This window comes from Eschrichtius robustus, chromosome 5, assembly GCF_028021215.1.
Source record: "Eschrichtius robustus isolate mEscRob2 chromosome 5, mEscRob2.pri, whole genome shotgun sequence".
Classification (NCBI taxonomy): domain Eukaryota; kingdom Metazoa; phylum Chordata; class Mammalia; order Artiodactyla; family Eschrichtiidae; genus Eschrichtius; species Eschrichtius robustus.
In genome coordinates, this window is record NC_090828.1 from 135,718,690 (window position 1) to 135,790,313 (window position 71,624).

General features: G+C 49.5%; 1 protein-coding gene across 1 annotated transcript; it reads left to right on the forward strand.

The window, feature by feature from the left end:
- The first annotated feature begins 14,019 nt into the window (after positions 1 to 14,019).
- GYPC (glycophorin C (Gerbich blood group)) lies at positions 14,020 to 58,665 on the forward strand. Its single transcript, XM_068545288.1, has 3 exons — positions 14,020 to 14,273; positions 55,780 to 55,830; positions 57,970 to 58,665. The coding sequence occupies exons 1-3, from the start codon at positions 14,225 to 14,227 to the stop codon at positions 58,164 to 58,166; spliced, it is 297 nt and encodes a 98-aa protein (XP_068401389.1). The 5' UTR covers positions 14,020 to 14,224; the 3' UTR covers positions 58,167 to 58,665.
- The last annotated feature ends 12,959 nt before the right edge of the window (positions 58,666 to 71,624 follow it).

Consider the following 71,624-nt stretch of genomic DNA (forward strand, 5'->3'; position numbering starts at 1 on the left):
TAAAAAATAGAAAATAATAATAATAATTTAAAAAGAAGAGAGCAACCAAACCAGTAAACAAACCAACAAATGATAACAAGCGCTAAAAACTATACTAAGAAAAACATAAAAATCAGAAATAAATCAGTCGCAGACAGCAAACTCCATGTCTACAGTTGCTCCTAAAGTCCACCGCATCAATTTTGGGATGATTCATTGTCTATCCAGGTATTCCACAGATGCAGGGTACATCAAGTTGATCGTGGGGATTTAATCTGCTGCTCCTGAGGCTGCACAGAGAAATTTCCCTTTCTCTTCTTTGTTCCCATAGCTCCTGGGGTTCGGCTTTGGTTTTGGCCCCATCTCTGTTTGTAGGTTGCCCTCAAGCATGTGTTCCTACCCAGACAGTACAGGGTTAAATCATTAGCTTATTAGCGGCCTCTGGCTCATTCATTGCGGGGTCGGGGGGGTACAGTAGTTATAATTGGAATGCGGGGCAAGCATGCGGTGGCAGAGGCCAGCGTGACATTGCAACAGCCTGAGGCACTCCGTGTGTTCTCCCAGGGAACTTGTCGCTGGATCACGGGACCCTGGCAGTGGAGGGCTGCACAGGCTCCCGCAGGGTGTGGATAGTGACCTGTGCTTGCACACAGGATTCTTGGTGGCTGCAGCAGCAGCGTTAGCATTTCATGCCCGTCTCTGTGATCTGAGCTGATAGCTGCAGCTCACGCCCATCTCTGGAGCTCATTTAGGTGGTGCTCTGAATCCCCTCTCCTCACACACCCCAAAACAATGGTCTCTTGCCTCTTAGGCAGGTCAAGACTTTTTCCCAGACTCCGTCCCAGCTAGCTGTGGTGCACTGGCCCCCTTCAGGCTGTGTTCATGCAGCCAACCCCAGTCTTCTCCCTGGGATCTGACCACCAAAGTCCAAGCCTCAGCTCCCAGCCCCACCTGCCCCGGCAGGTGAGCAGACAAGCCTCTCAGGCTGGTGAGTGCCTGTCAGCTCCGATCCTCTGTGCAGGAATCTCTCCACTTTGCCCTCTGCACCCCTGTTGCTGTGCTCTCCTCTGTGGCTCTGAAGCTTCCCCCCAACCCATCCCCCGTTTCTGCTAGTGAAAGGGCTCCCTAGTATGTGGAAACTTTTCCTCCTTCACAGCTCCCTCCCAGAGGTGCAGGTCCCGTCCCTATTCTTTTGTCTCTGTTTTTTCTTTTTTCTTTTGCCCTACCCAGGTATGTGGGGATTTTCTTGTCTTTTGGGAAGTCTGAGGTCTTCTGCCAGCGTTCAGTAGGTGTTCTGTAGAAGTTGTTCCACATGTAGATGTATTTTTGATGTATTTTTGTGGAGGAAAGTGATTTCCACATCTTACTTCTCTACCATCTTGAAGGTCCTCCTGTGTCATATTTTAGATTCCACATATAAGTGATATCATAGGGTATTTGTCTTTCTCTTTCTGCCTTACTTCACTTAGTATGGTAACTTCTAAATCCATCCATGTTACTGCAAATGGCATTATTTCATTCTTTTTATGGCAGAGCAATATTCCATTATATATAGGTACCACATCTTCTTTATCCATTCATCTGTTGATGGACATTTAGATTGATTCCATGTCTTGGTGATTGTGAATAATGCTGCTATGAACACAGGGGTACATGCATCTTTTCAATGTGTGGTTTCCTTTGGATATTGCCCAGGAGTGGGATTGCTAAGTCATGTGGTAGTTCTATTTTTAGTTTTTTAAGGAACCTCCATACTGTTTCCATAGTGGCTGCAGCAACTTACATCCCCACCAAAAGTATAGGAGGGTTCCCTTTTCTCCACACCCTCTCCAGCATTTGCTATTTGTAGACTTTTTAATGGCTTTTCTTATGTGGCATATAAATTAATCTACAGACAATTTGCAAAGTTGAGATGATGTGGAAAATCATTTCCATGAAGAGCCATATCACTGAAATAGAGCTCTAGCCTCTATACCTGGATTTTCCCCTAAATAGTAGCTTTATATTATTTTCTGCTGATATTTAAAATGTACACAGACAAAAAGAAAATCCAGTTTAATCCTACTGCCAAAAGAAAAAAAATGTCAGTTTTCAGTCTAATTGTTGCTCCTTTGAAGGTAACATGTCTTTTTCCTCTAGCTGCCTTTAGGATTCTCTGTCTTTTGTTCTTACCAGTCTTTCTGTGATAGGTTTAGACATAGGTTTATTTCTAGCATTTATTTTGCTTAAGGTTTATAGCACTTTTTGAAATTGTGACTTGATGTCTTTTGTCATTTGGGGAAAATTATCAACCATGACTTTTCAAGCATATCTTCTTTACCATTTAATTCTCTTCTCCCTCTGGGACTCCAATTATAATTCTGTGCTCCATATTTTCACCATGCTCTACATGGCTCATATTCTTTTTCTGTATTTTGCATCTTTTTTTCTCTCCATGCTTCAGTCTCTTCATTTTCTACTGACCTGATTGCCAGCTTACTAATTCTGTTGTTTTTCCAGTTTGCTGTGAAACTCATCTGTTGAGTTCTTTAATATAAGTTGTTGTATTTTTATTTCTGTAATGTTCATATAATCTTCTTTATAGTTTCCTGATAAAAATCTCCACTTTAGCTGATTCCTTGAACATATAATTATAGAGTTCATGTCTAATAAGCCCAATACTTGAATTTTCTGTGTGTCTGTTTCTATTGTCTGATTTCCTATCTTTAAAGTTTTAACTGGATTATAGCTAACATACATTAAAGTGCACAAATCTTAAGAGTACATCCCTATGGGTGTTTACCTGTGTATACCCTCATGTAATCCCCATCATATCAAGATATAATCATTATTAACAATATATAAAGAGTTCTAACAAATCAATAAGAATAGAGAGAATCACCACCAAGGAAAAATGGGCAAAGGACCTAAAAGACAATTCACAAAGAGAACACAAATACGAGAATATATCTGGAGATGTGCAGGCTTGTTTTTAGTCAAGAAAATGCAAAATTAAAATAGCAATAAAATGCTATTTTTTATACATTGCATTAAGTTACAAATTAATACATCATTGATCTATGATGGCAAAAATGGGACTTTCATATCCTAAGGACTTGGGAATGAAAATTGTTAATTGACAGGTCTCTCTCTGTGTTTCAGATTTATTTATTCTTTGATTCAGCAATTCCATGGTTAAGACTGTCATTCAGAAATTTTCATAAAAGCACACAAAGATATATTAGCTAAGTTTCTGTTCTTAGTGCTATATGTGTATTAACTCATATAATTCTCCAAATGACATAGAAGCAATAGATAGATCATATATCTCAGTCTGAATGATAGTTGAAGTAGGAAATTAAAGCTTAAAAAAAAAAGGAATATAGTGCTTGTTTTGCCTCACATGCTACATAGAAGAGGCAAAATTTTTTTTAAAAAAGAATGACTGAATGAAGGAGACGAGGTATAAATCAGAATGTGTTGCCCAGGTGGTTCAAGGGTCATAACATGGAACCAGGTGGCTAAAGCAACAGGGCTGTGCTAGTCACCTAAAATTTGATACCTATGGGAGAAGATTCCACTACATTCACACTAAGTATCTTCAATCACCTTCCATCTCTGTGGGCTCCACAGTGCCAACTGCTGTGGGGCTTTGGGAAGAACTACAAGACTTAGCCTCAAAGAGTCTGGACATCGTGTAGAAATATTGTCCACTCTGCTCCAGCCTCCCAAAGAGCCCTGCCCAGATATCTAGGCAGAATCTAGAGCACCACGTGGTAATTTCCGGTCAAGTGTTTCTCTCCACTGTTTGTCTCTGTTTCTCTTCGAGGCCCCTCTTTATCTGATTCATCTCTGTATCCTCCACACCTATCAGTGTCTGGCACACAATGGATAGTCAGTGAATGGCTGTTGAATACATGAATTGTTGGACCCATGGATGGATAGATGAATAGACGAGTAGATGGGTGGATGGCAGGGTCTAGTATTAACCCTTTCCTTATTATATGTATATGAGAAGGTGGCACTAGATGATGTCTAAAGTTTACTGTTCTACAAATACTTTTATATTCTCATCTTGCTTATTTCCACCCTTTAAGATTCCAGTTTTGTGGAATTTATTTCTACTCTTTAAGCTTCACCAGTACAGAGAAAACTACAACTAAAACCGTGCCATTTACTTTAGCTGCTTTTTCTCTTCTCAAAACAGACAGATCTTTTTTACCTATTATTTTGTGTTTCTGAGAAAACAAGCACTAACAGCTTCGAGGATAAATATACTTATCAAGGAACATTATTTGTCCATTGTCATATTAATTTCTATCTGTAAAGAAAATCTATTCTGTTTATTATTTTTTATTATCGCCATAGACAGTGAAATCCTGATACATTTGAGACTGCCATCACTGCCAGCAAGTCTCAACAATCATACACAGCTGAATCAAGGCATCAAAACTGCATAGGAAGAGCCAGTGAGACTTCCAGAAGCATGACTCAGACTGAAGAAGCAGCAGCTGCCTGGGGCATGCTCATCCATGGTGGAGGGCTGGAGGACCAGAGGCCAAGTCAAACTATGTAGACACATTCCAAGCCTCTGCTGGGATTTGGCTGAGGTCATGTCCACTTACATTCCATTGGCCAAAACAAACCTCACAGCCAGCCCAATACCCATAGGGCAGGGCAGTACACTGGGTTCATGCTGGGGAAGGGAAAAGTAAATATTTGTTGGATAATAGTACAAGCTATCACAGGGGGTCATTCAAAACTTAACTCTCAAGGCCCCTGCTGCTTCCTCACAGTCCCCTGGACCTCTGCCTGCTTTTTTATGTTTTGGTGGCTTTTACCACCCAATGAGTAAAGATAACAAGAAAAAGCATCCTTATTTATTGAGTACTTAGTATGTCCCTGCCACTTTATATATATGTATTGTTTTTAATTCTCACTACAGATATGTCAGGTAGGAGTTGTTATGCCCACATTACGTATGAGAAAGCTACAGATCAAAGAGAGGAAGTATCTAATCCAATGTCATTAAGTCTATGCCAGAGACAGATGGCAAGCCCAGTTCCAGCAGCCCATCTAATTGCCCACGAGCCCTTTCCAGCTTCTTAGGACGCTCAGTTTTATTGATCATCTTATCTGATTGATTGATTGATTGATTGATTGACTGATGCCAATGAAGACCACAATGAAACAGTCCTACATATCAAACTGGAAAACTAAATTTAAAAGATTCAAAATACCGAGTGTTAAAGATGTAGAGTGTCAAGAACTCCATACACTGCTAGTGACAATGGAAATGGGCACTTTGGAAAGCAATCTTCCCAAGTATAGATGCGATCTATAGAGATATAGATGTAGATGACATAGATACAGATATAGGCATAGACATACACGTAGATATATAAGCAAACAATATTTAAAAAAAAAAAATCTTGACTTGAGAGGACTAAAGAGGGAGAAATGTCCTTAAAGAAAGGCTGGATCCTAAAGGAGCAAGAACATAAAGATAACATTTAACAAAAATTTACAGAATACAGGGAAATTGGCTGGTAGGACTGTGACTTTTGGAGCACTGGTGGAAGGCTTTGGAGAATCAGGAGGAATGGGCAACAGAGTCACATTAAGCATTAAGAGCTGGATGGGATGAAGACACTGGGAAGCTTGAACTTTGGGTGATGACTCAAGTAAAGCAGGAAGGCACAATGGTATTCATCTGGATGGTCCATTGGGAGAAGGTGGGTTACCATTTCTACTTAGAGTCTCACCTGGAATTGCCTGGGGGGTGGGGAGGCTCAGGACCAGTCCTTCAAGGAGATCACAGAGATTGAGACCCACCCCCATGGCACTCCCCCCTCCCCCAGTGACCCCCCGGTGACCCCTCCCCTTAAATCATGCCGAGGAGAAGCTGGGAGACTGAGCTAAGTTATGCCTCCCTGTGCATTTTATTGAAACAAGTTCAGAGACTCAGATTAATTGCTGCTAAATTTCATCTTGCTAAGTCAAGCCCATTTTCTCAGCCAGCTGAAGTTTTTTTGATATTTTAGGTTTTCCCAAGTGTTCTTCAAAAATTAAAAAAAAATAAAATAATAATTCAAATACTACTACAGAGGGCTTTTGTTTGAAAAGCAGCCCTCTCCCACCACATACTCCCCCGCCCACAGGCCTGCTCTCAAAAGGCCCTTTCACCATCACTAATAGGAGGTCTCCAGTGGGTTAGTTCATTTTCCTAGATAAAATACTAATTATCTCAGTTTTTAACTCGCCAACTTCAGACAACGCATATTGACTTTTCATGCCAGTTACTCTTCATTTACGCCCACCCCAGATCCATCCTCCCCTTACTCATGCCCAGAGGAAGGGCATTGCTTGTCAGGGTTTATCAGCAGAGTGTACATTTAGGTTCAGCCAAAGAAGACACCCACATGAGGCAGGTGGAGTGAGTCCCTTAACCCAGTCCACGCTCAAAATTCTCTGTGAGCCCATGCCTTTCATCATTGTCACTCCAGGGTCCTGAGAACAACGGTAGGTTAGCACTGTGGCACCACCCCCATTTCCTTTCCCTTCTTTCTCCAAAAATTGAGTAGTTGTATCATTATGTTTGGTTTTCTCTTGGTTGATTGTCTTTGCAACTTTTAAGGAAATGTGTAGGGTGCACTCCTATGTCATCAAATGCCATCCACACCCCCATGCCCTCTGTGTCAATCAAAAATACCAGCATCATTCCCCTCTACCTCCATCACCGATTGACATGCACTTGCAAAATGTTATCAAAAATTGCAGTCTGTGCTCTGACCCCAATTGTTTTCTATGTTTTTTTTTTTTTTCCTATAGCCTTATTCTGAACCTGAATACCAATTAACAGTGCCTTCGTGTGGTAGCCACAGAATCATTTCCACTGCAGAGCCCTGTGGTGTGGATGGTTTATGCCTCCTGTTCTTGGGGTCCAACATCTTGGTCCCAGCATTTTTCAAAAGAGAATGTCCCCAGACTTGTGGCAAAATGAATGATCTTTTCTCATCTTCCACAAATGGCCCCAAATGATGACATATTTTAGTTGGCTTCATAGTTGGACCATGACTTATTTGTACAGATTTTTGTTTGATTCCCTGGGGTTTCAGCCAACATTTTTTTTTTCCTTGTGGAGAAGCTATGTGTGCATTTTCATGACATTTTCAGGTGTATCCAGCTATTCAGGTGTCTTTTCTCCCACTGCGTTACCCCTCCTGAAGTTCATGAACCCCCAGAAGGAAAGGAAAGCCTGGAACCTCCCTGCCCTCCAGCCACACCCACCGTCGCCTGGATCCTAGGGCTCCTCTGTCGTGGCTTTCTCCTTTTTCTGGAAAATTTTATCTTCCAAGAGCTCTCTTCTGTTTTTAAGAACTAAATGTTTTGAGTCTGTACGTATCCAGAGATGCCTTTATTCTTCTCTCATAGTCAATTGCTCTTTCAGCCAGGAGTAAGATTAAAGGTTCAAGGGCATCTCCACCCCCTGAACTTTGAAAGCACTGCTTTGTTGTCTTTTAGCATCCTGTACTATTGATGTGAGTTCTGATGCCAGTATGATTTTACTCTTCTGTAGAAGGTGTCCCTGTTGCTAACCCCACACCCACTGGTCTCCGAAAGCTTTTAAAAATGTTCTCTTCATAATTGTTGCTCTGAAATTATATAAAATAGAGATATATGCATTTTTTAAATTCAGCCCTTCCAGTCTGAAGGCCTATATTCCTTTTTTAGCTCTGGACTATTTCCTCCTTCTTTGTCTCCTTCATGTAATTTACATGTAATTTTCTCCCTTCCATCTTCCCTGTTCTCTCTTTGAGAAATTCACACTAGTTGGACCTCCTAAGTCATGGCTCATCTTTTCTCTCTTGTTTTGCCCTGAGTCTAGGAGAATTTCGTTAGCTTTAACTTTCAATTCTTTAACTGAATTTTCACTTCGGCCATTATACTGTTAATTTTTGAGAATTCTTGCTTATTATTTGTTTTTCCTTTTCATAGCACACTACTCTTATTTTATGGTTTTAATATTTTCCCAAAGCTCTGAACATATTAAGATTCTGCCTTGTTCCTTTGTTTCAAATTATTTTCTTATTTATTTCTGTTTCTTTAGCTGAGCTTAGTTTTTTCTTTTTTTCAACTTGGCCTTTTTCTTCCACGTTCTGGTTCTTGTATGTGACTTGGTTGTCATATACATTTGTCTATCAACATTTAAAAATGAAAGACCAGGCTGATTATTCCAAAGGGGTGTTAAGAACTTCCTCTTCTATTGCTGAATCTATCTGCTTCCTGATCAGCTTTTCTTTGGGGAGCAAAAATCTGGCTGTGAGATGTGTGATTCTGAATTATGTGGTCTCTGTTTTAGGGTGTGTGGAAAAGGAGCTTCCTGACAGGCTATGGGCCCCCAAATCCCAGAAAGAGGAGGGTTTTACTGAAAAAAAAAACTCCTTCCCACACTAGCAGCCTTGGTTCACTTACACGGTTTCTTAATATTCCTAAATACAGCCACATGTTTTTGTCCCTGGGCCAAAGTTCTGTGGGGGGATTGAGGTCGGGAGGGGGGAGGAGCGTCCTCCACCCCAAATAGACCTTCCACAAATCTCCTTGTCTCCACCCCCACTTCTAACTCCCACCCTCCAGCCTGCTGACTCTGAGCCTAAACCTCTGTGTCTCTGGAAGACTTAGACACACCCTCTCCATCCCACCCAGCCCACCATGGCCAACCCCCCAGCCTCCCCCTGAGCTTCTCTGGGCTGGAGCTTCCGTCTCCCTATTTCCTCCCTTCAACATGCTTCACACCCCATCTAACTTCCCGGGATTCTTGAAATCTCATACATGCTGAAGGACCCCCTTAAAGCCTCTTCACTTTGGAAGCTAATTTCTTTTTTTTTTTTGGAGTATAGTTTGTTTACAATGTTGTGTTAGTTTCTGCTGTGCAGTAAAGTGATTCAGTTATACATATATATATTCTTTTTCATATTCTTTTTACATTATAGTTTATTACAAGATATTGCATATAGTTCCCTGTGCTACACAGTAGGGCCTTGTTGTTTATCCATTCTATATAGAATAGTTTGCAAGGAAGCTAACTTATTTTATTATTCCTTTCACATAATTGTAATGGGCTATCAAAAGTGAGAGAGTATAAAATATGCTAAATTTGTTGTCTTAAGCCATCCACCTGAAGAAACTTATAAAGGGGAGAAATAGATAAATAGTCACCCATGTTTGCAGGGCCTTGCCATGACCATTCCCATCTGGAGGTGGACCAATTATATCTAGCGGTGATCATGGCACATTTATGTCTATGTGTGTGTTTACTTCACATGATATTTAAAATGTTTTTCTACAGTCCTTTGTGTTTATTATCGTAATGAATGTGTGAGCTTCCAAAGGGGACCTGCACCAACTCCCTAGAAGCACACCAGATGTAACCATCACTAGCCCCATTTTGCACATGAGAAAATTTGGAGGCACAGACCCTTAGCAAAGTGGCAAGTGGTGAGCCACTAATGAGATGTCATGTCGCCACATTCCCAGTCCTGGTCCTTCCTTGCTCGTGAGATTGCTCTGGGGATTAAATGAGGTAAACTACACAGAGTTCACAGCAAACGTTTGCCAAATAGCGTCACCACTCCAGTTCCCTCTTCCCGGTCACAGAGCTCCATGCCCAGAATTCCTCCTTCCTCTTGGCCCAAGACAATAAAAGCCACAACAAAAAGTCAAAGGAGGAAGTTGTCTCTTCCCTTATTGGGTCCAAGAGCTCAACTGGGAGCAACTGGAGAAGCCATTTTTTAGTTCAGTTTCATACCAATAACTTATATCCAGAGGGAAAGGGCTGTGACCCAAACAGGACTCCCTGGAAGTTTGTAATTCACTAAGTACTGGAAGATTCTATTTCCCTATGTTCTGATGGGACCCACTGGAAACTTGTCCAGCAACTCTCTTCCTCTTTATTTGTGTCTTGGCGCCTCCGATATGAAGAGCCCCATCAAGCTGAGCAGGAAACCAGGGAGTCACCAGGACACAGGGTTGAGCAGGAGGGGTGCTGAGGAGGGTGACCTGGCAGCCCTTCCACCACAGCAGAGCCGTCCCTGAGTAGCTGTGTGAGCACGAGCAGTTTCTTCACCTCTCTGGTCTCCAGTTTCCTCTCCTGTAAAATGAAGAAGATGGAAAAGGAAAAAAAAACAAAAACAAAGCACCACCTGCCCTGTAAGGACACTGTGACATTAGTGATAATCACATGTGAGAGGTCCTCACGTAGCATCAGGACTGGCACTTTCTAGGTGCTCAGGAAATTGTCCCTATCTGCCCCTATGCCCGCTGGGATATGTTTCCCTGGAAATTCACACATTCCTTACAGTGTGGAAATCACCCAGGCTGACCTCCAGGCTGTTCCATTTTCACAGACTCTTCTAAGATTCAAGCCAGCCCCTCACTCCCACATTTCTCTGTGCTCTTTCTTTCTGTCGGTTTTGTTTGTTTGTTTGTTTGTTTGTTTGCTTTGGTTCCCAGCCTGAAGCTTCCTAGCATCTCAATCCTAGCCCATAACAGGTTGCCTTTAGATACGTCCCTGATGGATGAGATTTTGCCTAGGGTCACTTCAAACTATCCCAGACCACCTGGTATTCCTGCTGGGTTTCTGTGCTGCCCCTCTTCTCTAGGTATGGTTTGGAAACTTCCAGAGACAGGCCATTATGGATGCGTAAAGATCTGCCCTTGTATGAGGCGCCCTGTAAGGTAGGGGCATGGGCTATAGCTCGGGGTCTTGCAGCCTCACTGACTTTGAACATGGGGCTCTGCCTGGCAAACTGAGAGCCAGCCTTTAGCAAGGTCTAGACCAAAGGGGGCTAGCAGCTCAGTGTTAGTGACCGTCATTAGGTCTCCTCCCTCTCAGCCTTCACACTGTCTCACTGAAGGATTCTCCTCAGGAAGACCTGTGTGCTGCTGGGAAAGGGGAAAGTTTCCTGGGGGGCTGCGGATCCTGCCACCCTAGGTCTCTCTGTGCTTCTCTGCACCCCACCTTCTCCACTCCGCTCTCCACACTCATTACTCAGTTTGTGAACGCATTACTGAACCAAATCCCTGTTTCTTCTCTCCACTCCTCTTAAAATATACAGAGCCGCAGTCTAGTTTTCTTAAAAGCTGCCAACTTGCCAATCAGATAAGTCAAACTATTTCTGTGCCAGTGAGAAAGAACCAGAAAAAGACCCAAAGGGAAAAAATACTTACTGTATTTGCAATACAGTAAGTCCCCTACATAGGAACCTTCAAGTCGCGAGCTTTCAAAGATGCGAACATGCCCAGAGAAAGGACGAAGAGAGACAAGAGGAAGAAGTAACTGAAGAATCAAAGAGATTCACGACACAGGAAATGGCAAGGGGATTTTCTTTACTTGAGGAGGCACTGTTAGTTTTTCAGGCACAGGACCCGAACCTAGAATGGTACACGAAGGTTGCAGCAGCTGTTCAAAAGGCAATCCACTGCTACCGTGTCATCTATGATGAGAAGAAAAGAGCTACTACCCAGACATCACTGGATCATTTTTTCAAGAGGGTGGATAGAATTGAATCCAGCAAGGAACCAGAACCTGTGCCATCCACGTCAGGCGTGAGTGAAATTGCAGCTTGCCCTCTGTCTCCTATTGCTGACGACCCTTCAGCTCTACCATCTCCCACCTCCTCTCCCTCCTCCAGTCAGTAACTCTTCCTGCCTGTTCACTCGATGCCAGCCCCTGTATGCCAGCTGTTGTGCTGTACTACTGTACTTTTCAAGGTACTATACTGTCTCAATCCTGGCTCCACTGCCTTGGACAAGTTCTTGTCACTGCTCCCAACCTCAGTTTTCTCACCTTAAAAGTGGGCTCTTGGTAATATCCTCTTTGAAGGTATTTATGGGAATTAAGTGAGATAAGAACTGTCTTATTTTTATAAGATATAGCTGAGTTCTTTACTCCATTAATAAACATCCTACACATGAAGACACACTAGTAATGTGTTTCTGCGATGTAATGTCAGACTCTTGCCATATAATCTAATGTTTCATATAATTATTTTACCTTTTTAAAATAGCCCTCATTTCTTTAAAATTAGACACTTCCATGGTTAAATCTTCTAAAATATACCAAGCGTGTCCCTGCTAGCTGAACTACTCACTATTAAATACTACTTACCTTCTTTTCAGAATGGCCTGGGGTCCTTAACATAAACCAAGTGTTCCTGTGAAGGGGATGGGGACCGATATCTTTAACTTCTATGTGCTGAGTAAGACATCGTACTATCCCATTAATGGTTAATTGTCTAATGTATCACTCACAACAACTTTGCAGATTGCTTCAGTTTCATAGACGAGAAAAGTGAGACTCAGAGAAGTTAAGTAAAATGCTGATGGCTACTCAGTTGGAAGGCAGTAAAGACTCAAACCCAGATGGAGTCCCAAAGCCTTAGCTCCTTGGTACCCCACGGTGAAGTCACATCCTCCACTTAAGGATGGAGCAAAGATGTTTTAGTTGTATAACAAATGCTACTTTGTTCTTGTATCTGAACTCTATAGTTTGTCTGGATGTCTACCTTTGCTGTTCAGTCGTTTAGTTAGTTACTTAGTTTTTGGCTTCCTGTCTATAAGGAATTCTTGTTACTTTTTGGTGCTTTTAACCTGTCCTACCCCAAGAAATTAATTAAACAAACCTCTTATGCTTATGTCTAAAGGCCAGTTAACTGTAAGTGAGCCTCTGAGAAGTTCTCCCATAAGTGAGGTGGGATGACCTAGGGACTCATTCTTCAGTTACCTGACTGGTCTTTGGCTTCCTTTCAGCTCCCCAGCTGCATTTCAGATAATTGAAGTTGTTTTATTTATGAACTCTGAACACAGCGGATACTATTATCCAACATAGACCTATATCTATTACAAAACAAAATGTTACATGGTTACAGTAATCACTGCCAGCTTCTACTAAATGCCTCTTCTGCCCCACTGTTATTTTATAGACATTGTCTCTCTCAAACTCTGGAATGTAGGTGTTCTTGTCTCCATTTTACAGATGAGGAAACTGAGACTCAAAATTTCCACACCTGGCCAAAGACATTCTGTGAATAGTTCACTTCACGTCAACATGGACATGTTGAGCATGGAAGTCTGATTAAAGATCTATAAGCAATATCTAACTTAAGAGAATTAGGAACAGTTTCCCACTGTGTCAAACAGGCAGCTCTAATAAAGATGCCTGGAGTGGTCCAGCCTGGGAGGAACTGGGCAGAGCACCTGCATCGCACACCTCCAGGGGGCAGCCTTGAGTTGTGTTCAATCGGGAGGGTACTCCCAACAGCATACACATTGTACAGACAGCTGGAATGGTGCCCTGGGATTGCAGCAGAGGTGAGGACTGTCAGGTAAACAGCAATGAAAAGCACCGCGGGAAAGATCAGACATGAGACAGGAGAAGGACAGGGTGTTTCCTGGGACTGGGATTTAAAACAAGGGTGACACGTTCTCAAGCTCCCTGCCTTTCTCTCTGCGGGGTGAGGAGAACTTAATGCTGCATATCACACACCATTCTTTTTGGTTGAGATGGGTAGACTGCATTTAACTAACCAGAGTGTCAAAATCCATGTCGAGTTTTTAATTGCCTAATAAAGTGAATTCTCCACAAACTCCAGTCTGTCTGGAAGCCTCAAACAAAGGTGATCCAAATAAGTCACAGGCCTTTGTCCAGCAATCCTTTTTCCCTAAGACTCTTTCTCAGACATTAGCCCATGGATTGGGACGGTGGGCCGGAAGGGGCCAGCCAGCCAGGAACTCTTCCCAGGCCACAAAAGCCCCGCGGATCTGAGAGGCCTCATAAGGACCAGCCAAGACTGAAACGCAGGTCTGGCCGTATTTGGTCACCGTCCTGGATGGTGGCGGGGCAGGCCATCATGTCACATCTGGGAGTTCTTCAGCCCACACGTGGGGGGTAATTCTCAACCACAACCTCTGTATGTGGTAGCTGCAGATGGAAACAGAAACTAGTTAGAAAAATGTGGTTCTTGCGCAGGGAAGTCGGAGCACAGAAGAGTTCAGAAGTGGGCGGGTGTCTGTGTTAAAAAAAAAAAAAAAAAGGGTGGAAACCCCACCAGCCAAGTCTGCAGAAAAAACTAAATGAAGTCTGCCTATCTCGGGGCCGGAGCCCCTCCCCTCGGGCCGCGCCGAGGAGTGTGACACAGGTGCCGCTTCCTCCCGGCTGCTGAGGGCCAACCACCGTCCCCCGGGCCGCGCCCCGCACCGGTCGGCGATGAGCAGCCCCCAGGTCACACCGCCGCCCCCGTCCCCGCCCCGCCAAGGTGAGTACTCGCCAGGGGACGGGTCCGCGGGGGCCGAGCCGGGTTGGGGGTGGTGGGCAAGGAGCCCCGGGGTTCCGGCCGCGCCCGGCCTCCTGGGGGACTAGGGGCCCGCCCGGCCGCGTCCCCGGGCATCGCGGGGTCCCGGGCATCACAGCGCCCCGGGCATCGCGGGGTCCCGGTCCGGAGCCCCGAGCCTGGTAAGCGGGCTCCGCGCGCCCTGGGCCTGGAGAGGCCACCACCGCCCCCGCGGCCATCCGCTGGCTTTGTGTTTCTTTGTGTGCTGTTGGGGACGCGCCTGTGGCCAGAACTTTTCCCCTAAGAGAATAAAGGGGGAGAGGCAGATCGGTAAGCAGCGCAGAGAGAAAGCAAAAGTTGTTTGCCGGAGCTGCCCGGGCAGGACGGTGGAGGCGCGTCCGCAGAAACTCTGAGTTAACTCCGCCAACTTTCCGACTCCCTCCCGGGGCGGGAACCAGCCGCACGCCCACGCCCATGTTGCAGGGATCCGCTCGCCTTGACCGTTCGGGCGGTTGCAGTTCTTCAGAGGCTGTTTTCTTTCTTTCTAAAACCATCACATGCTTTCTTGCGGAAAGGAAATCGCCGTGAGATTCTCTGTGAATCTCAAAAGCAATGTTCCGAAACACTGCTGGGCCTCCCCCGCCACTGGGCTTTTGCAATAAAGAAGTAAAATTTTATTTAAAAAAAAAGAATGTTGATCCCTCCCTGGTTAGGTCTGATCGTATGAAACTGTCAGAGAGGAGACATTCTGAGTCTAGAATGTAATCACGTTGCGTAATTAACACGATCATGATATGGGTTTATACGTCTTAAAAAAAAAACAAGGTTGTGTGGCCTTAGGCGGCAAACTTGAGCCTGGGTGAGCGCGGCTGGGTCTGTATCTGCATGCTCTGCGCCTCTGTGTGTACATGGCCACGTGTGTACGGGTGGGTGAGGGCCCTCTGCGCCATCTGGGTGTGCACAGTGCACCTTGTGGAGTCAGGGCCTTGCTGCCTGCATTGGGACCTCTTTCTACAAGGACCTGAGGCGAGCCCACCTCTCTTAGCTACAGTTTCATCATCCGCAAAGTGGGAATAGCAGGATAGTGTGCCTCTTTGGGCTGTGAGAATTAAGTGCATGTCAGCGGCTCAGCGCAGAGATGAACACGTGTTAAGTGCTTGATAAGTGTCGGCCATCCTTATTTTCATCTTACATCATACTGTGGATCCATGAGCTTGTGTGAGTTAGTGTTTGCGTGTGTGTGTCTGTGAGGGTGAGTCAGACACTAGTGAGCGAGTGTGTGTGTGTGTCGGGACCAGGGTTAAGGGGACGAGGCACTGTAATTATTCCAGTTCAGGCACCGAGGAAGTGCAGGCCTACAGCCATTCCTGTCTGGAGAGGACAGGCTTGCTCGGGGAGCCTTGTCCTGCCCGCCCCCCCACCCCACCCCACCGCACGCCCCCGCCCCCTCCTCCCCCTGCGGCAATTCTCCAGGATTCAAGTTTCAGACCTTGACCAATGACTGCAGACACTTCCCTTGCGGAACTGGTGGGGATGCAGCCCTTACTTGCATACCATTCCAGATTACCCTTAGGATTGACTTTCTGGCAGGATCTCTGCCGTGGGAGAACCACGGGGCCCTATTTCGCGCTGCTGACTCAGGCAGGATGTGTCTATATCCTGTCTCAGTTTACATCACTGCCCCTCAGAACCAGACGTTAGAACAGAGAGGACCCTCTGCTCCCTCCCGGCCAGGCCTCCCCTAGCCTAGCCTTTGGGCTTGTGGGTTCAACCAACTCCCATAAGCCCAAAGGCCACAGTTATTGCGGAGGAGAAATCCTGTGCAGAAATCCATTGCCTTGCCCTTGGAGGGAAGGGGTCAGGCTCAGCAAGGAGATGGCCAGGTCTGGCAGCTTTATATAGAATGTGCCACCTCTGGGAAAAGCAGGGAGGGTTTCGTTCAGTGCCAGATGACATTCCATCACAGCCATTGCGCAACCCCTCCAGATATCCGTGGCTTTGGGAGTCACATGGCCTCGGCACAGCCAGCAGCTGGACCTTCCAAGGGTGCCCAGAGTTGCGCAGTTATTTCTGGGGACTTGCAGTGCAATCTGGGAAACAGGAGTGAGGGGTAAGAGGTGTTCTGTGTTTGCAGTGGGAGCGCATCCGCCCATCGACTATGGGGAGAGAGAGAGAGGCCCTTCACTAGCACAGAGAGGCCCTTCACTAGCACAGAGAGGCTGGCAAATAAAATCGGTTTGCGTCTTTGGGTGGCAGATATATAGTCCATCAAATGCCCTTCGGAGACCCCAACCAAAACACCTTTCAAAGAGTGAGCAAACACAACAGGCCCAGTAAGCACAGCTACAAACCAAACAAAGTTAAACAATGCGTGAAGAGTTCATAATAGAAAAGAATAACTTTCTTCCCACCTCCAGGGCAGTAACTTTATTCATTTATGAGACTGCTTCTAGAAGTATTATATGTATATACAATTAATTTTTCATTGGCAAAATGAAACACATATTCGATTTCATCTTTTTTGTTCATAAGACTATATCCTACAGATTATACCTTATCACCATATATAGACTCATCCTTCTGGGGCTGCACAGCATGAATATTATAAATGAATTGGTTATTTTATTTAGCCAATTCCTCCACAAATGGACATTTGGGTTGTGTACAGTCTTTGATTTCTTTTTTTAGCCACAGTGCTGCCATGACAACCCTTGTAAGTAGGGTTTTGCATGCATGTGTTTGTATACCTTTAGGATAAATTCCCCCAGAATTTTAATTTCTGAGACCAAGAGTATGTACATTTACAATGTTAGTAGATACTGAAAAATTACCCTCCAAAAGGTCACATGAATTTCTAACACTTACCAGTAGCCAATGAAAATCGTTATTTCCCCACATCCTCATTCACACTGTGTGGTTTTTATCTTGGCCAATCTGATGAGAAAACCATGTTGTCACCTTTGAGTGTGCCTCTGTAGTTACACGTGTTTTTGTACCTGTGTAAGATATTGTATTTGTTTTGCTGGGAAATACCTTGTATGGCCTTTGCCCACTTCCTACCAGGTCCCTAACCAGTGAGGAAACACGCCCCAGAAGTTAAATGATGTGGTGTCCCTTCTCTCATGATGAGCAAGAGGGTGGACCAGAGCCCCACACTGGGCTGTGCTGTGGAGTCAGACCAGATGTGATCTCATCCCCGACACTTACTGGCTTTGGGGAGGTGCACAATACCTCGGAGCCTCGGTTTTCTCATCTGTAGGTGGGAAGGATAACAGCGACTTGGCAGGAGTCACGTGATGAACCAGAGACTAAGGACCTGGCACCGCGCCCAGTGATAGCGTTATTTGCGGCTGTTGTTAACAGAACTAATCAAAGCAAACCTGGCCTGCAGGTGCTAGTCATCTCCAGAGTCTCCCTAGCAGACAGCAGCTGGGTTTGCTTTTGATAATGTAAGAACAACGTCAGTACCTCTATGCCAAGGCCTGTGGTCCAGCCTTGCATGGGTCACTCCTCTACAGCCTGGTCCCACAGGCATATTCTCCCCTGTTTTGCAGATGAAGCCCTGGAGGCTGGAGGGTGATGACCTTCCCCAGGGCTCCCAGGTCCCGAGGGCACAGCCAGCCTGTGGACACAGGCTGTGAGACCCCAGAGCCAACAGAGGCCAACCTAAGGGGGGCGTTAGGGTGCATGTGGGCCTGCTGGCCCTGTGTGCCAGGCGGGGCCTTCTGCTGCCCACACACCGTGAGAACTGTGCCAAGGAAATCATGGCTATGGCTTTGCACAGACACTCAGAACCCGCTAACGACTCCACAGATTTTCAGCCAGGCCTGTGGTCTAACCTCGGCCCATGGCTGCCCGCCCTCACTCCCATCTCTGTGGTCGGGCCTGACCCACACTGGGCCAGCTGCTGCCCTCCACCCTGCCTTCCACAGCCCGCTTAGGTTGACATCCCTAGGGCCCCTCTCTGTGCCTGGATGGCCCTGTCCCTCCAGCTTCACCCTCACGCCTGCCTGCTTCAGGCCCCTGGGCGCTCTGGGTACCACGCCCTGCACACATACACCTACTGGTCAGTTAAGGCTTCCCTGGGCCCTCCTGACACTAGAAAACCACCCACCCTGGCCCTGGGGACACTTTGCAGCCCCGACAGATTTCTGAGTCTGTCACCTTCCAGGAATTCTGACTTCCAAGAAGCTCTGTGACCCCACCTGTCCCCCGCCACCGGGCCTAGCTCAGAGAGGAGCTCAGCCAGCAACTTGGACACGAACAGGTGGCTGCACAGACAACCCAAAGGCCAACACTTCCAGGCCCACGTCCGCTCCAGAGGCCAAAGGCCCCTTTTAAAAATCATCTGCTCAATAGCTCCTAATCCAGAACTTGGAGGGCAGTATAAAATAAATTGAAATGGACCAAAGAGTCAAACCAAAACAGATTCTCAGAACATGCTGATGGGCCCCAGCCATCACCGCCCAGCTCCCCTTCCCGCTCAGCACTGATTGGGTATTTCATCTTCTCCCTCCTTACCCCCCATCCCCTCCCCCTCCCACCCTCCCCCATCTTTGCTTAGGGCTTCCTTCAGATCATTATGTAATCTGAACCTCTGCAGGAACACCACTTCCTGCCCTTAGTCATTATAAGTTTTAATTTGGGTACCTCCTTTCAGAACGAACGTTAGTGTGCCGCATCTTAGCCAATGGCAGATACTGTCAGGAGCCAGTTCTCTCTCACCCCAGCGAGAGCCTGAGCCCAAGATGCTAGGTCCCTTCACAGACCCAGCCTCACACAGCTCCCCCCGACCCTCCCTCCAGCCACCAGAGAGCCTGTGTTCTGGTTCCCTGCGCTCACAGACAGGCACCCACCTGCCTCGCCCGGTGATGGGTGTCAGAGCATCATTGGCTGCCCACCTGCCTGACTCTGCAGCCCTGCCCTTCCTCCTGGCCTGACATCTTCTGCAGCTCTCATTCATGACTCTTTAGGACTGACGAATTGCTGGAGACTCAGCGTGGACTCCTCTGAGAGTTAAAAACTCCAGGGGGACCTAGTCATTAGGGGCCCCCCGCAATACTGTGAGATCCACCTCCTGGAGTTTGAGCAGATGCCCACGGTAAATATCGGAGTAAAGTCTTCTTGAGTTTCCGGCAGGAAGGAGGGGACCAGCGCACCCGTTCTTAACAAAGCCTGGCCTCAGGGAAGCTAGTTAACCAGAGCCGAACCCGATGGGATACTATCAGAGCATAACTGACCTGGGGGAAGGAAAATACCCAACTCCAGCTCACTGTAGCCATCTGGGCCCACCTGCAAGGAGAGAAAAACACGGAGGAACACCTGTGAAGTTCACGCTGCAGAGGGATGGGCTACAGATCTCATCCTAGGACCGTAGGGTGCTTCCCCTCCCCCACACCTCGCCACCCCATTACAATAGGTCCTTTTACCCAATATATGACATCTGGCTGCCAAGAAAAATTACAAGACATACTAGAAGGCAAAACACACAGTTTGAAGAGACAGAGTCAGAACCAGAACCAGACATGGCAGACATGTGGGAATTATCAGACTGAGAGTTTAAAACAACTGGGATGAATAACTGTTTATGATGCTTTTATTATAGCCCCTGTCTTGTATCTGCCACATATCCCTTCTCTTATTGCCAAAACATTGCGGTCGGCATACTCTCTGGGGCTCAGCGGACACACCTGTGACCCCCGCCAGGTCTCTGAGGGAAGGGGGCTCGCATTTGGGGGCCCTTGGGAGGGACACGCTCTCGGCAAGGTTGCCCCGTCATCTCACTGCACCCACCACACCTGATGGAGGCATTTTATCTCCACTGTGATGGACGGACTGGCATGCCACTTGCAGGGAGCACAGCTGGGACCTCCTGCCCTCCTTCTCCTTCATACAATGCCCACTTTTCTGAGGGTTCAAGTATGCGGCTGCCAGCTGACCCTGGGCCCCAGCGCTCCCCCCATGGACGCTGGAATGAAGGGTCGTCCTATGTTACCCATAGCTATGGGCACATGTGTTCCCAGCAGTGTCTTAAAGTGAAGGCAATTGTGGTTCGCCAGATCAAACCCAGGTAAACAATCCTGCCTGCCTGCCTTCTGTGTTGGATTCCGGTCTGTGACCTCTGTGTTCACCAGGCAGCAAAGTCCACTGGCTATGAAAGGCCCTTTCGCTGGAGATGCTCACCAAGCACTCTCACTGGAACCGTACACAACACACACCGCCTTTAGCAAGCGGGGGCTTCGAGCTCAGTTCCCCCTGATGTACTTTTTGAAGACATTTAGTACAGCTACACTTGGCCTCAATTGGCTAGTGATGAGGAGGTTAGAATACCAGCTTTAGAGCTCAGGATTTGGGTTTGAATGTGGACCAGCTCTGACCTGGCCGTGGCCTTGAACGTGGCACCCGCCCCGCGGCATCTCAGCTCATAGATAAAACTCCTAGTATAGTGCCTGGTCCGAGTTCACCACTGCCCCTGCCTGAGTGATTGAGGGTGTCCTCAGTGAGTTCTGGCTCACTCCCCACTGCCCAGCTCCCTCCGCATGCCCTGCTCCTGTCCCTGTTTGCTCATTTGCCACGGAAAATAATACCAAGGAGAGGAGGCACAGTCTGCCCTGGTCCTTGGGTTCCAGGTGGGCAAGGCCCTCAGACCCAGCAGGGAGCTGCCTTTGTAATAGCCCTGGGATGCTATTCCCTTCTGAGCTAGGACAGCTGCCTCCAAGGCATCTGGTCCTTCCTGCATTTATCAGAGTGGGCAAGTCCCTCAGACCCAGCAGGGAGCTGCCTTTGTAATAGCCCTGGGATGCTATTCCCTTCTGAGCTAGGACAGCTGCCTCCAAGGCATCTGGTCCTTCCTGCATTTATCAGAGTGGGCAAGGTGGTCGGAGAGCAGCAGAGAGCATGTGTCCTCTCCCACCAGCTATGTGACTTTGAGCAAACCTTTTACCCTCTGCAGTTCAGTCTCCTTACCTAGTACCCGAGGAGGACCACACTTGCTTCCCCAGCCTCACCTGAATGCCAGCCCCTTAACAATAGGGGGTCTCAGCTGCCTTGGGGAAGAGTAGCCTCCTTAAAAACACTCATGGATCAGCTCGGTGCTTTGTGACCACCTAGAGGGGTGGGATAGGGAGGGTGAGAGGGAGATGCAAGAGGGAGGGGATATGGAGATATATGTATATGTATAGCTGATTCACTTTGTTATAAAGCAGAAACTAACACACCATTGTAAAGCAATTATACGCCAGTAAAGATGTTAAAAAAAAAAACAAACACTCATGAATGGATGGATGGATAGATGGAGGGATGGATGGATGGATGGATGGATGGATGGATGGAGGGACAGAGGGAGGGAGGGAGGGATGGATGGATGGAAGGGTGGATGGATGGAGGGAGGGAGGGATGGAGGGATGTGAAGGTCCAACCAGTGTAGACAAGCCTGGCCTACACAGAGGGTGCTGTTGGTCCCATATTCACCTGCATCTCCTCCCAATCCTGTGTAAGCCCTGCCCTCTCGGTGGCCCACAGCGGCCTCTGGCTCAGCCCACTGACCTTTCCCCACCTGGCATGCCTTGTGCACCCCAACCTGTGTGCACATGGGGCCCCTTCCCTCCCATCTGGCCCGCAGCCGCTCCATCTTTCAGTGTCTTCTCTCACCAGCGTTTTTCTCTTTCCCTTGGTGCTGCCATTGGATGGGTGCAGAGCTGGGCCTCCCCTCTCTCCTGGGAGGGGCCCCTTCTCTCCCTTTCCAGCCTCTTCCCTGTGCTTGAACTCCTGCGAGGAAGCTGGGCCTTCTCTCCTTTGATCGTGCCGTGGGACTGACTTGTCATTTGAATAGCCCTCCTTCAGCTTCTGCCAAAGTTCTCATTTTAATGAATTCATTTCAGCTTTGGCTGAAAATCCCAAGCTGTCATTTTTTTTTTAATTTTACAGTCTCTTTTTTTTTTTCTTTTCTACAAATTCTGTAAAGTATCCTGACCGACTGTCTCCCTGACTCAAAGCGTAGAAAGTCGGCTGCGCTCTGCTTAAGTTATCTCATTTCACCCTCTAGCAGCCCTACAGCAAGTATTTTTATCTCCATTTTGCATGTGATGATACAGAAACTCAAGAGGCAACGTGCGTTGCCGACAGCCGAGACCCCTCACTCGTGCACAGCAGGTGTTTCTAGGAGGGGCTTAGGCAGGGCCACCTCACACATCAGGCACAACACTTAGAGCTTTTAGAGAACCACAAAAAAGCTTTGGTTCTTTTAAAATCAAACGGGAAAAATGAACTTTTAAGACTAAACCTTGCATTTGTCTTTATATCAATGCCCCTCTAAAATACAATTGTTAATATCTGGGGGGAGAAGGAACCAGGAAGGCAGAGCACCTAGGCCCACGAAAGCCATCCTGTGGCCCTGACTCAGCCCATCCAGGCCCCGGGGCTGGGTGCCCACTGGTCCCTGCACGGCCCGGCCACCCTTCCTGCCCAGCGCCCAGAGCCCTGATCCTCCTCTGCGTGGCTTCCATCTCGAGTCCTCACACCGCCCCACCCCCAGCAGTGCTGCCCTGCCCGACCACGGCAGGGCCCCTGGGCTGGGCAGCTGCAGTGTCTGCCCCGTGCCTGTTCTTTGCCTTTACCCGCAGGAGCTTGCGAGAATCCAAAGGAAATGCTTGAGGATACCCAGGACTCTCTCTCTCTCTCTCTCTCTCTCTCTCTCTTTTTTTTTCTTGGCCACGCAGCATGCAGGATCTTAGCTCCCCAACCAGGGATCGAACCTGTGCCCCCTGCAGTGGAAGCGCAGAGTCTTAACCACTGGACCACCGGGGATTACCTATCTCTATCTCTGTCTCTATCTCTATCTCTATCTCTATCTCTATCTCTATCTCTATCTCTATCTATCTCTGTCTCTATCTCTATGTCTATCTCTGTATTTCTCTTATCCTCTTGCTTTTTTAAGCGAGGAAGTTAGGCTATTCTTCACTTCAAAGTTTAAAAGTAAGTTTCCTTTGCCCTGTTTCATTATGAAAGAAGCAATTCCTGTTCACTGTACAATTATATATACAAGACCAAGAAGAGGGATATAGGAAGATTCTCGCTAGAGCAGAGGTGACTTTCAGGTACCCGTGGGATAGCCAGGTGACAGCTGGAAGGCAGTTCAGAAAGAGACCCAGGCAGAGATAAAGACGGAGGACCTCAGTGTACAGAGGCCACACAGCGAGGGGCCCGGGGGGAGCCACGAAGCGCCTGCCGAGGCCGCACGGATCTCTCTGGATGGTGGGTCTCAGCACAGGTGCAGAGGCGGTGTGGGGAGTGCTCTTGGCCACGCCCGGGGAGGATACACATGGTACCTTGTTCAACCGGAAGATGTTACCTGGATGTAGCTATTATTAACTCCAGAAATAGATATTATTAGCTCCATGGAAATACGAAAACTGGGGTTCAAAGAGGTTATTCCCCCAGGGCCTCACTGGGCATTACTGGCACTGTCCAGCCTCGAGCCAGGTGTGTCCTTCTGCCTCCCACCGGGCTGGGAGGGGTTTGCCCACGACCCCCTGCCCCTCTGCTCAGCTCCACGCGGCCCTCAGGTCACTCTCCTGCCTCAGAAGAAAAAGCCATTCTTTATCCACCCCACCCCGGGCCACTTGTGCCGGCTCCCCTCTCCTCTGCTGGCCCCCACCTGGCGGCCCAGCAGCTGCTGATGAAATGCTCCTCGTGGCCCACAGGGGCTGGGCTGTGACCGGGCAAGCGCAGCCAGCTGAGGCCAACCCACACGCAGTTCCCACCCTTCCCCGGGGAGGCAGCGGGCAGCTGCCTCTCAGGGTCACTGCCAGGGCACCAGGAGAGAATAATGCCTCCACCAATTCCTGGCCAATTTCTGGGCTGCCTCCACCACAGACCCACCCCTGGGCCGGCAGCACTGTCTTTTGTTGAAGTATCACCAGTCACGGGACCGTTCCTGCACTGTGTGTTCTCCTCTGCTAGGCACTTTCAAATCTAGTTCCTTTCTTCATTCAAGAGTCACTACTGGCTCTTTATCCATTCTGTATATACAAGCTTTCATCGGCTCACCCCAACCCCCAGTCCGTCCCTCCCCCAACCCCCTCCCCCTTGGCAACCCCCAGTCTGTTCTCCTACTGTATACCACAGGGAACTATATTCAATATCCTATGGTAAACCATAATGGAAAAGAATATTAGAAAAGGAATATATATATATATATATATATATGTGTATAACTAATTCACTTTGCTCTACAGCAGTAATTAACACAACATTGTAAATCAACTCTACTTCAATAAAAAATAAAATGAAAAAAAAGAGGCACTACTCGCCTTCTCTGATAGGTGAATAAAGCGAAGCTCAGAGATGTTTAGGAGAGTTTACACAGCCAGCTGTAGTACATGGAGTGCGGGTCTCTGCTTCCCTTGGGGGTGCACTGTTTCTGCCACGGAAACTCACTCACCAGGTTCTTAAGTGGGGACAGGATGGGGTGATGTGGAGGAGCTAGTGCTGGGACTTCAGAGTCACCAAAAGGAATGAAAGCCACCCATCCCTGAATCTCCAAAATCAGTGGCTTCCCACCTGGGGTCCCCACCCCGAAAAACACACACATTAAAAAACGATGTCACAGCTACAAATCTCCACTGCAATTCTTTTCAGGAGAAATGACATTTCTACAACATAAATTCTTAGATGAAGTCTGGAAATATGAAAGCAATAAAAACACATCTGTTATAGTGGAGTGGGGGAGAAGAGGCCTGGTGACCTCACTCCAGGGCCCCCTTGTGACGGTCACTCTCAAGTCATCGCTGGACACTGAGGGCTTCACGTAACCCAGTCTGCAGCCTCCTAGCCGGTGCCTCCCAGGACGGTCACCTGATGTCCAGTCACTATTCGTCATCAGTGATGACGCTTTGGGGCTTGCATCTCAGAGGATCCTTCCGTATTAGACATTTCCATCACATGAAGCCGTGAAATGACTTCACTGGTTCAATTATTTGCCTACAGCCAGACTGCAGTGTACACCTAGCTGTCAATCACTTTACCAATTAATTCCCTGAGAAAGGTTCTTATCAAACTTCAAGAGTCCATGAAGAAAATCTGAAAAGTTAGAAACTAGATGGATAATTCCATTAGGGAAACAATTTATCCACAGATGTTTACTAACCACCGTGTGCATCCGTGGTTCATCAACAGAAACTCGTAGGCTTATGATGTGTCCATCCTGTCATCTGCCCTAGGGATGCAGGAGGAGACAAAGAAAGTCTAAGACAAGATCCCTGCCCTTAAAGCATCGTTGGGCTTGGGGCAGCAAGACACACATCATGACAGGAATGAAAAGCATCCCATTCTCCTAGTGAGAAATTTCTTATCACAGGAATTCAGGTTTCAGATCGAATTGCCTGTGTCTTCTTGATATTTAAAGAAGATATCTAGATATTTAAAGAATAACTTAAAGTAAGGTAACTTCTCAAATATAAATTGCTATCTAAAATTAGCTAATATTGACAGCTGATATTAAATTATGGTTAATTTCTCCTTAACCAGATATAGGTTTATCTTATTGAATTAAGACTTTGTGCTTGAAGAAGTTGTCAGTGACCTGTCAACTGAAAAAAATGCACAACCGGGACTTCCCTGGCGGCACAGTGGTTAAGAATCCGCCTGCTAATGCAGGGGACATGGGTTCAAGCCCTGGTCCAGGAAGATCCCACATGCCGTGGAGCAACTAAGCCCGTGCACCACAACTACTGAGCCTGTGCTCTAGAGCCTGCGAGCCACAGCTACTGAGCCCACAAGCCACAACTACTGAAGCCCACAGGCCTAGAGCCTGTGCTCTGCAACAAGAGAGGCCACCATGATGAGAAGCCCACGCACCACAACAAAGAGTAACCCCTGCTCGCCATAACTAGAGAAAGCCCATGCATAGCAATGAAGACCCAATGCAGCCAAAAAAATAAATAAAATAAAATAAATAAATTTATTAAAAAAAGAAAATTTAAAAAAATGCACAACCTAAAAGTTGAGAGTTATGTTTTATTCAGTGGACAAATCTGAGGACTTAAGCCCAGGACACAGCATTCCAGATAATTCTGAGAAACTTTTCCAAAGAGGCAAGGTGGGGAGCCAAGATATATAGGAGTTTTCGCAACAAAAGACCAGGTAGTCAGAACTTCAAAAGATTACTGTTAATCAAAGAAAACCAGACATCTCATGTTAATGAATTTAGCGCTTTTCTATGTATGGGAAGATGCAAGAGTCTGGGCTCATTGAAATCATTCCTTTGATATGCACCTCAGCTATCTGGGGCCAGTGTCCTGTGCTTTCTCATCCTGAGTCTCCTCAGGGTGCCTCGTTGAGGGGGGACTGCAGTGGCTGACTGCTGGATGGGGGGCTTCCTGTTCCATCCTGAGTTCTCTCAGGACTCACCGTCTGGGAGGTTGTAATGCGATGGCTTGATGGCTGCAGCATCCTCTGTTTACTGATACGACAGGCAATATTTAGTTCACAGACCGATGCTGATTGCTGAGAACGTTCTAACTCTGGGGAATGACTTAAGTCAAGACAAGTTGCAAGGATGTAAAAATACAAAAAGTACTGCAAGTATACGGGGTACCTGCTGTGAGCATGGATGGTCTGGTGTGTCTTACACGCTGAGCAAATGTTGGTTCGAAGTGTTCGTCCCTTGTCACCCTCATCCCTCACTGTGAGTTGGGTCTGTGGATGGCGCCTCCATCTTCCAGATGCAGGACAGGCTGTGAGTGGCAGGGCTGTTATTTGAACCCAGATGTTCCAGCCCTGAGGCTGTCTTTTAAGCCCTGCTCACCGCCACCATTTGTATGTGTTGGAAATGCGGAGTTTCAAAGGGGAACAAAATTCTCTTTCACAGGAGTGAAAGAAAGTTGGTTCCAATGCAATTTTAAACGACACTTATTCATATCAGGCTTTGGTCACCACCCCTAGGTCATTTCCTATTTAAGAATCTTGGAGCTTCTGAAAAGATCTTCTGGAACATGCTATTTTTAAAGAGCTCAGTTGAGTGAAATGATGTTTGTTCACTCACTGAAAAAGCAAACAATGCTAGAGAAAGTCAGAGTACATCTTTGAGGACAATGCAGTCAAAGGCAGATGAAATCCATGGTTTTCCGTCCAAGTTCAGACACCCTGGAAGGCTGTGTTTCCCACAAAGGGGCACTTCCGGGCTGTTTATTTCCTGAGGCTCTGGCCTGTGGCCAAATCTTCACCATCCTCTGTGCTTTTGGTAAAAGCCACGGGGTCACACTGCCCTGAAGGCACAATTATCTGAGTTCCTGCCCTCCTTGCCCTGGGGCTCTGGGAACAGAGGCCTGACTGTCTACACAGATAAAAGGCTGACCTCTCACTGCCCTGCCTCCTGCCCAGGGGCCCCATGGTTCTCCTTTGAGCTCCCTTGAGTGGGGCCCTCCCTGAGGAGAAACGAGCAGAGGGTGGGAGTTCTCCTCTGACTCGGTTTCTGACGTCTCCTGAGCCAACTAGCTCCACTCAGGGACCCTTGTACCGCAGCAGGACGCTGCCCAGACCTCCTCTGGCCTCCCTGGAGCAAGCCTTTGATGTAGCCAGGCTGTGACCACTTGGATAGGCCATTTGTCTTGTTCTGGGACCTGACATCTCAGGGCTCAGGAGTCCCTGGAGAGACTCTCTATGACGGGGCCTTGCCAGTCAGTGCAGCCAGCCAGTGGAGGTACCCAGGGCCCAGTCGGAGAGGCCCGGGCCACAGCCCTCACCAGCAGAGATGGCCTCAACCCCGTGCAAGGTTTAAAGGCCATGCCACCTCGCCAACCACTGTCTTAACCCCACCACTAACCAGTGCAGGTGAACTTGGGATGGTGACTTCACCCTCTTTGGCTTCCACTGCCCTGGTGCCTGCATCCTCTCAAACGCGTGGGGTGTTCAAGATGCAGTGAGCCCTGGGTGTGGCCAGACTCTGGAATCTGTATAAAGTGGCCACAGTAGTGGACACAGCTAATGATCACACAGGTTGAAAGTATAGGCTGCGAGTGTGACAGACCTGGGTTCAAGGTGCAGGTCGGCCACTCAATGGCTCCATCCCTGTGGGCACCTTACATGAGAAGACGTAGGTAAAGGCCCAGGCCTAGCAGGGTGCAAGCACAATGCAAACGTTAGCCTGAGAGGGAAGAGAGAGACTCAGTGACACAGAGACTTAAGCCCGGGGTCTGCAAACAAAGGCCCACAGGCCAAATCCACTTGCCACCTGTTTTTATAAGTAAAGTTGTATTGCAACACAGCTGCGCCCATTTGTTTGCACGTGTCCATGACTGCTTTCATGGGACAACGGCAGAGTTGTAGCAGAGACCACATGGCCCACAAAGCCTAAACTATTTACTATGTGGCCCTTTATTTTAAAAATTTTCTGACCTCTGTCTTGAACCAATAGGAGCATCTCCAATGGCTCGACTTCTAGGCCTAGAGCCTACCTGGCCCCACTGCACCCCTCTCTGGGGAAACCATAGCCTCATGGGTGGATGAGAAGCCATGGAAGAAAGACCTGCAGCCGAGGCCAGGGACCAGGCAGCAGCCAGGGAGGCCCATCAGGCCAGGCCCAGCTCTCACCTGGGTGCAGACGGAGTGTCTCATTCCCCTGACCTGATCCACCCAGGCTGCCAAAGGGAGGATCCCTCTCCTGGCCTTCACCTTCTCTTGCCCTCTTGTCACCCCCTCTGTAGACACAGGCAGCCGGGGCTCTCCTGCTGCCCTGCAGAAAATCCTCACCCCAACTAGGCAGGTGTAGGAAAAAGGGCCACACACCAGACAGGCTGTCCCGGGACCAGCCAGCTCTCCCCCCTCATTCAGAAAACAGGGCTTCTCACTGGGACCCAGACTGGTGTTGGGCCAGGAGCATTGTCCTGAACTTTTTTTTTTTTTTTTTTAACTTTTTATTTTTTATTGGAGTATAGTTGATTAACAAGGTTGTGTTAGTTTTAGGTGTACAGCGGAGTGCTTCAGTTATACATGTATCTCTTCTTTTTCAAATTCTTTTCCCATTTAGGTTGTTACATAATATTGAGCAAGGTTCCCTGTACTATACAGTAGGCCCCTGTTGGTTATCCATTTTAAATATAGCAGTGCGTACATGTCAATCCCAAACTCCCTGACTATCCCTCCCGCCCACCCTTCCCTCCTGGTAACCGTAAGTTCACTCTCTAAGTCTGTGAGTCTGTTTCTGCTTTGTAAATAAGTTCATTTGTATCATTTTTTTTTTTTTTTAGATTCCTCATATAAGCGATGTCATATGATATTTGTCTTTCTCTGACTTAACTTTGCTCAGTGTAATAATCTCCACGTCCATCCATGTTGCTGCAAATGAAATTATTTCATTCTTTTTATGGCTGAGTAGCATTCAATTGTGTGTGTGTGTGTGTGTGTGTGTGTGTATCACATCTTCTTTATCCATTCCTCTGTCGATGGACATTTAGGTTGTTTCCATGTCTTGGCTATTGCGCAAAGTGCTGCTATGAACATTGGGGTGCACGTATCTTTTCAAGTTAAGAGATTTTGTCTTTTCTGGGTACATGCCCTGGAGTGGGATTGCTGCAAATGGCATTATTTCATTCTTTTTTATGGCTACTATTCCATTGTACATATGTACCACATCTTCTTTATCAAACTTACTGACGTCACTCCACATCTCAGGAGGTTATTATCCCTCTTTTCAGATTGTATATGGCGTCTCAGGGGGGAAAAGTGTGTCCACACCTCACCAGTTATAAAGCAGTGGCTCCTGAGTTCAACCATAGTCTCCCCGAGTCTACACCCACGCTCTTTGCCTCTGCCACCGGCACCAGCAAGCTCTTAGCCCAGAACTCACAGTGCATGAGCCTGTTTTGAGCACCAGCTGTGTGTCAGGCCCTGGGGATGTGACAGAGGACAAACCAACAGTCATCCCAAAAGGGAGCTTATGTTCTAGTGCGGATGGACAGATGGACACAAGACACGTGGGTAGAATGCTCTGTAGGTCAGATGGTGCTGAGTGCAGGGAGGATGATCAAGCCAGGAGAGGAGAGAGGGCGGAGGGACGAGAGGGGGTGCCATTTTAAAGAGAATCTTCACTGGGGAAGGTGATGTTTAGGAAAGACCTAAAGGAAGCCAGGGAGCCAAACATGGGAATATCTGAGAGGAGGCACGGGAGGCAGAGAGCACAACACATGCAAAGGCCCTGTGGTAAGAGTAGGCTTGGCCTGATCAAGGAACTGACGGAGGCCAGTGCCCTGAGGAGAGGAGAGTGGAAAGTGGTAACCAGGAGATGAAGTCAGACAGGTAAGGCGGCAGAGGGACGATGGGACTGTGTCCCAGCACCCGTTGGAGCACCTTCCTGAGCCTCCCCTGCCAGAAGGCTTCTAACCCCGAGAGATGAGCCCCTCAGCCTCTCCGCTAACACTCTAGCAAGTCCCTGAGTGAGCCGTGACACGGGGTAGGAGCTGAGAGGGAGGGAAGAGGATGGCAGGGAACTCCCAAGCAGCGCCTGAGATGCAGGGGGAGGCAGGGGGACTTCACCAAGTGCCCCGTTTGCTCTCAGCTGCCCTGAAAGACGCCTTAGATGCAGGCACACGTGTGCACACACGCACATACACACACACACAGAGGCCGGCTTTCAGAGCCCCTCTGAAACTGCTAGTTGCATCTTTCATGTAGAGCTTTTCCGCAGGACCATGCCGGGCTCTACAGAGAATGAGTGTGGATGCGGGGTCCCCAGTACCTGCCATCACAGGCACTCCGGACCCTTGGGGACCAGCTGGGAGCGTGAAGAGATGGGACAGAGCCCCACCCAGGGCCAGAGGTGGGGTGCGTTGGTCCCTCCCCTGCAGGTCTGAGTCCACGCAAGCCCCGGGGACGCAGCCCAGCAGAGGGCACGGAGCAGCCCCCAGGGGTGGAGGGTCTGGCCCAGCAGGGGTGGAGAAGAGAACCAGGAAAGGCTGTGGACAAGGGTGGTCTAGAGCCCGAGGCTCCTGGGGTCCATGCTGCCACCTGCCTGGGGAAGGAGGTCCCCACAGACCCCTCAGCCTCACCCAGAAGACACAACCGGCGATCCCAGAGAGGCTTCTGAAAGCCGGCCTCTGTCCGTGTGTGCACGCGTGTGCCTGCATCCCCAGCGGGATGAAAGAACAGCCTAGAAACACAGGCTCCTTCTCCCTGGGATCGGAGACGTGGCCAGCACAGGCTCCTACAGCTCAGGTTGGAAGCCGGGACTCTACCACCTCAGTCTCTCTGCAACCCGTATGTCAGAGGCACAAATTAATACAACTCTCTGCAGAGGCAGGTCCCTCCAGCAGCCAGGTTCATAAGGCAGGAACGGAGGTTGAGAGGTTAGTCTCATCTGCTTTATATTTACACACTGCTGTGTTTAGTCTGCTGAGCAGCCCGGGAGCCGTCCAGATAAGTGACCAGGGCCACGTAAACACGACCCAGGAGCTCATCCGGGACACTTCCTATCCTCGGATAACGTGATCCCAGCACGAGAATCCAGGTGCTACTCAAGCGACTGGCTTCTCACATCCACGAACAGCCCTGCTGGAAGTCGGGCCACCGGGCACCCGTCTGTACTCGGAACTGCTCGCACATACCAAGGCACGAGCACATTTCTTATCTCGCCAGGTCCTCACCGCAGCCTGACACAGGCCGGAGGGCGTGGAGAGGGCGTCAGCATCTCCTGAGTCTCTCTAAGCCAAGGTGCCAGGGTGGGCTGTCCATGTGCCCACTGGGGAGGGGAGTGCTCTTATACTCCGCTTAAAAGAGGGGTCGGGGTATCACACAACTCGGTGTCCTGAGTGTTCCTGGGAAGGGGATAAAGTGAATGTCCCGAGGCCACACCGACAGCAAATGGCAGAGGCAGGCCCACATCCCGGTGTCATTCGATTCCAAACTCTGCACCTGGCAGGCTCACCTACAGGCAGGCCGTAGCCTCCCCGCATGGTGCCGTGCGCTTTATGTGCTACAAACCTAAGGGGCTTTTGTACCCAGCCCTAAAAAGGAATGAAACACTGCCATTTGCAGCAACACGGACGGACCTAGAGATTATCACACTAAGTGAAGTCAGACAGAGAAAGGCAAATATCATATGATACTGCTTATATGTGGAATCTAAAAAAAAAAAAAAAAAAAAAAAAGATGCAAGTGAACTTATTTACAAAACAGAAATAGACCCACAGACAGAAAACAAACTTATGGTTACCAAATGGGAAAGGGGGGAGGGATAAATTAGGAGTCTGGGATTAACATATATACACTCCTATATATAAAATAGATAATCAACAAGGACCTACTGTATAGCACAGGGCACTCTACTCAACATTTTTTAATAACCTATAAGGGAAAAGAATCTGGAAAAGAATTTATATATATACATACATATAATAACTGAATCGCTGTTCTATACACCTGAAACCAACCCAACATTGTAAATCAACTCTGCTTCAATAAAAAAATAAAATCTAAGGGGATAAATGCTTCACGCTTAAGCATGGCCTGCCCCCCTGCAACACACACAGGTGGGGAGACCTGGCCGGCAGCACCCTCAGGGAGCCCACCTCTTTGCTTTCAGCTCAGGTCCCGCCTCGCTCCTGAGCGGGGTCGCCCGTGGCGCTGCCCTGTACCAGCAGCGCACATAGCTTGGCTGTGTCTGCGTGCAAAGGCGTTGTATTCCTTCCGGCTTTTTTTTTTCCTTCCCTTTCTTCACGCTGATGGAAATGGCTCCTTCACCCAAGGTCTGCCTCTGATAAGGCTCCAGGCGGTTTCAAGAAAGCAGAGCTGAGCTTCTTATCAGGCAGCAGCAGGGGATCTGGTGCCAGCACTGGGCGGGCCTGGTGCTGATAAAGTGGTCCTGGGCCCAGCGCTCACCAGATGCTTTCTCAACCTGCCCCCAGGGCCCAACCCGTCAGAAGTGGGGGCAGTGACACCCAGAAAGCTTCTTTGCTTTCTTAGACATGAGAGCTGACTTCCAGTGAGCACAGGCCACAGGACCTGATGGGGAGCAAATAGGGACAAAGTTTTGGCGTGCAGGCTGATGGGGGGAAAGGGCCTCAGGAGGCCTTAGGGCTCCGGACAAGGCAGTGGGAGCCGGGTCCTCCCAGGGGCGTATCGGGATCAAGTGTGTGGTTTGAGCCCTTCCCTGTGAGGCACTACTGCTCCCAATTCCTGGATAAGGCACTGAGGCTAGGAAAGGGGGAGCGAGGGGTGCTAAGGCATTTGGTCTAATGTGGTGTGATCGGCTTTGAAGCAGGTTTGCAGCCCCCAAAGCTCAGGCTGCCCACCCTGCTCCTGGAAACTCTGATTTGAAGGAGATCAAGGAGCTCATCCCTCCCCCGACCCTCCACACACACCGCTGGAAGACAGAAATTCTACCTTCAAACGTTAACTTCTTTTCCTTTAAGCTTGGGTCCCTGTTAAGCTTCCTTGTCCTTAGAGTAGGACAGACTGGGCTAGCTGACTGTTTTGTGAAAGGTGACTTGGCCTTTCTGACCTTAGTTGTCCCATCTATAAAATGGGCTGGTCATCCCCGTGTCCAGTGCCCTGCTGGGAGCACCCAGGATTTCACAGGTGGAGGGCATCTTGCCACGACTGGCCGCCAGAGTCCGCCCTACATTGGAAGGCAGGGCCAGGGCCTGGCAGCAGGGTCAGCAGTAGAGCCTTAGTCTGGGTTTGAGTCCTGGCTCTGTCCTTGGCTGCTGTCTCTGAGCTTCAGTCTTTTCCTATTTAAAGCAAGGATGGAAATGCCCAGCTAGCAAGTTTGTTCGGGGGAGTTCAGCTCATGAGAGGTACTTGTGATGTGTGGCTGTCCCATGAGAGCGGGTTTTGAGTGAGAAGCATCTTGAGTGTGAGATGACGTGAGTGAAGCCCCAGCACAGGGCAGACCCATAAAAACAGCGGCAGGAGCCCAGCCGATCTCCTGGCTGCCCTCTGCTCCAGGCCGTTATGCACATGGATGCATACAGGGCTAAAGGTCCCTCCAAGACCCGGTGGAGACAGTAGCCTTCCACGCAGGGTGGTCAGGCAGGGCCACCTGGCACCATGGGCCAGTGACCGGAGGTGCAGCCACCGAGGGCGCCCGCAGGATGGGTGCAGAGGGGTGCAGCTGCCTTCAGATGATTTGCAGGAGTGCTGTCAGAGCAAACGTCATGGAAAGGATTGGCGGCATTGCTGGGAGGAGCAGCTCCTGCCTTTTTAGTCCCTAAAGCAGGACCATGCGGGTGGTCGGCCCTGAGATGCACACTGAGCTGGAGGCCTGAGAGCTTAGAGCTGAAGTATCGAAAAACCAGCCTTCCCAGACAGCAGGGCTGACAAACGCTGAAGGCCAGAGAAAGGGCAAGCTGAGGAGTAGGGCCGGAGGGCCAGCCAGGTTGGCTGCTCACGTGAGCTAGTGTCTGGGGAAGAAGCAGTGGGGCCCCTCAAATCTCTCTCCTGAAATCAGTCAAAGTATCAATGGGTAATCATGAGAACCAGAGGACCAGCATGTGTAAATGTTCTCTGCAGGATGGGGAGATAAAAGCAAGAGATGGTCTTAGCACCTGACACCTAGTAGGTGCTCAGTTCAGTTTGGTTGGTTTAACAATCACTGCACACTCCTGCTTTTGTAACTACTCGTCTGGATGATTTTTACAGCTGCATTTCACTGGACTGCTGGGAGGAGCTTTTACTTAGTAAGCTTTTGATGACCACCTTCTATGTGCCGGTCACCTTGCCAAATGCCAGACACCAACAGGAAGATGCCACAGCCCTCCCTGTTCCCCAGAGTTATTTTGATGTGTTTGATGAGTTTGTCCATAGAAACAGGAGGTCATTTCCTCCTGGAAGGTCAGAACAGACACCCTCCGTGGGTGGAGTTGGACCGGAGTGGATTGACGTGTGGACATTCCCCAGATAAGCCAGGTGGAGTGGGCATTCCAGGCAGAAGGCACAGCATGAGCCAGTGCCCGGGGGTGTAAACTAGAATTGGAGTCCGTGTGACCTCCAGGGGGCTGACAAGGGACAGGCAGGTTGTGAACGTGTGAGATGACAATGTGGGAATTCCAACTGCTTGAGGCTGTGGCTCTGGGCTCAGGCCCGGGAGCTCCCAGGGCTCTCCTCTGGGTGAATCCCTGTTAGGAAACTCACAGTACATCTGTTATGTTGACAAAAGAACTGAATAGTCTGTGGAGGTGGCATGCAATATTTGGGACATAATTACACTAAAAATTGTGTTGTTATTTATCCAAAACTCAAATTGAACTGGCATCCTGTGTTTTTTCTGGCAACCCTAGGAGGACAGGGCCTGGACATGGGTGTTTTGTAAAGGGTCCCATGAGATGCTAATGTCCAGCCAGAGCTGAGGACCATCAGTCAGAGGCTCCTACTGCCGTGAACAAGCCCACCATCTCGAGCCCCTGGCCAGGTCCCTAACTACAAGGACTTGTAGTAGATGGAGCATTTCCAGTCTTAAAAACATCTTCGGGGAACCTTTTGAGATTTCCTCTTTATTTATCCTTTCCATCTATCTCATGGATGCCACCCACAGTAGTGAAAAACTTATTTTTTGTGTAAATGTGAAAATCTGAAACCCATCTTAATTTTTTAATGCTTTAAATGATGTAATTGTAGAAACGATTCAATAATTGGATATATTTAAATACAATACAATAAATCCGTATTCATAATGCTCCAACACACTGATGTCTCCTTCATTAACTGCTAACCACACTCCTTCCAGAACCTCAAACTCTCTAACCCTCAAGACTCCCAGCCTTGTCAGGTGTGCCTTCCTGGAGCCCCCCACCTCACACCCATACCACCTTCTCCATGTCCACTACTGTCAGCCCTGTTGATCTCCCATTGTGTCATGCTGATCCTCTCTTGATAGCTCCCAATGACTCTTCTAAACTTAGAAGAGAGAAAGCTCTCCTCCTGTCCATCCCTGTGCTACAAAATTTCTAGAGATTCCCTTTTTCTATAATCTCTCACCTGCTCCTTGCCTACAAGAGAAGACTCACCTTCTCTAACCTGACCTTTAAGACTGTTCATTGCTTATTACTCACCAAGCAGATGAATGATAAAGTTTATTAATGATATTGAATAGGATAGTGATGGTAGAAGAAGTAATAAGACAAGGAAAAGGAGGAGAGGAAAATAAACTCAAGACATGTACGGAATTTAGTCATTCATATTTTTCCTTCCTTCTTCTATTCCAAATAGTTACTTGAAAGGTGTAAAATTAAAAATCACATTTGTTTCAATGTAAAATCATCCATAGTAATAAGGATAAAGTTAGTTGAAATCTATATTGTCTTAGACCATCTGGCTTATCTTGGAGTCCCTCCCTAGTCCTGATCACTCAAATAGATCCAACCCTGTAATTGGCTAATGTCTTTTTTGGTAACTGTTTTTGCTCTCTTACTTAGCTTGTTTAAGAAATTAGTACACCAGTCCAATAGAATAGTAAATTGTGTTTGCACTTACCCTTCTCCCCATAATATGTATTAGATTTCTAACCCAATTTTGAGGTGCCAAGATTCCTGATGGGGCAAGATGGGCAATGCATCCTGTTTATATTGGCTGCATTAAAACAGCAGGAGGATGCAACTCACCATTGCCATCAGTCATTAGACGTTAACCAGTTGTCGGACTTTAAACAAACCACCTACAAAATTCTGAAGTGAAACAAACTCTAAGTTTGTTGGCTTTCTTTGATTAGTCTCCAGGGCATTTATCACTTTCTATGAAAGAAACATTTAATTTAGATGGCATTGCATTTGTGTCATGGGATTTCAACTGACAGGAGGAAGAGTTATGTGTGTGTTTATGGCTTCTTTGCTTTTAAAAGATTAATGTAGGCGAAACATAAATCACAAGACCTTTAGGGGAGAGAGATGCTGGGGAAATGGAGCAGGAGTGTTCCAGGGTGATGGATTGAGACATATTATAGTGTATCTCCATCAGCCAGGGAAACAGTGGGAGGATGGGACATAGGGGTGGTGGGGCAGGAGCAGTGAAGAGAAATGGCTTTTCCTCCCCGAGCACCGAGACAGCAGAGGGGCTTGAGCCAGGGGTGAGCAACTTCCTAGCTCCGTTGCCTGATGCAAAATGAGGAGGTGAACTGGTGACTTCCTGAAGCCCATATCCTGCCCTGATAGCCAGAGGACAGAAGAGGGCTAACAGCACAGAGGAAGTACTCAGGAAGCCCAACTCTTCCAGGAGATAAGCCAGCACTCCCTGACCCCCAAGCCACAGGAACTGGTCCCCTGTGCTTCCCCCCTAGGGACCCTGCATCCAGAGGCCAAGTGTGTGTGTATGTGTATTTGTGTGGGTGTGTGTGAGAAGGAGCTATTCTCAAATAAATGTGGATAATAAAAACTGTCATGTGTTGGGTACCAACCCCCTGGGAGCCAGGCATGTGTGTCCTTCTCTACAGATCAGTGAGCTGAGGGTTCGAGAGGGTCACATGCAACAGGGTCACACATCATAGTGGAGGAGCCTGGACTCACAGCCATATCCCTCTGCCATTGCAACCCATGCTCCCTTCACCCACAACAAGATGCCCCCTTGAAGCACTTTCAGACGATTTTTATAAAGAGCAGTTTGCTGATCTACATTCGCCCTTCTCTTTACCACCACCCCAAGCAACACGCTCCCAGTATTTAGATCAGAATGCACCCTCTCTTTCCTAGCACCCTTTTCAAACACAATTTCAGCAGAAAAAACAAATCACAGTGGCATCACTCAGTATCAGCTAATGTGTATTGCTCACAGACTCATCCCACACCATCATACACATCATCTCACGTCATCCTCACAACCGCCCCAGAGGCAGGCTCACTCATGGCCCCACTGCACACGTAGGAATGGTGAGGCTCAGGACCCTTCCACCCAGAGTGGGGAGAAGGCAGCAACTCTTAGTGCAGCGCCTACCCTGGCTTGAGGGGAGGAGAAGCACTCCAGGGAGTGGAGGAGGAACACGCTTTCCTTCCGTTGAGGATCCTTTGCTCCATCTTCACCTTTTGGGCCCATGAACTGAAGGTCCTGTGTCTCTAGGTCGCTCTGGCCTCCCGTTAGCACATCCGGGAGGGGAGTGGTAGTGTCTGTCTGTAGACCGCGAGCACTCCATGCCCTCATCTGACAGGCTGTCCCGAGGCTTTAACCGAGATCCCAGGGCAGCACAAGTCCCCAGCCACCTCCCACCACCCTCACTGTCCCGCTCGTTCTCCTGCTTGTCAAACCCCACGAAGGGAAGAGAAAAACATTTTCTGCCTCCTGTTCACTAACTGATGAGCCTCCTGGAAACCTAATAACAAAACGTGGCTAACGACGTCCTCATTCTTTACACATGCAGCCTGATTGAGGACATTTAGTCATGTAATTAGGTACCTAATTATGCTGAAAATGCAATTATATGATTTTTTAAGTGAATTAAGTGCTTGGAGAAGTGGTAAGGATTAGCGTACTTGATGCAGCTGGAGAGCTGGGACCGTGGAGGGCACGTCAGCGTGACCATGGGATGCACAGAGGCCGAGTGGTCTGTGCTTGAATCACATGGGTGAGCACGTGTGCGTATGCACACATGCACAGGTACGCACGCTCGCATGCGTGCACACACACACACAATGTTGGCTTCACCTCTGCAACAGTCTGCTGCCAACAAAGAACTTAATAAATGACAGCCATTAATATCACTGGGAGCTTTGTGTACATCTGTAGAGTGACTGTTTAATAGCTGACTTGGAGACTCTTAGGGAGGTTATTTATTTAACATGTGAGAGGCAGGTATGTAGAAAAAATAATGATAAAAGAGTCAGTTGGGAAATGTCAGAGGATATTTTATGCAACATCACTTATTCATTCACCTAGCATTGTGTCAGATGGTGAGGGGTCAAATACAACCCTCGCCCTCTAGTAGCTCAAAAATTAGTGCAGAGACAGACGACCGCAAAGCACTTTAATGATGATTTGAACGAGTTGTTCAGCAAACTACAGCCTGGGGGCTAAACCCAGCCTGTGGCCTATTTCAGTACAGTCAACTAGCTAAGAAGAGTTTGTACATTTTTAAAGGGTTGTGAAAAAAACCAGATAAACAAACGAACCGATAAAACAAAGAAGGACATGGAACAGAGACCATATGTGGGCTGCAAAGCCTAAAACATATACGAGAAAGATTGCTGCCCCTGCAGGAATAGAGGAAGGAACACACAAGCCCCATGCAGAAATCCGGGAAGGCTTCTCAGAGGAGGTGACGTGACCTGAACTCCATGACTGAGCAGGAACATCTATAGCACAGTGCAGCATCTCCACCTCTCAGGAGCTTCCTTCTGGCCAGCTGGCTCACCACACACAAGAAACAACAATAAAAGACAAATTTAGAGGATTTTTACCTGAAATGAGGGCTGGGAGAGTCCAGAGATTCTGAAATGTTGGGCAGTGGGACGTGGACTCGATGTGGCTGGCTGGTCCCCAACACCGAGGCAATGGAGAGGGACAGACAACTCAGATTCTCAGGCCCCATGGACTTGACGCCAGTGATATTAGCCCTTGAATCCCCAGAGGGTCCGTCCTGGGGACTGAATGATGTGGAAGAGAAAAGCTACAGGGAAGGGAGAAGGGCACACAGATGCCAAGGACGCCTGGACACCCCCAGGCCTTTCGGTCACCCCCATCCCCAGACCTGCCATCTCCCTGACATCTCAGCCCACGGGGACCACAGGCTGCACCACCCGGCCTCCCACCCCAGCCCCACTGAGCACAGCTTCCCTCTCCTGCAGCAGACGCCTGGCTCCTCAGGACACTGCTGACCCTCTTAGGTGGTGACCATTTCCCTCCCGCTCTTTACCACCAGGCACAGCGTGGAGATGGGCCACTTGGAGACAACTGTTATTCCTTTCTCCCTGATGCACATATCATGCTCTCCACCTCCAGGCAATCATCCGCCATCTCTCTCAGATACCACCTCCAGCATCCCAACCCCCCCAACACACACACTACTTACCTCAATTCCCCGCTTTTGGCATCAGTTTCTGCTCCTGCAGTCGTGACCAGAACGAGACATGCCCGGAGACTTCCAAAGTCTTCATTTCAACCATCCTGCTCCCCGACAGCTCCTGGCATTTCTAGCTCGGGCCCCTGCTGACTTCACATCTCCACTCTGGCAATTCCTCAGCCGCGTGGGCACCGCGAATCCAGTACCTGACCACTTCCTGCCGTCCACCACCCTCCATCGCCTCACTTCTTCCCCTGAGCATCTTAGACTCCACAGCCCATCATCAGAGTCCCTAGGAAAGACATTCCAAACCCACCACCTCTTGCCTCTCCCACGGAAGTCCGAGCCACCATCCTCTCTCCTCTGGATGGTACCATGGCCCCCAGCTGGTCCCCTTCCCCTGCACAGCGGCCAGAGCACCTGACAGCATGACGGTCACTTCATGTCACTCTTCTGCTCAAAATCCTTCCATGGCCCCCGTCTATTTTAGAATAAGGGCTGAAGCTTGTCCAGTGATCTCTAGGTCCATCATCCAGCCACTTTTAAGTCTCTGACTACATCTTCTACAGCTCACCCCGGGCTCACTTCACTCCGGCCACACTGGCCTGCTGGCTGGTCCTTAAATACACTGGGGCTGCTCCCACCCCAGGGCCTTTGCACCTGCTGTTCTCGCTGTGGGAGACACTCTTCTCCAGATATTCCCTCCCTCACCCCCTTCAGGGCTAAGTCAAATGCCACCTTCCCTGGCCACAGTATTTAAATTTGCGACTCCACTCACAGCCCCCTCCTCTCTTCTGCTTTGTTTTCTGTCTTTGCACTATCTAGTATACTCCATAGCTTGTTTATTTCTCCTTTTTCTTGTCTGTATCCTTATCCCTGAATGTAAACTCCAGAGAGACAAGAACCTTCAGCTATTTTGTTTACTGCTGTATCCCCAGATGGTTTCTGTTGAATGCCCAATGAACTCTCTTAACCTTTTCTCCTACTGGCCCAGGCTTGGATCAATAAATACAGCTCTTCCCCCTCCTGTGTACCTGAATTCAAACAGCTGACCATGGCTGGGAGCACACCCCACTCTCTCTCACACACACACACACACACACACACATGCACACACACACACACGCATACTCACACATCCTCACACTGACTGGTCCCACCTGTTGGTGTGATCCCAAACCTGAATTCTCTGTCCAATTGCTTCCCCCGCTCACCCCTCCAAGCACCAACATTATCAAGGGAGCTTATTTCACTGAAAAAATAAGTACCTGAAACGTGGAAAGAAGGTGTAGAAATCCTTTTGAGGAGCTTTGCTGTACAGGAGGGCAGAGAAAGGGGCCAGGAATGGGAGAGAGACAGGGTGTGAAGAAGGGAGGTTTGTCTTTTCTTAAGTTTGGAGAACAGCGGGCTGTCAGGGGGGATCTGCTGGGGGGGGCCGATTTGATGCCGCAGGAGAGAGGGGGGAGGTCTCAGCGGTGATGTTTATAGTGTGTGAGGAGGTGGAGTCTGGTACACACACAGGCCCCAGGGAGCACGGGGCAGCTGTAGACAGAGCAGGAGGAGAGCTGTGATGGGGGCCGCCCAGCCGCTGCAGGGGTGGGTGGCCCTGTTTCCCAGATACCGCTCCCCCTGGGCTCCTCCTGGCTCACTGCCTGCTTCGTCCTGGGCTCCACGTGTCCAAGCGCCAGGGCTCAGCTCTGGGTCCTCTCCTTCATTCACACTCGCGGGGGTCTGTGAGTACCATCAAGATGCTGGAGACCGCCTCCCCCCAGCCCCTCCCTCAGCCCTCACCTCTCCCCGAGCTCTCCCCAAGCAAGGGAGGAAACGTCCCTTGATTTACAAAGCCTCAGTCATTCATACACATTAGGGGGATCCACAGTGTTCAAGGAACTTAACTATAATGTATCATGCCAACCCAAGTAAACCAAGCACAAAAAATATTCATATATAAAGTTGTTCACACGTAGGTCCTAGATTACCAGCTTCTGTGCAAAAAAAAAGAAAATAGTTTTATTAACTAGTCTTCGAAACTAACCTTTGTGCATTTCACATCTAACAGGCTCCCTGAGCATAACACATCCTCAGCCAGCACTGATGTCGCCCCCCACAAGACCTTGCCCCCAGGTCCCCCTCCTAGTGAACCACAACTCCATCCTTCCTGCTCAGGCCCAAACTTTGACTCTTCTATTTTTTTTTTTTTCTTTATTTGCACACTCCACATCTAATCCATCAGCAAGCCCAAGTTGCCCCACAGTCCCAATATATCCAAAATCTCCCTGTCCCTCATCACCTGTACCACCATGGTTCTGGTCCAAGCACTTGCCTGGACCATGGCTGTAGCCTCTCCCATCCTTACCCAGGGTCTGTCCTCAGCACAGCAGCCAGAGTGACGGGCCTCAAGCACACACAGTTCATACGGCTCCCGCCGGATCCCCCGCCCTGGCCTCCCATCCCTCGCAGAGGCCCGTAGGGTCCAGCCTGCCGTGCCATCACTGCCCCTTCTACACTCTGCCCCTTCTCACTCACTCTGCAGCAGCCACACGGTCCCTGGGTCACCCAGGAACACATCGCCTGGCTGGTGTCTGCTTGGGACACTCATTCCAATGTCTGCAGGGCTCCCTTATTTCAGCCCGTATTAGTCCTTTCTGGCTGATGTAATGAATACCATAGACTGGGGGCTAAAACAACAGATGTGTATTTCTCACAGTTCTGGAGGCTGGGAAGTCCAAGATCAAAGCACCAGCAGATGTGGTGTCTGGTGGGGGGCCCACCTCCTGGTTCATAGCCGGCCGTCTTCTCTGTGGGTCCTCACGTGGCAGAAGAGCTGAGGGAGCTGTCTGGGGTCTCTTTTACAAGGACACTCACTAATCCCATTCATGAGGACTCCACCCTCATGACATAGTCACCCCCAGCAGCCTCCTAATTCCATCACATTGAGGGTTAGGTTTCAACATGTGAATCTGGGGGGGACCCAAGCATTCAGTCTAGCACAACCCCAAAGCCGCCCCCTCTGGGTGGCCTCCCTGATCACACTTCTGTTCACACTCTCTCCCCTTCTCCCTTCTTTATTTCTTCAGGATTTATCGCCCCCTGGCCTTATAGCATGGATCCATATATTTTTTTTTTTTTAAAGAAATTCACGTTCTTTTATTTATTTGTTTATTTATTTATTTTTGGCTGTGTTGGGTCTTCGTTTCTGTGCGAGGGCTTTCTCTAGTTGTGGCAAGTGGGGGCCACTCTTCATCGCGGTGCGTGGGCCTCTCACTATCGCAGCCCCTCTTGTTGAGGAGCACAGGCTCCAGACGCGCAGGCTCAGTAGTTGTGGCTCACGGGCCTAGTTGCTCCGCGGCATGTGGGATCTTCCCAGACCAGGGCTCGAACCCGTGCCCCCTGCATTGGCAGGCAGACTCTCAACCACTGCGCCACCAGGGAAGCCCCATGGATCCATATTTTTAACCCCCTATTGTCTGCTTCCTCCCATAGAATGGAAGCCCCCTGAGGGTGGGTCTTTGCATTGTTCACTGTTAGACCCTCAGGATCTAAAACAGGGAACATTAATATAATAAAAAAATTATACTTTAAAAAAAATAAAAGATAAAAATAAAACAGGGAACATGACGGACCCTCAGTGAACCTTCTCTGAAGGGATGATTCTAGAATGAGTTTTGGAATCAGACAGACCCCATCGCAGTCCCTCCTGTCACCACTGTGTGACCTAGGGCAAGTTCCAGTTTCCTCCACTGTAAAGTGATAGGCATTATAGCATCCACCTCGGAGGCTCTTGTAAGAAATTGCACCAATACATGCACCTATAAAGCAAGCCCCCAAATGGTGGCAATTACATCATTATCCATATCCAGAAAGGAGGGTTTCCAGTGGGAAGAGAGCCCCAGGCAATATAGTCCCTGGAGAAGTGGAGGCCAGGGGAGCGGCCGAGCCTTGGGGTGTGAATGGGAAAACAAACAAAGGCACAAACACAGATCTAGCAGGGGGCTGGCCCTGCTTTCACAGGGGTGTGGAGGAGGTGACATTCTCTTCAGATAAAGCGTCATAGCAGCCAGATGTCCAGGGTGCCCCCAGGGGGAGGCTTTATAACCCTGCCCTCTGCTCTCCCCTAAGCTGGAGAGGTCAAGTTCTTGGTCCCCACGCTGGTCCCCCAGCCTGAAATCAGGACTGGGAAGGGCATTGCTGGCCCATTTCCTGGGCTTCCGAATCTCACTGGGAGGCACAGCTTCTCCTTGCAGAACTGTCTTCTCCATCATACCTGGATCCTACCCACCAGCCACATCCTTGGCCCTGGCTGGGACATAACTGTCACCAACCTGAGATGCTCACGGTCCCGCCAGTGAAGGCTGGGGACCGTGCCTTAGAGGAGCCCCTGCGTCAGCCCAGGGGGGTCACTGGCGGGGCTGCGGGTCACAGGAGGTCATGTGTGTGCATGAATGTATATGTGGGTGTGGATGTGTGTGAAAACTATATATCAGAAGAAAACAATACCCCCATAACCTAGCCCCCACCCATAACCACCCAAAAGCCACCATCTCAGGAAAGTATATTTCCTTTCATTCCTTTTACTAAGACTTTTTTTTGCATATTTAACATACTTTATATTTAGAGTCCTGTTCCTTTCCATTAAATCATACTGTAAGCATTTCCTCCTGTCGCTCAGAATTCCCACCCATGCCTTCAGTAACTGCAGAACATTCTATCCTGTGGGTGTATCGTAATTGACAGAACGAGTTTCTCGACGTAGAGCATTTAGATTGTCCTCTTTTATTTTCCAGTTTAAACCCAATGGCAATACACTTTGCCAAGCATGAATCTTTGTTCCTGTTTCAGATGATTTCTCTAGATCAATGACTAGAAATGGAGTGTTTGACGCTCAGGGTGATACACTGGCCATAGAGCATATGAGAGAATGAAAGTTGCTCATTTGTGAGAATCCCACTTTGACCGAAGCTGTGCCAACACTGCAGTCAAGGATAATAAGTGACAGTCAAATGGCCAGTCTACGCCAGGCGCTGTCCTAGGTGCTCACCACGTACTAGCTCACAAGGAGCCTACAGAGGAGTGCCATCACATCGGACACACGAGGAGACTGGGGTTGCCACTGCCCAAGGTGGTCTAGGTGTGGGGCGGGGGGTTCGGTCGCCCTGCAGGACCGCCCCTCGTGCTGCCCCCGTCCACTCTGTGCCTGGCCGCCATGCTCAGCTCACCAGTATGCAGGGGAGCTTTCTGGGTACTCTCGGTCTTCCCACACCTAGATGGAGCTGGGGCTGGAAAACGCATGTCCAGAGCCTTCTGAGCTTCCGCCGGTTCTGGTGGAGCTGGGATCTGGGAAGCCAAGCAATGCAGATTGAGATACACAGTGCCTTTTCTGGCGCCTCAAACTATTGGGTTGGCCAAAAAGGTCGTTCGGGTTTTTCCGTACCATCTTACGGGAAAACCCGAACAAACTTTTTGGCCAGCCCCATATCTCCAAGAATCCACTTCCTTCCTCTGCCATTTTGGTGCCCCAGACACCTTCCTTTGGGGAAGCGCTTTCCTGCCGCATCGTGGGAGCCCAGGTGTACTTCGCTGAGTCAGCAGTGGCTCTTTTTCCTTCCCTGGGTCTCAGCGCGGTCAGCGCACACATGGGCATCCAGGGCAGCTGAGGGCCCTTTCAGAATCTCCAGAGAACAAGGCTGCAGTCTCCTGACGGGTCATTGATGAGAGGGCGCGGGCAGCTACCAGACCCTGCCACAGTGTCCCTGTTCCCTCGCCCAGCCGGGCAGGGGAGCCGGCAGAGGTGACAAATTCTCAGAGTGTGTTACTGTGCCAGGTCTCCAGCTGCATCACCTGGTCCTGAAAGAAAGGGTGCTGAGCTCAGGCCGTGGCCAGATCAGCTGTGACGGTGGCTGCTTGTCTGCGTTGCTGAGGGGGTACCAGGCCCCCCCAGTTCTAGTTGCTGAAGCCTCACATCACTCCCTTGCAAAGGGGGGTGTGTGACAGTGTTTGAAAGGAGCCTCGTGCCCTGTAAGCAGCACTTACGGTCGTGAGCTCAGCGGTTCTCAGAGGGAGGCTCCTGGACCAGCAGCACTGCGTGGGAACATGTGAGAAATGCAGAATCTCGAGTGCAACCCAGACCTGCTGACTCAGAATCTGGGCAGCGGGGGCAGTGACCCAGGGAGCTGGGACGTAACAGATCCCGTCCCCCAGGCACTTCTGATGCACAATCAAGCTTGAGAACCAGGGCCTCAGCTGTCAGTCCTGTTAGGCTGGGGTTTTACTATCTCTGTGTAACAGAGACAGGAAAGGAGGCTCCAGGACGTGGGGTAACTTGCCTGTGAAAGTCTGCGCTATGCCATAGGTGTCATCCTACCTCGAGATGGGAAGGATGGGTAACGTGCCATTTGAGAAGACTAGTAAGACTCCTAAAGTTGTTTAATTCCTTCCCTCCTTAGGGCCTTGCGTCTTGTACTCAGTGGATGGTGAGTAATTTATCTGTTCCCTCTTTATCCATAACTCAGCAAATTCCTCCCAGATGCTGCCAGGCTCCCAGTGTCCCTTTAGCCCTGAAAGAGAAACAGAGGCGTGAAGGATGTTGTTTCCCTGGAGGACCCGCCATACCGAACCCTCATTCCGTGCCAGGCTTGCCATGTGTGTCCGCCCTGGGAATCAGGCATTCTTTTCCTCTAGGGATCAGAGGTCAGAGGTCAGAGAGTCACCCCTGTGTGAGCTGCTGAAGCACGTGTAAGAGTCCAGAGGGGAGTCGAGGAGTGAGCTCTGAGTAGGCAGAGCCCCTCTCGGGAGGATGGAGAAAGATGGGGCCTTGGGAATGGACTGTGTCTGGGGACCTCTGAGCCCAGCCGAGCCTGGGGAGCCTGAGGCTGAGAAAATGGGCTGGATCTGGGTAGGGATCGGGAACAGAGCTGCAGAACTAGAACTACCCGTGAGGACAAATCCCACCTTCGAGGTGCCGCTCGACCTAGCCGGACAGAGTAAGACGAAGGAGGGGGCCGTCAGCTGGGAATGGCCACAGCATAAGAGGCCTTGACACCAGCTCCACACACCGACCCGGACACCGCACAAACCCCAGAGGCTGAGCGCGGTCCTGTGCACACACAGAGAGGAGGGCTCCAGTGCGCCCCTCTCCCGGAGGGGTGTGAGGGCCTCCGGAGCCTGGACCCTGACCTTGGTCAGAGCAGGGACGCTATCTCACTCTCGGGTGACATCCGCCTCCTCTCCTCCTCAGCTTCCGTTTCCTCTTTTTTTTTTTTTTTTTTATAGATTTATTTATTTATTTATTTATTTTTGGTTGTGTTGGGTCTTCGTTTCTGTGCGAGGGCTTTCTCTAGTTGTGGCGAGCGGGGGCCACTCTTCATCGCGGTGCGCGGGCCTCTCACTATCGCGGCCTCTCCCGTTGCGGAGCACAGGCTCCAGACGCGCAGGCTCAGTAGTTGTGGCTCACGGGCCCAGTTGCTCCGTGGCATGTGGGATCTTCCCAGACCAGGGCCCGAACCCGTGTCCCCTGCATTGGCAGGCGGATTCTCAACCACTGCACCACCAGGGAAGCCCCCCGTTTCCTCTTAAACTTGTGCTCCTTTCACCATGAAGATCAGTGGGCTTGATAAAGAGACAGGCAGGTGCAAATCAGAAGTTAAATAGTTGGGTCTCCTCTCCCAGTGAGCTAAAGCCACACCAGCTGTCTCCGGGGCAGGCTTTCTCCTCCTCCCAGGAAGAGAAAACCTGCTGAGCTCCTTTCGGTGGTCTCAAGTCTGAGCCTCTGTTGACGCCTGCTGAACCAGACACCTCTCCAGCACCCCCGACCCCAGCCTGAGCAGCGGACGGAGACCAAGCTCCAGCATCCTCCCCAGCACCAGGCACAGCAGCCGGACTGGGATCTTCTCCTCCCCTTCTTCCTGCCTCTTTTGAATTCCATTTTCTTAGAAACCCTCAGATCCTCAGGAGGCGGTGGGCGCAGGGCGTGGGGTGGGAACGGTGGTTCCCTTTCCTCACTCTGTGCCCTGGGGATATTTGCTGCCTCCTGAACAAACCCCAAACCCCACAGAGCCCAAGCTGACAAGGTCCCCTCTCTCAGAGGAGCGTCCGCATGTGGACAGTGGCGAATTCATCTTGCTCAGCAGACCCTGGTCTCCCCAGATGCGCCCTCACCCCCCGCCCCCAACTTTAGGGCTTCTTGCTGACTCCCACTGCTGCCACCATCCTGGGCTGGGGAGACAGGGGCTCCATTTTTTATACTCTGGCCCCAGGAACAGAGACAAAGCAGTAAAATTTCCTTTTACTTAGACCCTGTAGCTTAACTGAGGCAGACTGGTCATTGTATTGGAATAAGGCTCAATTTAAAAAAACCAAAAAGCTCAGGGATAATAGCAGGGAAATATAGGTGGAGGAAAGCCTGGACACTCTGGGTTGTGAGTTACAGCATCCTCAGCTTTCAGTTCCCGTCCCCTGAGCACATCCCCCAAACGACACTGCCTGAGTGTGAAAACTCCCTGAGCAAGGATCCAGAGGCAGGAAGACCCCCTCTCCTGCCTCTGCCCCCAGGCTGCATCTTCCCCAGTTTACTGATGCCGGGAATGGCTCTGTTCTCCAGAGCAGGGAGTCTACCTCTCCTTACCCCCTCGCAGGCCCCAGTTCTTCACCCGCCAGTGTTTTGACGTGGCTGGCATGTTGCAGCCTGCAAGGCTTCGGTACCCGCCAGACATCTGTGCTTTTTTATATAGCAGCATCAGGCACCAGGGCAACAGGGAAGGCAGGATCACAGCCAGGAGGAGGAAAGCGTGGCTGGATCATTGGATGGGGTTTCAGAGCAGTGTAATAACATTGCACAGCACTCTGGCAGCCCTGGGGTTGGGGAGATTGTTTATAAGGTGACACACAGGGACCATGAAGGCAATAGTTTTGACCTTGAGAATGGCAGGCACATTCTGACAAAAGGCAGGTCATAATCCACATTGGCCTCGCCTGACCAGGTACTTTGTCTGGAGAATTTGGTCTGCAAGCCCGGGGAAGGGGACACAGGCTCTCTGCACAGGTAGGAAGGGTGACCTGCCGGAGGCTGCAGGCAGGTAACCCCCCTCCCCAGCATACAACCTGCAGCTGCCGGGACCCCAGACCCCGACACCCGATGACCAGGATCCCAGGAGGCAGGCCCACGTGGAGGTCCTCCTGCTTCACCTCCCCACCGTGAGCTTTCCCTCCACGTCCTTCTCTCACCACTGCTGCTGGCATCACCCACTCAGCACCTCAGCAGGCCAGCCTTGGGGACCACCTCCTCCAGGAAGCCTTCGTGAGAACCCAGAAACCTACCCTTTCCAAAGTTACCCACAGACATCCTTGTCTCTGCTATATGGTCTGCTCCTTGAAGGCAGGGGCCTTGCCTTAACTATCCACCACGTTGCTGGGATGTAGTAGGTGCTAAAGAAAGTTTATTTTTAGTTAATTTTTATTGGAGTATAGTTGATTTACAGTGTTGTGTTAGTTTCATGTGTACGGCAAAGTGAATTTGTTACGCATATACATGTATCCACTCTTTTTTTAGATTCTTTTCCCATATACACCATTACAGAGTATTGAGTAGAGTTCCCTGTGCTACACAGTAGGTCCTTATTAGTTATCTATTTTACATATAGTGGTGTGTATATGTCAATCCCAATCTCCCATTTATCCCTCCCCCTGTTCCCCCTTGGTAACCATAAGTTTGGTTTCTCCATCTGTGACTCTATTTCCCAGGCACATCTTTACTGCTCATTTTGACACTTAAACACACAGAGTCTAACTTTTCATGTAAATGTGCCGTGTCTCCTCAACCAAGTCCTAAACCTTCTGGGGACAGACCTCATCCTCTCTGCATCCGGTGAAGCCTGTGGCTGGGCAAATGCTGACTGCTCAGCCAACCTTGGCTGGCTTGCAAGAGAGATGGACAGTGGATAGTGAGCTATCCGTTTCTTTCCTTGGGGCTCTTATATTCTGAGACCAATTCTTCCCCTGTTGTAGCTTGAATGCTACACCCTTTCAGTGCGAGATAACAACAGACCATCAAAGAAAAGTAAATGTCTTTGACCTTTTTCTTACCACAAAGGAAAGTCAGTTAGTAAACGTCAGTGGTCAGCTGATTTCTACTTCACTTGCATCAGGCCTTTGAGGCCAGAATCTAGAAAAGGAAGGAGAAACTCCAGTGTGAGCCAAGGAGAACTATCTAGGGTCACAAACGTTCCTGTCCTTCCCCTGAACTCAAGCCAGCCTCACGCAAAGCCATCACCCCCCAAGCCCCCTGAAAAAGAAGGCTCTCAGTGTAAGTAGCACAGAGCAAACCATCAAGCAGCAGATGTGGTTGCCACGTCTGCCAACTGCTGGCATTGACACCGTTGTCATGGCATGAATTCTTCAAGGACTTGATGGCAAACCTTTTGGTCAACAAGCGTTTCCCTTCGTGCTACTAAGGCTCAAATAATCTTACTCTTCCCAGAGTCTTCTGCCCCGTGCCTGAATTCTTCCTCTTGGCTGGACCAGGTGGGCGATGGGAAACAGGAATGGGGTGCTTCCTGCAGGACCCCTGAGGCAATAGGAAAAACCATTAGAGGTGGGTCAGGAGGTGCTGAAGACAAACCCTTGCAGGAAAAAGCACTTCCCAGCACAGCTTCATCGGAAAACACAAGAGAAGCAAGGCTCTTGGTGGCAACAGGAGGGTCGACTTGTGTCCCTGGAGCCAGTGCCTGAGCACTGCTCTCTGTTGACGTCTGAAAAGCACCCCTGGAGCCCTGAGGATCCAGCCGCTGCTAAAGTGCTGCACCCTGTTAGCTGTGCCCAAGCTGCCAGCTGGAGCGGAGAATGTCGCCTGCATGAGGGGCAGCACCTCTGCACCCTGCTACCTCCCAGGGGTGCTGCCTTTGACCAGGAAACACGCGGCTGACCACCCTGCAGACCTAGAGAATCAGCAGGGCTCTGGCTGCAGCCACATTGCAGATGGCACAGGAGAGAAGCCATTCCCAACCATGGCAGCTTGCGCTCTGGAGAGAGCACACATTTTAGAGCCGGGGATCCCAGGTTACAACACAGACTCTGCCTCTTTTGGCTGTGAGATGTTGACCCCTTGCTCAAGCTCTCTGGGGACAAACACTTCCCTTTTGCTCGCTTGCTATGAGGAACATAAGTGGCAACTTCACCCAGAGCCTGCTGCCTAGTAAGTCCCCCTCCCCCTCCTGCTCCCCCTGAGGCTGAGCCCCCAGGACTTGTGTCAGAGCTTCCCTAGTCCTGGAACATTCTTCCCACCCCCGACATTTCCCAAGACCTCTAGGAAAGCATTGGTCTCCCTCCCTGATCCGTGCCCTCACTCCCCACCATGCCTCCATGGGAGGTGGTGACTTCCCTGCCTGTGAGCTGGGGGCAGGAACAACCCTTCCCTTCCCCTCCCTCTCTGGATCCACAGCTACGGGAAACATCTGTTGTCCCTGCCCTTGGCCCTGGCCTTGTGGCAAGGCCTGCAGCTGAGTGGCCACACCGGGGTGTTCAGAAGCCCAGAGGTGTCAGGCTGTTTGGCCATTCCGCCGCCATCACCCACATCAGCCTTCACTGGTATGAGGCTGTGCTTTGTTCTCCATCTGCCTGCTCCTTGCTTGATCTCTTAGACGGGCTACCCTTGAACCCGACACTGTAGGACACGAAGGGTTTCGTGTATTCCCTCTTGTCGTGCTGTCGTCTAAATCACGGTCTCCGAAAATCGTGGTAAATGCCGCCCTCAGTAAGAAACCCCCTTTACACTGTGACTCAGATGCATATGCTTGTGGTGTGTGTGTGCACAAAAGAAATCAGAGCTCCCCAAACAGTATCCCGACTGCCTATGATGGATCTGGTGGTTTCTAAGCTATTTTCTCTGTCTCTTCTCTCTTTTCCTGTTTTGGTTTCTGTCTTCATTTCTCCCTCCCTTTCTCTTTCTTTGCCTCTTTCTCTCTCTAGCTGGTTGTGACCCACCAGTGACTTGGGGCTTCCTGTGTGACAAACACTGCCCTAAATAATTCATCCATCACAATCACACCACCCAGGGAAACTGTAAGCCCCCTGAGGTCAGAGACTCACGTTTTGTTTCTTGGAAGCTCTCCTGGTCCCTGCAGTGATACGGGAAAGAGAGACACTGAGCATCCGGTGCTGTCTGACTGTCAGCCGGACGATGCTGGGAATTCACGACCAGCATCCAGCGTCTGCCTGGACCCACAGCTTCTGGGAACTGGTCCCTTAGGTGAATGGCATTGAATTCCATGCAGACCAGAGTAATAATAAGACTCACAATCAAAACAGTGGCTACAACGGAAAAACACCTATTCTGAGCTACGTACCACATAGTAACTGTCTATATAACATATATACAATATTTGTCACGTGTGTGTGTATCATTTCTAACACTTACCGCAAAGTGGGTTTGTTATCCCTGTTTACACACACAGAAACTAAAGCCAGTCGGTATTAAGCATTTCACTGAATACGCGGCCGTTGAGTCAGTCACGCCAGGATTTGAACCCAAGGGCCATCAGAGTGATGGGGACAGTGCAGGGCACAGTTTCATCCTCTGTTCCCCAAACAGGACTAGGTTTTCAAATAACTCTCAACAACGGTTACTCTGTGCCAGGCACGCAGGACTATGAGTAAGACAGATGTGGTTCTGGGACTCGAAGAGCTTTCTCTCTGGCGGGGACGTTGCAACCTTGAGGAGAGCTAGGAAGGAAACGCGCAGGGCGCTTTGGGTCTCTAAAGAAAGGGTGAAGGCCACTCATGCTTGTCCAGTCTCAGGAGTAGACCGTTGTCTGTTCTGATCTCAGATGCACACTTGGCCATAAATAACACTTTTCTTTGCCATAAAATCCACCCCCCTCAAGCTACTCATCGGCCCCCACCCCAGTTCCTGAGCTCAGAGTGATTCTAATCCCAAGCTCCTACTTACCCTTGAAACTCAGCAAGGGCTGGACTCTCATTCCAGGCTCGTAATCCAGTTGCACAGCAACCCATCAACTTCCTGGGAGGGATCCAAGCTCACTCCAACTAGCCTTCTGCAAATATCTCATACCATTGCTGCTGGCTGAAACAGCATGAGGTGGTGTAGCCAGTGAGGACTCTCACTGCAGCATCTCCAGAAGCAAGAGATCAAAGCCCAGGTTTCAGGACCCTAGGTACCATGGATGGCAAGCAGTCATTTGGGGAGAAAACTGAGAACTAGAGAGAGGTGAGGGGCTGTTGTAGGGGCTAAGCTCTCTGCCTGAAATGCTTATACTCTTGTTTGTACCACAAACTCCTATTCATCCTTCAAGGGGCCATCCTGATAAACCCTCTCTGGGAAGCCTTCTCTTACACCAGCAGTTCTCAACCCTGAGCGTGCATCAGAATCACCTGCAGGCCTGTTACCACAGATTACTGGGCCCCAGCCCCAGCGTTTCTGGTACAGTAGGTCTGGGGTGGAGCCCAGGAATGTGCATTTCTAACAGGCTCCCAGGAAATGCCGCTGTTCCAGAGACCACACTTTGACAACCACTGTCTTATACCATCCCCACCTTCCCAGACAGGCCCAAGCTTCCTCCTCTGTGCCAGTTCTGACCTAGGTGGCCGGTCTGGCCAGGCTGAAGTGTCACTGCCCTGGAGTCCAGTCACATGGTGCAACTTGAACAAATTCAGCTCTGGTCCTTACGCCCAAGCCAAGAAATTCACTCCAAGTGATCCAAGCCGAATACCTCTGGTCCTCACCCAGCTTACCCAGGCTCACCACTGAGCAGGGCCCTGCAGGGTTAGGTATGTCATCTTGAGGCTGCTCAGGCTCAAACAGGAGAGATTCTGACCCAGAGAAATCAATTACACTTTTCTGGAACTCAGCTTCCAAATCTGTAGAAAGGGGACAATAATAACTGCTACTGAATGGCATTGTCACAGGGGCTATTCGAGTTAAAACACATTAAGTGCTAAGAACAGTACCTGGCACATGGTAAGCAATTGCTAATTGTTTTTAAAAGAAGAAATAGCAGTCCTTTCTAATCCTGGCTGCCTTGGACAAACTGACTTAAGAAAGGCTTGCTTTCACCTGGAAAATTCCTAACAGCAATCCTGGGTGTTTGAGCTTCTACAACCATCCATGCCAACTTAAGGAAGGGGCTATTCTTTCTTGCTGAAGTGGGAGGTGCTCAGTGATGGAGTAAGTTCTAGAACTCTGGCCTCTGCATGCATTCATTTATTGTGTGCATTTATCTCCTCGATCATGCATTCAGTAAATGTTTAGAGTACCTACTATGTGCTAGATACTAAGTCCCAGGCTGCACTTGACCACCCTGGATTGCAAAGTCCAGCATCCATTTGACCTTCTCCTGTCTGTACTTCCCTCCCCCTGCCCTGATACCTGCTCTGTCTCTTTGCTGACTTGAGGCCTTGTTTTCTCCTCTCCCCCACCTCTAGGCTCTGTGCTGGCCTCAGAGTTCCCAGCCTGGCTCTCCTCCTCCGGGCCTCAAGCCTGGACCGCCCCCCCCCCCCACTTCCCTCCACCACCAGCCAGCTTCTTATCAGAAAGAGGCATCTGGCAGCTGCGCTGGGGAGAATGACCTCATCACGCTATAATTAAAGTGATTATCTGAGCGGAAATGACTATTATGAAGCAGCCTTCTCTGCTTTAATACGTGGAGCCCTTGTAACGGGAACATGGGATTTCCATGTGAACACTGATATTTCCGTGCTCTAATAAATCCTTCCTCTCACACATATCCCAGAGGAGAGGTCCCTGCTCTCCTGGACATCGTAGCCTTCTGGCTAGACCACTGAGCTTCTGAAAAACGCACTTAATAACTTGGATAGCACCACCGAGTGGCCCTTCCCTCAGAAGAAGGATGCAGAGGCCTGCGGAGGGTCTTAGGGAGGGATCTCTGGATAGGAGCCCTCCTGGGAGGGGCATCTTCAAGTGAGAAGAGAGAAAGTGCCCCCCAGAGAGCACAGCCTTAAGTCCCGGCCTCAAGCTCGCCCACCAGACCAGCTGTGTGACGGTGGGCACATCACTCTCTGAGCCTCAGTGTCCCACCTGTGAAATGGGTTAATAATACCATGTACCTGGTGTACTAGATGGATGGCAACTAAACCAACACCTGACATGTGTAGACACCCCACAGGTGGCCTGTTTTTACCATCATCATGAGAAAAGCTGAGGGCTGAAGAGGCAGGTGACACTGCACTAAACACAGTCGTGCCTGCCCTCACACCCCCGCAGGTGTCTGGTGAGCATCTGCAGGTGCAGGCAGGGCTCTGGGTCAGGGATGCAGCAGAGGTCCCTCACATATGGCTGGCTCAGTCCTGGAGATGCCATAATGGGGTCTGATAGCACTGGGAGTGACACGATGCGCTCCAGCAACGGTCAGCGGACATGGAGAGCCTGGGCCCGGCTCTGTGTGCCCCCGGCCGGAGGCCTGTCTGCGTGCCACGCAGTTTCCCATGCACCCTGGGCCAGTGCACGGCATGGGCAGCCGTCCTCTCTCACCTCAGGCTCTTCTGTTCTGTCCACAGAGCCCGACCCCGGGATGGCCTCGAGTGAGATAGACATCGCCGTCATTGCAGGTATGCTGTCTGGGGGCCCCTCAAACAGCCAGGAGGGCCAGAGGAAACACTCAAGGGAGGACCTGCCATGACCCTGCTTTCCTTCCCTCAAGGGTGGTTTGAAGGTGGACCGGGGGACTCTGGCTCTGTAAGAAAATGTCCAGCACAGCATCCTGGTGGGTGAGGTGCCAAGGCACCTGCATCAGGGCCTGTCAGGACCCTAGATCCACAGGGAAGGGGGGCTGGAGGGAGAGCCGCTCTGGTGAGGGAGGGGTGCAGTTGGAGGGCCGACCAGGGTTCCCTGACTTCTCTCCCGGCTCCCTCAAGCCACACTGCTCCTTGTCCTAGGTCTCACGCCCCTGTCTCTCCATCCTAACCCTGCCCTAGCCTTGCTCTGAACCCCACACTGGCCCCCACTGGTCACAGCTGTGACCCCAAACTGTGTTTCAGGACAGACTAAGTCTGTGAGCTATAGCTTGCGGTGTCCTTCTGAGCTTCACACTTCTCCCTAGCTCATTGCTAGCTCAGGGAACTTCGCATTTCAACATAAATAAATAAAAGCAGGCAATCACCCTGATGTTCTCCTACTCACTGAACGGCTGAAACTTCTGTTCTCTTAGACAATACCATTAACATCATGCAGACAGAAGTGTCCCCTAAAGGCAGCGGGGAGTTGAGGAAATTGTCCCACAAAGCTGGGACTTGGGAACGGTTGTAGCCTCTACATATTCTCCAAAGGCCCCTCCCCCAGTAAACCCACCTTCTAAGTCAAGGCAGAGGGTTTGTTCTGGGGTTTCAAAGCAAACACCTGACACCTGAACTTGAACCTCCCCACATGAGAGTGCCACCCGTTAGTCCTACCCAAACTCTTTTGTCCTACCCTCTCACCCCATCACTCCAAAGCCCTGAGTGACCCGCTCCTTCTGACCAGCCCTCTAGCCACACCTCCCAACCCCTCCTGCAGACCCACCCCCCAGGAGCACAGGGGAGCCGTGGGCTGAGGAGCACACATCACACTTCACCAGGGGCAGCCCTCGCCCCCGCCCGCTCCTGGTGCCCAGAGGGCAGCCGGCTCAGCCCAGTCTTCCTGGCACTTTCCTGGTTCTAGCACTTCAATCCCATGCCCAGGAAACCCCTCAGCTGGGACTGTCCTGCTTTTAAAACTCAGAGTTATCAGATTTACAAAGTATAGAAGAAACGCTGAGGGATGGAGTGATCTGCTCTGCAGGGCCAGGAGAGTAGGGCAAAGGAGTCTTCTTAGAGGAGGTGGTAGAGGCTGGATTCTGAAGGCAGCATCCAAGTTTACCAGGAAGGCAAGGGGAGGGGAAAATATTTTCAGCAGAGAGAACATGTGCAAAGACATGGAAAAATGGTCAAATAAAAAGTGTTTGGAGAATCGTAAATCGGCCAGAGGGACTCCAGTAAGAAGAGTTTGAAAATGATTGCAAGTCCTAAATACTGAAGTGTTACAAAGGTTTAGAGAGGGCCATTCATCTGAAGATTAAAGGAGAACTTCGATTGAACATGAATGCTTCTTGGCAGGGAAAGATATCAAATTGTTAACTGCAGTGATTTCTGAGCCGAAGGATTAAGGACATGTTAACGTCCATTTATTTTTCTCTGTATTTGCCAGGTTTTAAAAAATGATTGTGTCTTTATAAAATAATGTTTCCACCCTTTTAATAGCTATATATAAAATACCTAATTCTTTGAGTTAAACTGATCTCTAAAAAAAAAAAAAAAAAAAAAAAAATCCCTGAAAGTTCCGAGCCCCGTGAACCTATCAGCTTTAGGCACACCCGCGAGTTGCGTTCTGTGGCTGGTGCACTGAGGTCTGCCTTCGTCAGTGGAATGGGAGCGCCTCGGAGCAGGGCCAGTTCTGGGATAAGATTCCAGCCTCAGTCTGAGGATGCTGAACAGAGGGAGAGGGGAGGTCAGGGGTAGCTTAGATGGGCCCAGGTGAGGGGCAAGTGCCCTGGGCAGGGCAAGAGTGAGGCAGGAAGGAGCCAGCCTGTCTGGGCTTGGTGTCCGTCCAGCAGTGTGTCCGTCCCAGCACAACCTTGTGGGTCCTGCCTGCGTCCTCCCCCATCGCGGTCCGGCCTCTCCCCGCCCCCCCCCCCCCCCGCCCCGACACAGAGCCCTGTGCTTCCGCTCCCGCAGGCGTGATCGCGGCCGTGGCCTTCGTGCTGGTCTGCCTCCTCCTCCTCATGCTGCACTACATGTACCGGCACAAGGGCACGTACCACACCAACGAGGCCAAGGGCACGGAGTTTGCCGAGAGCGCCGACGCGGCCCTGCAGGACGACCCGTCCCTCCAGGACAACGGTGACAGCAGCAGAAAGGAGTACTTCATCTGAAGGACTTTACCAGGACTCACCTCCCCCCAGCGCCTCTCCCTCCAGGAGAGAAAGCCCCACCCCACCCCCCACCCCCCACCTGCAGCACCAGGCAGCCCGCGAGCGCCCCCCTCGCACCCCAAGACACGCACCTCGCCTGGGACACTGGGTGCCGCCCAGTGGGGGAGGGAGCGAAGGAGGAACCCAGCTGGAGAGGCCTCTCCCGGGGACCCAGGCAAGCTCTGCCAGAGGGAAGAGCGGGAGGAGGTCAGCTCCTCCTGGGCCGTGCACGTTGCCACCTGCGTGCGGGGCATGGAAGTCCGCGCTGGGTGTGAATGGGGCTGTGGGCCTAGGAGCTGGGGAGCAAGGGGTGAGTCATCGTCACGCCGACTGCGGATAAAGACATCAAATGTCAGCCCTTGACATTTGGGGGGAACAGCAGGTGCCGGAGCTCAAAGGCACCTTTGTCTCCCGTGGATGCAGCTCTGAATGATTGCAAATAAATCTGAAACGTAATGGAGCATTCAGAGTCAAATGACATGACTGTGATTGTTTAGGGAAAGATAAAGGCTGTCCAGGGCTTACTTGTTATCCATGAAATTTTGTGTTCTCTGATCGACTCTGCCAGCTGATACTGGGACGGCCACTTCGGGCTCCACGGGGCAGTTGTCAGAGAACACAGTGTGTACAGATGGCTCCTGGGCCCCACCAGGGAGGGAGAGAGGGAGGGCCCAGTGACCAGCATGCGTCTTCCCCACCTGGGCACAGCTTCAGGGAACAAATGCACGAGTGCAGTGTCCCTCTAGAAATAGGTTGCCCCAGCCCCCAGGGCACTAGCTGAAGCACTGGTTCCCAAATGCCTGGTATTAGAAAGAATGGACCTGTTAAAAATACGAGTGAACCCCATCGGAAAAGGGTTCCCAAGCCCAATTCTAACGCGTGGCGGAGGCTTCCCTACAGCAACAAGCAGTTCAACTCAATGCTGACACTGTCTCCCGGAGACAGAATCAGATTCCACAGGTAGAGGGCTCAGTCCTACAGGACCACCCTCACCACAGACGTCAGTGACAAACCCACCAGCCACAAACTGGAGGTTCCAACGACCCCCTCCGGGGGTTCAATTGATTTGCTAGAAGGGCTTGCAGAACTCAGGAAAACCAGTTTACTCACAGATTACCGATTTACTATCAAAAGTTATTGAACCCCAAACTGCAAACTATTATGTATACAATGGATAAACAACAAGGTCCTACTGTATAGCACAGGGAACTGTATTCAGTATCCTGCAATAAATCATAACGTAAAAGCATACAAAAAAGCACGTGTGTGTGTAACTGAGGAAAAGAATATATGTGTGTAACTGAGTCACTTTGCTGTACAGCAGAAATTAACACAACATTTTAAATCAACTATACTTCAATTAAAAAATATATATATATGTAAGGTTATTAAAGGTTAAGAATCTACAACCAGGTAAAGTGATAGCGTAGGATGAGGTCCTGAACAGGGCCCCAGCACAGTGGCACAGAAGCATTCTGGCTCCCCCAACAAGAAGCTCTCTGAAAAAGGGCCAAAAAGCTGTCCTTTTGGGTTTTTATGGAGGCTTCATTACATAATCATAATTAACTAAATCACTGGTCAGTGATGATTGACCATCAACCTCCAGCCCTACTCCCGCCTGGAAATCAAGGGAGTGAGACTCAAAGTTACAAACCTCTAGTCAGGTGGTTGGTTCCCCTGACAACCAGCCCCCAACCTTAGGGGCTTCCAAAAATCACCTCATTCAAATAACAAAAGACACATTTATCACTCTCAGCACTTAGGAAATTCCAAGGGTTTTGGAAGCTGTGAGCCAGGAATGGTGGACAAAGACCAAATATATATATATGAGAAATGTATTTTGGTCATCTGAATGACCAAATACATATTTCTTATGAATCACAGCATCACCCCATCCTTCTCATGATAACATTAGTGATAATGGCTCCCAGAGGCTGGAGTGCAGACTGCAGGGCCCTGCTCCCTGGGTTTGGGCCCTGGATCCCCCTGTCCTGGTCCTGGAATCTTGGGCAACTCGTTTGACCTCACTGGCCAACTCCCATGGTTGATGGCAGGAAAAAATGTGTCGTGTGCTCAGCACTAATTGTCTTCGGATGTCAGTAACTGGTGCTGGATGTATAGTGGGTATGTATCAGTCAATGAAATTTCCTCAGTGCATCACTTTTAAACACTTCCTCAAGAGTAGCCATGAGTTAAAGTGAACTTACTAACCATCCTCTTGCATGAGAGTCTTTCTAAGACTCCCAGCAGCTCAGCAATCCCTCAACTGGAGACCAGCAGTTCCAAGATTAAAGACTGCAGCCCAGGCGACCAGGAACTTCTCAGGGCTCAGGTTTCTTGAGGCTGAGCCATCTATACAAGGAGGCAGCAAAAAGGTCTCCTATGACTCTCCTTAGAGAACTAATGGGATCCAAGCTCAGGCAGGGATGGCCACCAACTAAGGGAGCTGGAAGTCACAGGGAGAGAAGCAGAAGGAAGGAAAGAAGCAGAGATGGAAGAGACGTGGTCAGAAGCTGAGGCCTTTCCCTGGGGTCGGGGTGAGGGGACCAAGCTCGCTGGCCCTCCACTTTCTCATCTATAAAATAAAAGGTTTGGCTGTATCCATGTCCCAAAATGCTATAGAACACCAGCTTGGCAAAGTGGCGATCAACAGCCCAAACCAAAAGGGTGTTCCATGTGCAAATAAGTTTGGAAAATGGCCTATTAAGGGAAGTTAAACTAATGCCAAGTCTCCTCAACATCTCCAGTATCCCAGTGTGTGTTATGGCAGGGCAAGGAGAGTCAGGCAGTGCTACCCAAATGTATTTGGCCAGAGACCCCATTTCTACCCAGAATACCTGTTGCCAGCTGTGGGCCAAGAGTTCCCCACATTTAGGAAACACTAAATGACTTCTAACATTCCTTTCTGTTGTGACGTCACTTTAGGTTTTGGAGAATACGTGGGCACATGGCCTCGTCTGCAAGGAGTTTGAACACAGATCACTGTCCCGTGGGCACAGAGGGACACACAGAGCCCACACACAGAAGTGATGCTGGAAACTCGGCCTGTGTACACCAGTGCCAAATCAAATCTCAGAGACAGAGTTTTGGGTGAAGTAGAAAAGAATAGCTTTATTGCTTTGCCAGGCAGAGGGGGGACACAGAGGGCTCATGCCCTCAAAAATTGTGTGCTCCAACCTGGGGGGTTGGGCAGGATTTGGTGAGGAGTTTTATAGCAATGGTTCAAGGCCGGGGTTGCTGATAAAGATCAGGGTGAGTGCAGAACCTGTGCTCCTTTCATCTGGCCTCAGGTGGTCTCCTGATGAGCTTCTGTGGTTCTCAAGGATATCGAACTGTGACCTTCTCTCTGGAATGAAGAATGCTTCACCAACTTGTTAACATCTTCCATTTGTTGGGGGTTTTAGTTCTGCAGAAGAGCTCAAAGATATTGTTATGTGCATCCCACGAGGCAGAACCAGGACCCTGCCCCAAGGCTGCACTGTTTTTTCTTGTCTGTTCCTCCCTTGTCTCTGCATCCCCTCCCTTCCCTGATTAGCATCTGTTTGAACCTGTCCTTTGGAACTCAGGGAAGGTCATGGAGGCTGGAGTCTATTCCCTACAAACAAGAAATGGGGGACACAGAAAGGCTTCCATGCCCAGGTGCCCCACAGGGTCCTGCTCAGTTTCAGAAGTGCCTTCCTTTAAAAAGGCTCCAGGGAGAGGATGAGCCCCTGGGCCTCCCTGAGGGCTGGTGCCTGTGTGGGAAGAGGAATACTAGTCACCCCTCCCTCCCTCCCTCCACAGCCCCAGGTCCGTCTGTACTGACTGCAGTCTGAGAACTGGCCCACGGGAGCTGCGCTCCCTGGCACCTCACTTCTTCCCTCCGCTCCCCTCCCCTCAGCCTCATCCCCCTGGCCTACCCAGTGTCCTGGAAAACTTTATGGAAGCACAGCCTGCTCCCCAGCCCACCGGGCCCCAGGCCCAGCCAGAATAAGATGCAGCGGTGGTGAAACTGCACAGTTCAGACTGGGACTTACACCCACTGTCTTTTCATTGAAATCACACACCTGGTCTCAGGACTTAATGAAGCTCAGGTTCTTTGTGTCTCATCACAGAAGGAATTCAGTGAGAGACAAAGTGATAGGTAAGAAGTAGATTTATTTAGAGAGATATACATTCCGCATACAGAATGTGGTCCATCTCAAAAGGCGAGAACAGCCTTGGAAGAAACACGTTCCACAGATAGAGGGTGGGCCATCTCAGAAGGCAAGAGGCCCCAAAATATGGGGTGGTTAGTTTGTATAGGCTGGGTAATTTCATAGGCTAATGAGTGGGAGGATTATTCCAACAATTTTGGAGAAGGGGCAGAGATTTTCAGGGACTGGGCCACCACCCACTTTTTGGCCTTTTATGGTCGGCATCAGAACTGTCATGGCTCCTGTGGGTGTGTCATTTAGTTGCTAATGTATTGCAATGAGCGTAGAGTGAGGCTCAAGGTCCACTAGAAGTCGAATCTTCTGCCATCTTGGACCTCATTGGTTCTAACCAGTTTATGTCGTGTCCTCAAGGGCTATGTCATTCTTTTAGAGGTTGTGCCCTGCCCCTTTCCCTCTTGTTTCAGTGACATGGAAGCTGCAAGGCTGGGTTGGCCAAGGAGGATCAGTGAAGACGCCACCCAGGAGGGAGAGGTCACAGGCTGACTGCATAGGCGAGGCTGCCATACCAAGGAGCTGAGCAACTTAGTGAGAGAATGGACACTGACACGTGCACGCAGCAACCATTACACACGGGTGTGCAAATAAATAATGTTCCCACTGGGCAGGGAGAATGCTTACTTTATCTTTGATCCATCCCCCAACGACGCACTGGAGCTTCCATGCAGCGGGCCTGCAACAGATGATAATCCGGGCACATAAGAGCAAGTATGCACACCCCAAGTCTCCAAGGGCTGCTCAGGAAGAAGGAGGGAAGTGGAGGGGAAAGGAAGAGAGGGGTGATGGAAGGGGGGATGGCTGGAAGAAGAGGGGGCACTCTATGTGAACCCCAGCTTCTTTGCACTTGGTCCTCCTTCATCCTCACAATAACCTCACAGGAGGGCCGCCCCATCCTCCCTTTAGACCTGTAGAAGCTGAGGCTCAGAAAGATGGAAGGACTTGCTGGAGGTCACCCAGCTTCTAAAGGCCGAGGGAGCATCTGAACGCAGGCCTGTCTGGCCAGTGGACTGGGGAAGGGAGCCTCCTGCCCGCCACAGGCTGAGGTGAATCAGCGGGAGTTCTTCCTGGGAGCAAAGCAGGCGGCAGCAGGACTCAGGGATGCCAGGGGCCAGGGCACCCAGGCCGGCTCTCTGCCGTCCAGCAGGCCCGGCCAGCCATGGCCTGGGCTCCTATGCCAGCATCCCCATTCCCACTGAGGACTGGCCAAGGACAGAGGCAGCTCTGAGCCATGCGAGCTGGCCCTGGGCAGGACGATTAGCAAGATAGAGACAGTAAGTGTTTTCAGGTCCATCATACCTCACCCACACCTCAAGCACCCCCGAAGTTTGCCACCCAGGTCACTCTTACTAAGAGGAAAATGACCAACTAGATGACATCATGTCATTCATACCCACCCTTATCAGATGATCTGTGCTTTTAAAAAGTATTCAATTCAAAAATAAGAATATTTCATGATGACATTTCAGACCCAGAAACAGATGGATCATATATGTCTGTATGTGTCAGAGTGTATAGCTGCAACCCACAAACAGGTACCTATCTAAGTGTGAGGGTGACATAGCCGAATATAACAGGCCCTGACTCTAAGGGTGCGTAGCTTTGTGGAGGAGATAAGCACATAAGTGTACATGGAAAAGTGTTACTGATGCTGTAAGAGAAATGATATAGATAATGTGGACACCAAGTGGGGAGGGGCCAGTTCCACCTGGGGGATGGCATGGACTTAGGAAAGGCTTCAGAGGGAAAGCAAGGCTTGGGTCAGTTGTACAGTAGACCAGAGATGGACTGTGGCCTTTGTCCCATGGGCAACAGGGAGCCACTGAAGGAACAGGTCAGTCTCCATCATAAAGATGTGGCAATGCACCGTAGAAATGTACAAGGGTTCTAAGGGCATATCAATGTCTGGAGGCGGCCCAGGGGCCGAGACGTCTGTCACCCTGAGCACACCCTTCACTCCAGCTAGGCTGTTGTTTAGTCTGAATTTCACGTGACTCAACCCATCCTGCCCTGCCTGGTGGGAAATGGATCTCATCCTCTCACCAGAAGAAAGGGCAGTAGGTCAGGGCTTTGAGCCAATTGTTATGTAAATATTAGAGGAGAACTTTTTCTGCAATGGAAGGAACTCATGATGATTTTATCTTGTTTATGTTCCTTTGGAGGAGAGGCTGCTCAACTGTTTGCCGTTCCTTGCTGAGTATTTTTTTTATCATCACGGCAACAGGGATGCTTTAAGGGACCAACAGGATTTTAACTGGCCCAGGGCCACAATGAACCTACAGGCACTTTAACGCTTGCAGTGTAACAGCTCGACATGTTATGGAGAGAGAGAGTGGTTCTGGAATCAGAGAGAGTTGAACAAAAATCTCCCCTGTGACACAAACTAGCTCTGCGACCCAGGAAGAGTTACTTAACTTCTCTGTTTCAGTTCGAAAGAACAAAGTGAAGATAAAAATATTTTAATTTTACAGTGTTTTGAATATAAAATTCAATAAGGCAATAAGCTTGTCGGGAACAGTGAAGGCGCTGAGATTTTACCTGCTTTCGAGTTAACAGGTCAGCCTGTAACACTTCCAGGGGTGTGGACAGAAGGCACGGGAGTCCTTGTTCAGCGACCGAGGGCTTCATCACTCATGGCACAACCGGGACATGAATACCAGCATCTTTTCATCAGTTCTCTTTGTCCCCAAATCCCACGTGGCAATGTGAATGGCCCCAGGTGGCTGCATTTCCACATGAGTGGGTTAAGTTCCAGAAGCAAGTGCTGGGCTAGGAGAAGCTGAGTCCATTATAATGGGCAGTAAGCACGCCCACCCTCTGGAGGGAAGCACTGTCTCCATCCTCCAAGGCCACTTGTTCCACAAACGTCCTTGCAAAGATGGTCCAGAACAAAGGACAGCCTGTGCCTCACTGACACGATGTGAGGAATGAGAGAGACCCATGGAGAACTGCCTCTCAACATGGTAAGCACTGCCTAACCCCGTGCCTGGGACTGAGGGTGATCAGTAAACCCCTGTTGAATAAGTGTGCACATCCATGACCCCCTAGCAACGAGCTAAATAACCGCTGGACCGCTGCCTTCTCAGCAGCAAATCAGAAAGCAACTTCCGCTTCTTCCCCCCCATCCCCCGGCTGTGCTGCGTGGCTGGTGGGATCTTAGTTCCCCCACCAGGGATCAAACCCGGGCCACAGCAGTGAAAGCATGATGGAGCCCCAACCACCAGACCACCAGGGAATTCCCAGAAAGCATCTTCTGCTTCCTGAGACACATGAGGGAGTTTAAAGTAGGAGACTTTTCTGTCCCTCTTTGCTAGTGTATGAGGAAGATGGCTGTGGGTGTGATTGTTTTTGCTGCTTCGCTATCACAAATAGACACTGTGGGAAGTCTTAGTTCATGGGTGAATTCATAAATCCAGAGCCCTGGCAATGAGCTTGGATGGAATTCGCCAGCTTCTATTTCTGAGGTCGTCCTGTGATGGAGAGGTCTCTCTTGCCAACATGATAGATCTCCAAGGATGCTTAAGATATACAGGCCTCCCCGTCTCTAACTTCAAGCCAAACACTTCAGCCAACTCTTATTTTTCAACTAGCTGGAATTCTTTTTCTCTCTAAGTCAAAAAGGACTTAGGGAAGAGTTCTGCATTCACCCTGTCAAGATAATGCACCCTGTGGGCCCCTTCGATGCCTCAGAGGCAAACACACTGTCATCCAGGGAAGGACCATTTAGTGCACAGCTGTTGTTCATCAGATATTGTCTTCTAAGGGTGACAAGTGGAGATGTCAGGACAAAATGATGGTGAGCACCCAGACCCCACCATCCAGGGAGTGAAACACCTTCGTTCATTCCACAAATGTTCTCTGAGTTTATACTGTGCTGCAGGCACAATGCCAGAGATTTAGAGGCTATCAGGACTCCACTGGTCTGGAGGACACCCACCAACACAGGGAAAGTGTTGAATCAGCTCAAGTTGTGAAGGGCCCACAGTGGAAGGCTAGCAAAAGAAATAGACCCACAGACCTGGAAAACAAACTTCTGGTTACCAAAGGGGAAAGGGGGGATGGGATAAATTAGGAGTTTGGGATTAACATATACTCACTACTATATATAAAATAGATAAACAACAAGGACCTACTGTATGTTCAGTATCTTGTCATAACCTATAAGGGAAGAATATCTGAAAAAGAATATATATATATATATCTATATATATCTATATATAGATATATATATATATATATATATATATATATATAACTAAATCACTTCGCTGTACACCTGAAACTAACAAAACATTGTAAATAAACTATACTTCAATTAGAAAATACAAGGCCTGTGGGAGGTCAGAGAAGGATTCTTTTTTCTTTTTGGCTCACCACGCAGCTTGTGTGATCTCAGTTCCCTGAAAGGGATCGAACCCATGCCCCCTGCAGTGGAAGCTCAGAGTCCTAACCACTGGACCACCAGGGAAGTCCCCGAGAGAAGGATTTTTGAAGGAGGACTTCTGAGCCTGGTTCTGAAGGAGTCAGCCAAATGCAGGGATGAAAGATGCGGAGAAATAGAGGTGAGTTCCAGAAACTTCAAGTGAGCTGTTATTTTTGGGGCATGAGGCATGTGTGGAAGTGACCAGGGATGAGGCTGGACCCAGAGACTGCAAAGAACCAGGTAATGAGGGGCCCGGCTGCCGTACTGTGGAGCCTGATTACTACCCCAAAGGTGGTGGAGAGCCCTCGGAGGTACTTACGGGAGGGCACAGGGTATGGATATGGTCTGGTTTGCAAATCACTTTGGTGGCCAATGTTGAGGTGAATTAGAGGTATACTGTGGGGAGAAAGACGGCCTAGAAATTGTTGAGGCTTGAATAAGGAGAAGCACCTTATAACAGATCCCTCAGGATGGAAGCAAAATCCTCTTTGGACACAACTATGAATCTACCTGGCTCTGTGTTGCTTTGTAGGTTGCCACGTGTACAGAACACTATGGACCCCAGAACAAAAATTCAAGAGAGATGTGTTGGGTTTATGGATGAAGACTCTTTATCCACCTTTGTCACTAAAATCTGCACAGAATGAGCCGAGGTCTTCAGCTTCCTAAAGACATGTTTGCAATTCCGCTGGGACAAAAGATACCTGGCTAGAACCCCAGAGGGGAAACAAAAACAAAGGATCCGGAAGGGTTACCTCTTAAAGCCTGTCTATACAGTATTGGAGATGCCCACGGAAGGAACTTCTACCCAAACTTTCAACCCCAAGGAAGTCAGAAATGCCATAATTCAAGTTTTATTCTTTAGGAAGAAACATTGCAAAGCTCTCTGCCACACACGTCCTTGCTGGCATGGGGGAAACAGGGGAAAGCGAGGCTGTACACATCCCCTCTCCCCTGTGTGGAGGACTCAGGGCACCAGAGCCTGGAGGCAGGAAAGCAGCGCAAGGTGATGAGGTATATTTGTGTGGTGGAGGGCAGGGTGGAGACAAGAGGGCACAGAAGGGAGATGTCCCTCGTTTCATTAATTTGCAAAGGCTCAGCTCTTATACCCTTCTCAGTTCAGAACACCATCCTGGCCACATAGGACTAGGATACAGAAAAGAGACTGTGCTTGAAGTCAGGCAAAATGACCGGACATGGTCCAGATAAGGTCACAGAAACCAATAGGGGTACTTATGTCCAACCTTCTAATTTCTCTGCTAGAAGAAGAAATGGGATCCTAGGGGCAGGCTCCACCTATGTTGTAAATATCAGCGCCTGGGCAACTACTGGGCACCTGGGTGGCACTGGGCACCTGGGTGGTACTGGGCATCTAGACGGCACTGGGTACTTGTGCAAGTCCTCCCACCCCTGTGTCCCTGGCAGGCATTGCCAGTTGAGGACGACACTCTCCCACTGAAGCCAGGCTGGGCTTCCCCACCCTCCCCCGCACCCTACATCCAGCCATGGTCTGACAATGGAAGGGACCCGTGGGGTCTTTCAGTTGATTGTTACTAACTGAAGAAGAGGAGCTGGTCCCTGGGAGATGACATGGAGCAGACTCAGGAGGCTCCCCTTTTGGAGCCTTGATTTCCTCATTAGTTAAAAGGGGATGAAGAGTCCTACCATCCCTTCTTCACGAAACTGTTAGAATGAGCCAGTGCCCTGGGACATGGAGATGCTCAGGATGAAGAGAAAACCTCTACCATGGTCTTTTCACCCCTGTCAACAGCCTGTTGAAATGTGCCATCACAAAGTTATTTCTGATTGCTTATACGGAGGGATTTTCCCCCTACAGACAAGTTTGATTAACAAAAAAAAAAAAAAAAAAAAAAAAAAAAAGCTGAAGAGTTTAAACAGCCAAGCTGAGTTGGAATTCTTGGCAGCTAACAGCAGCTACCCCGCAGGGAAAGAGAAGTAAGCTCTCTAACTTGTTTATTCTACCCACTATTAATCACCTGCCATTAAAAAATGATTCTAAGAGGAAAAAAATTGTGCACCTGCACTACTAATCAAAGGTATATATAATATACACACACGTTTACATATATGTGCATATATATCACATTTTATCGTATTAATTAAGACAGAGATTATCTAAAAGAAGCTTACCCAAAGCCACTAAGCGTCCAATGGGCACACGCTGGTGAGTGCAGACCTGCCCATCACTTCTCTGGCAGTGCCTTTGGCAGTGCACCAAGAATCTTGTAAACGTTCACGTTCTTTGTCCCAGAAACTCTACCTCTAAAAGTCTGTTCTGAGAAAATACGCTGAAATACAGGCCAAGATTTCAGTTTAAAAAGGTCCATAATAGCTCTATTTACAGTAAGGAAAAAATAGAACAGTTTAAGTGTTTATCATTAGGGGAATGTTAAGACAATTATGATGCAGACTTGCAATTAGATACTCTGCAGCAATAAAATGGTGTTGCAGAGAATGTTTAATAAGTTGGGGAAATGTTCTTGATGTAACATTACGTGTAAAACATGAAAATACACAACATACCCAGTGCAAACACAAACACACTAAAAAGGCACAGGAAAGATGGGAAAACTCACCTGCATATTAACAGTAACTGCTCAGGGTTAAGACCGATGAGAAAAGTTTCCAAAGGACTCAAGGAAGCTCTTCTGAGATGCCTCTCCCTTTGGAGTGTGGATCTTCACTGTGGCCTCTTGTCTCTTTGCCCCCAGGATGGGCCCCTCCACTTGCTGTCTACCTGCTGTTAAAGGGGCCACATGCAGTACTGCAAGGCCCAGACGGTCCCTGGGAGTCTGCACACCAGGCACCTCCCTCCACCCCGGAGCTGCGCAAGGACCTCGGCTTCTGAAGCAGAGCTTCTTCACAAACAGTAATAGGTAGGAATCACTGTTTTTGGATATTTCCCTCCTATCACATAAACTTTCCAAGTCTTCTACCAAAAATATATCATCAGAAAAAAAAGCAGCATAAATTAAATGAACTTCATCCGAGAAGTGGCATTTTCATAGATGCAGAGTATTTTACAGCCCACCCCTCCCACTGAGCCCTCCCTGTGAATTCCCCCAGTGAAGATTGTCTACCCAGGAGGGGTCTTTAGAACCAAGCAGAGAAACAGTTCATGAGTATCACCCAAACTATAATCAAGACCAGGTGAAAGTGATTTAGCCCTATGCCCAACGGCATTGCTTGAAAGACATACCACCCATATTTGGACACTACCTGGGTGTGGACCGATGAGATGGGAGACAGCCGGGACTTCCAGCTGCTAGAGGCATGAGAGGTCACACAGCCCAGCTTCTCACTGAACAGGTGGGGAGACCGAGAGAGGTGGGATAAAGGCTTGTCTGATACAACACAATGCACTGAAGGTGAGTGACGACTATCTCTAAGTTTATGAGCACTTACTACATACTAGGTATTACCTATTCACTCACTGAATGCTCACAACGATCCTTTGAGGTAAGTGTTATTATTTTCTCTCCACTTTATGGATGAGGAAACTGAGACAGAGACACATGAGGAACCTCATCCAGATTGCATAGCATACTGCGGCAGAGCCAGGATTGGAACCCAGGCTTCAGCCCATGTACTGCACGGTTTTTTAGAAACTGATGATCTGATACGGAAGAGCTCCAGTGAGTTTCTGGGAACCTGGGGTTTGTGGGCTTGCAGGAGAATTGCTCTAAGAGTACCCAGAGACCCTCCCTGTCTAACATGAGGTGAGTGAGCTCTTCTGCACCCCAAGACAGCCATGTCAGCCTTCCTATCTGCTGAGCTGGTATTTATTCCGACTGACGTAAGTGACTTCCCAAGTAAACTCTCAGAGGCCGGGCAAGTACATTCTCAGATACCATAAGGCATCTTTTCCTTTAGAGTTCCCCTGCTTTCCCAGAGGAGTTTGTATTGGAGGAGGCAAAGGAGGAGGGGAAGGTACTGCCTTCCAGAAACATCCTACCTAGATGCAGACACTCAGTTCTCAGGGTAGCAGGAAACCCTGAGGGATGGTGTTGCCCAGGAGGCAAGTCAGAGAGCTTTGTTCATTGGCCTTGCCAAAGGAGGACCTGTGCGGATCTGAGAGGGCAGAGTGCCACCTGCCACCATGGTAGGAGAATGGCCTTCATTCCAAGTCACAGAGCATGTGCAGAGAACCTCCTGTGTGCCTGTCCCTGTGCGTACACTGGGTCTACAGAGATGAAGGTCTGCTCTCAAGCAGGTCACACAGACAGAGACATTGATAGAAAGGAACCCAAAAGCAACACATATTGCTAAATAGAGAGAGAGGACCACAGGATGTTTCCATACATGTCCAGCGGGATGAGGAAGAGAAAATAGAAGGAAAGGGAAAGAAAGGGTGGTGTGGGTGGAAAGGAAGAGAGGGGTTGGTCAAGTAAAGCTTCTTGGAGGAAGAATTCTGCTTGTCAGTCTGAAAAAGTAAGTAGGAATTACTGAGTTACCGGTTAATTGAATTAACAAAAAGAAATTTCAGATAGAGATGGGTGAGCAGACATAAATGGGTGTGGCATGCCCAGGGTCCTGGAGAATGCAAGGAGAAACCTCACTAATAGCCTTTAGTATCAAGCTATGAAGGGTGCTTTTCACTCTGCCACCAATGGGACTCGCTTGAGAATCCTGAGCAGGGACGGGCCTAATCTGATTTGGGGAGATGGACTAGATAAAATCATCCCCCTCCTCAGGCCAAAGTGATGGAAATCCCCACCACTTTATAAAGTCTCTAATTGAGAAGAATACACTATCTCTGGAAAGGGAGTTAACAGCATGCAAATA

Excerpts from the sequence above, each read along its gene's own strand:
- GYPC (XM_068545288.1), top strand. The coding sequence starts at position 14,225 with ATGAGCAGCCCCCAGGTCACACCGCCGCCCCCGTCCCCGCCCCGCCAA. Across the intron at positions 14,274-55,779 it reads CCCGTCCCCGCCCCGCCAAG|AGCCCGACCCCGGGATGGCC; the intron begins GTGAGTACTCGC and ends TTCTGTCCACAG. Across the intron at positions 55,831-57,969 it reads AGACATCGCCGTCATTGCAG|GCGTGATCGCGGCCGTGGCC; the intron begins GTATGCTGTCTG and ends CCGCTCCCGCAG.